The sequence below is a fragment of the Hypanus sabinus genome, chromosome 11 (genome assembly GCF_030144855.1).
Source record: "Hypanus sabinus isolate sHypSab1 chromosome 11, sHypSab1.hap1, whole genome shotgun sequence".
Classification (NCBI taxonomy): Eukaryota; Metazoa; Chordata; class Chondrichthyes; order Myliobatiformes; family Dasyatidae; genus Hypanus; species Hypanus sabinus.
The window spans coordinates 75,003,196-75,075,284 of NC_082716.1; the positions used below are offsets into that span (position 1 = coordinate 75,003,196).

General features: G+C 41.8%; 2 protein-coding genes and 1 long non-coding RNA gene across 3 annotated transcripts; 1 reads left to right on the forward strand and 2 right to left on the reverse strand.

The window, feature by feature from the left end:
* Nucleotides 1-6,695: 6,695 nt before the first annotated feature.
* Nucleotides 6,696-25,503, forward strand: LOC132401611 (uncharacterized). Its single transcript, XR_009514632.1, has 4 exons — nucleotides 6,696-6,823; nucleotides 11,245-11,375; nucleotides 14,723-14,797; nucleotides 25,139-25,503. It is a non-coding gene; the product is annotated as an uncharacterized LOC132401611 (long non-coding RNA).
* Nucleotides 25,504-29,785: 4,282 nt separating this feature from the next.
* Nucleotides 29,786-33,361, reverse strand: LOC132402118 (regulator of G-protein signaling 21-like). The gene is made up of 5 exons (XM_059984723.1): nucleotides 33,168-33,361; nucleotides 32,624-32,734; nucleotides 32,448-32,509; nucleotides 31,646-31,812; nucleotides 29,786-31,111 (listed from the first exon to the last, which is right to left on the reverse strand). Exons 1-5 carry the CDS (start codon nucleotides 33,272-33,274, stop codon nucleotides 30,926-30,928), a joined length of 633 nt encoding a protein of 210 aa, XP_059840706.1. The 5' UTR covers nucleotides 33,275-33,361; the 3' UTR covers nucleotides 29,786-30,925.
* Nucleotides 33,362-43,804: 10,443 nt separating this feature from the next.
* Nucleotides 43,805-48,696, reverse strand: LOC132402119 (regulator of G-protein signaling 21-like). Its single transcript, XM_059984724.1, has 5 exons — nucleotides 48,542-48,696; nucleotides 47,613-47,723; nucleotides 47,236-47,297; nucleotides 46,962-47,128; nucleotides 43,805-45,746 (listed from the first exon to the last, which is right to left on the reverse strand). Exons 1-5 carry the CDS (start codon nucleotides 48,694-48,696, stop codon nucleotides 45,558-45,560), a joined length of 684 nt encoding a protein of 227 aa, XP_059840707.1. The 3' UTR covers nucleotides 43,805-45,557.
* Nucleotides 48,697-72,089: the final 23,393 nt, after the last annotated feature.

Below are 72,089 nucleotides of genomic sequence, written 5' to 3' on the forward strand. Positions count from 1 at the left end.
GGTGCATTTGTGACGAGAGGCCTAGGCGAGGATGGTACGAACCCAAGAACAGGAGTATCCAAGACTAGAATCGAGACACGATTTTGAGACTGAAATGAGAGTAGTGCTTTTGACTAGATCAGGGGTCGGCAACGTTTACCACTGAAAGAGCCATTTGGACCCATTTCCCACAGAAAAGAAAACACTGGGAGCCACAAAACCCATTTGACATTTAAAATGAAATAACACTGCATACAACAGGTTTTTTTTTGCCTTTATGCTATGTATAAACAAACTATAACGTGTTGCATTTATGAAACTGATGAACTCCTGCAGAGAAAACGAAATTACATTTCTGCATGCAACAAAAACATTTTGAACTCCGAAAAAAAGACGTTGAGTTGAAGGTTACTCCATAGTTAGCCTACCTTGGATCGAAGAATTAAAAGAAAGCGCGCTCTGGCGGGTGTCAGGCATTGGCAGTGGTGATGTATATTAATAGCGATAAAAAAACACGTTGTAGCGGTGTGCTACACGCAGCGCTAAAATAACGACACTGCAGTCAAAGATAACTTTATTCGAACTAAACAGCCTTGCTTTAAAGCCCCCTCAACCCGCCCCCCGTGGACGCGGATGCTCCAAAAGACACATATTCACAAACCCCCCCCCGTAGGCTATCTCCCTTAGCCGGAACAGTGGCTAATTGTGAGCCGGTTCGGATGTGCCAGGAAATGGGGTCTCCACAATGTTTTATTTAGATTGTACAAGATCACCATAATCTTCATATTTCGAATTACATTTCAAAAACTAACAAACCACGGGGAGCCGCAGCACAGAGATGAAAGAGCCGCGGGTTGCCGACCCCTGGACTAGACGCTAGACAAGAACCTGACAAAACTAGGCTAGAATCCAAACAAGACAGAAATCCTAAATGCAATCGCAGATTGAACCCCAAAGTTGGGCTGACAATTGAGTACTGAACCCAAGTTCAGGTGCTCTTTAAATATCCAATTCTTGATGCCAAAATGGCCACCATTAGGCGGAGCAGGCCTGAACCTTTAAAGGGACTGCAGCAGTTAGTCATATTCCTGAGAATCAGAGTGTCTAAACACGGACTGGTGCAGTCCGGTGCATACCGTTCCAATAACATTATTATGTTTCAGCTTTTGTTTTGGAAATCTAGCCCTATTTGTTTCTCTGCCTTCCATTTTTCTTTCTGTCAGTTGTCCCTTTTTATCCTGCTCCTCTATCTCATTCCCCTCCCAGAAAACATCAAAAAAAATTATGCAACAGTACATGATTCTCAGAACCAGAACTAATCACAATGTTCCAAAAATCTGAATTTCTAGGAAGATTTCTCTATCCACAGGTGCTGTGGGGTACTTCCAGCACATTCTGTTTTGATTTCAGATTGTCTGCATCCACAGTGATTTATTTTTGTAATTTACGCTTAAGGCTAATTGCTCTTGGGCCATGTTTCAGATACTATGCCATTGCCTGGTACAAAGAGCAGTAGGGAGTAAACTTTACATGTGATATGATGGACTTTGGACTGCAGCCAGGCTGACAAGCAAAGGACTGCATTGTCCTCCCACAACCAATCAGAGATTGTCAAAGAGAGGGAGCTTAGGATGTGTCCTCACCTGTACTGACATGTGTCACAGACTTTATGCAAGTGCCATGGTATCTCATTATAGGCTGTTAAAACATTCACAAGTTAATATGAAGGTGTGAATCTGTTTATTTCAAATGCTATTTCACCTTGTAGAAACCAGTGCTTTTTATTCCATTAACTTGTGAGCTTACTAGTGGAAGAGGAACATATCCCTGGGTGCTGATTGCACTGGGGGAGATTTAATTTTGCTGACTTGGCAGGAATGAGCCATGGATAGGTTTTGTTCTTCACTTGCTTGTGGATTTCCAGCTTCTGAAGTGAAGTTTATGCAGAACCGAAGGAAGCAGCTGAGCCTCCCTCACCCATGCTGTCTCTTTACCTCCACTCCTCTGCTCAGACTTCTGAATGGACATTGAATACATGAACACTACCTCACTACTTTCTGCACTATACGTTTAATATAACTGCACACTTAGTGTATTTCACAGTTTTTAATATTATGTATTGCAATGTACTGCTGCCACAAAAAACAAATTTCGCGACATTTGCTGGTGATATTAAACGATTCTGATTCTCATTGCCTGTAGCTGTGTAGATGGTTCCTCTTTATGTATTTCTCCAATTCCCATCGAAAGTCATGGGCCCATCTCCTTCAGCTAACAAATTCCAGATTTCACTAGTTGGGAGGATGAGGTAATGGCTCTATTTGCAACGTGACCTGAATTCAGGGAAGCTGATCATGCAGGCTGCCCAGCGTGAACTATAGCTTGTGACCGCTGGACAGCAGCAGATGACATGTGCATGGCGGTACTGAGAGAGAGAGCTGAGTGTGAGAAGAAGGAAGTGGCCATCAGTGTTCATGCTTTATAATTTAACCAGTAAAAGAAATAAGGAAGTAATGTTCGTAACCTCACAAGCTGCAATATTTTAAGATTTCAGTGGTGCCTCAGAGTGGTGGGACTAACGATTAATATATGAAAGCATTGACTCACTAAACAATGTAGAACTGATTTTCCATTGCGGGGCTGAAGCATGAAATGCTTGATAAGTTTACGGCCTATTGCAGTCACATTGTTGTCGCAAGAAGTAGCTTCAGATTTATAAATGGCTGAAGAAAATAGAACAGATAATTTGAAGCTGAGTTTTCCTACAGAAAATAAGGCTCCCTCTTCAAGTTAAAAGAACATGCTTGAATTTGCAGCTGTGAAGCCTCAATGTGCTTCTCTGCATATTCCAAGCTTCATCTAGAAGCTTTAAAATCTCCCTGGAATGAAAATGCAGGTTCTCCTTGACAAGTTTATTTCTGACAATAGTAAACTGTTTTGTTGCTAGGCAATGTCTTTTGACTTAATAACTCTTTGCAGACCAGATTAACTTCTTCATTTTTCAGGCTATTTTCGGCACTGTTAATCGCAGATATCCACGGGTGCTATTTGACGTACTTTTTCTGACTGAGCGGACTCTCTGATGTCCTGAACGTAATTGCCTGTAGGGTGCCAAAAGCTGCACCACCTCCAGGAATTTGGGCTTGCTGCCAAGGTTTTCAGGTCCAGAGTGTTTTGAAAGGAAGAATCAGCTGCAACACAATGCAAGTCATATCTGGAACAATGACTCCAAATTGAAAAAGGGCATTGTTCTGAGGTAGGGACTGTACAATTCTTATTCCACTGTGAAGTAAACCAGGCTACTGAAATGTATACTTTAACAATCCCTGTAGATAACGGATGAAGTGGCCTACTCAGTCCAACTTTGCATCCCATCTGAAAGAGGATTAGTAGCCTTCCCATCAGTAGTCACCTTTCAAGCCTGATACCCCATGTTAAAGTGTAGTTACTTTTTAAAACAATTCACTACTTCACTACCCTGCTACTTTGATTCACTTACTGAACAGAAATTACATGAATAAAATTGAACATACAATAAATCAATTTAGAAGTTTGAACTAATGTCCCATGGTACTAACCCGTAGCCAAATTTTGAAATACTGTAATATCCTTTGTTACTTTTTCCACAGGCTTACTGTAAATTTTCTTTTTTGGTTCTTAAGTGCCTCTTTAATTGGTCGAAAAAACCCAACTTTTTATTATCATTACTACTTAGCTCATCCTCTTAATTGAGGGGATTAACCAAATTGCCTGGTATGCTTTGTCTCTAGAGGACTAGAACTGAATGCTAAATTCAATGTAGAAACTTTGAGTGCTGATGTACATTGGCTGGGCAAGTTTAGCTTGAACTTACAAAGGGTCTTGGGTGTGTTTCAAGTTTTTTTCCAGCTTCTTGAATTTCGCTCAAAAAGAATAGGTGCATCCATTTTTCTATCTATGTATGACATTTTTACACATTTTGTTATAACAATTTCTTGCCCATCTTTCTATCAACTAACATATGTTATCTAATATGCTCTGTTAAACTAGAGCATCCACCAGGTTTACAACTTTCTGAATCCAGATCATTTTTTAAAAATTTGCAGTCGTGGTCTGAGCAATGAGCCTGGACTCTCCAGCTTGTTCCATTGCCTCTATTGACTAATCCTCACCATCCATCCTCCGTCTTCCTGCAGCTCACTAAACTTTGCTCGTGTAGACAGGTTTCCTAACCTTCAGCCATTTTTATTGTGTTCCCAGGGATCTTCATTGTGTTATTGCCTTTCACATTTAATTGGAATCCAATTCTAAATTGTGAAAGTCTTTTGTTAGTGAATCAACTCTGAGTGGATTAGCGGCCTCAGTTGGGGCTGCCTCGGCTACTGCTTTGTCTATATTTGCTGTACCATGCAAATTACTCCTCAGCCTGTACTTTCACCCTTTCTCAACTTCCTCCACTACTTGTACACGTTTTCCATACGTTTTCTCCAGAGATCAGACCTCTTTGACCCTGTGGCTCCTGCTAGAGCAGGGTAATCTTTGCTTCTCAGGCTGAAAGGTGAGTACACTGCCAGGGTCCTTATATTGTTGTCACCACAACTGAAAGTCCCTTTCAATCTCTGCAATCCTTACTGCCTTATTTTCTTTTTGTTTCCTATCCTCTTCTTCCCCTAGTTGTCCTCACTGTGTTGCAAATTAACTGCCCTCATTTCCATTCCTCATTCCCTTTTCCAGTTTTCTCCTTCCTGACCACTATATGACAACCCTTCATTCAATACTACATCCCTCTCTGCACCTGTTTGTTCTTTGCTTATTGTGCCCATGTTCTCCATTTTTATTCTAGCATCTACACTGTTGTTAACTACCTCTGACTTCTCTCTGCCACTGGAGTTCCCTCCTACTCCTCAGCTTCTCTTCAACAATCAGATTCCATCCCTAACCCCCCTCCAATGGTACTTTCTTATCCAACGAGGGGTCCAGATCAGAAACATCAACAATTTTTCTCTTACTAGAGATGCTTCTTGACCTTCTGGTTTCCTCTAACAAATTATATATTTTTTTGCTCCAGTTTCCAACATCTGCAGCATCATGTGTCTCACCCGAGTTCTAATTCAACCTGAACCATCTTCAGATCCTGCAATGCATAGAACTGTCTCTGGAGGAAGTCAAAATATTTCCTTCCCTCTGACAGTATCATCCTTCAGTTTGAGCTGAATGTTTTCAAATGAGATAAAACTGGTCAAAGGCCACAATGTTCCCTTAATAGTTTAGTGTTCTACAAATAACATAAAATAATAATTCACCATTCCCTTTAACTTCAAGTACTGCTCGATAAAACTGTTTCTGATTGCAACAATGCTTCCTATTTGTAATCACTGCTGTATTTCACTTTAAGCAGCAACCACTTTGCCATCATGGGAAATAGTCTACTTCCATTAGTAAAGAGATTAAATCTATCCACAGTTACCTTGCAAGTTGCTGAAGTTTGTTCTTAGAGAAATACAATTAATAATACAAAAATCATTCCAGGGATAATTGATTGATGCATTTTTGCTGTAATATCTTAATCCAGTTTGTTCGTTGTGTCCGGAAAATGGCTGAACTTATTACTCCTCAGTTCAGGCTCAGTAAATGTCCTCATTGAGTTTGATAACCAACTACTATCATACTTGGGTGCTTGGGTGTGAATGTGAAAGGTTGTTGAATGGCCTTGATCTTTGGAGAAACATCTAAAGGCCTTTGGAACCAATCCACATGGTAAGACCACGATTTCTACATACCATGTTAAAAAAAACATAGAAACATAGAAAACCTACAGCACAATACAGGCCCTTCGGCCCACAATGTTGTGCCAAACATGTCCCTACCTTAGAAATTACTAGGCTTACCTATAGCCCTCTATTTTACTAAGCTCCATGTATCTATCAAAAAGTCTCTTAAAAGACCCGATTAAATCTGCCTCCACCACCGTTGCCGGCAGCCCATTCCATGCCCTCACCACTCTCTGAGTAAAAAACTTACCCCTGACATCTCCTCTGTACCTACTCCCCAGCACCTTAAACTTGTGTCAGCTTGTGACAATCATTTCATCCCTGGGAAAAAGTCTCTGACTATCCACATGATCAATGCCTCTCATTATCTTATACACCTCTATCAGGTCACCTCTCATCCTCCATCGCTCCAAGGAGAAAAGGCCGAGTTCAGTCAACCTATTCTCATAAGGGATGTTCCCCAGTCCAGGCAACATCCTTGTAAGTCTCCTCTGCACCCTTTCTATGGTTTCCACATCCTTCCTGTAGTGAGGCGACTCGAACTGAGCGCAGTACTCCAAGAGGGGTCTGACCAGGGTCCTATGTAACTGCAATATTACCTCTTGGCGCCTAAATTCAAATCCATGATTGATGACGGCCAATACACCATACGCCTTCTTATGCACATATGCACATGTATGATATGCACATCTTATTTACAGCCTGACCATAGTGGCTTAGTGGACAATTGTATTTAAATTAATACGATATCGTGGGGCCTGATTCCTCAAGCTACTTTCTAGGTCATTTTTCGCATAAAGTTAGTCTGCTGTGTCCTGATTTGTGACTCTTCCTGCACACCATCCAGCTTATTTTAAAAGTCCAACTAAAGCACCCATTGGTTCTTTGCTGCACTCTAGGTCATGAAATTTGGTCAATAATTACGAGTCACAGTTATAAGTCTGCCTTTTTGGTTCCACAGCCTGACTCTGTTAATTCTAGTTTACTTTGAGTTAAATGCCATCTCTGACTGTTGGTCTGGCTTCACAAATTGTTATGATTTGGAATGCACTGCTTGAGAGGCTGGTGGAAAATGTCAAAAGGAAACTCAGGGAGTGAGTATTCTTAACATTTAAACCTGTTCTGTTCTGCTTTAGCAGTACGGACTGCCAGGGACAATGTTGTGTTGCCAAGGCAATGAAGAAGCGTAATACATTAGCTGATAAAGTCCAGTCATTAACCTTAGGCTTAAATGCATTCATCCAAAAGTGGGCAGGCATATTTAACATCCATCAGCATTTCTGATGTGAAATTATGGGCTTTAGCCCCCCCAAAGGTATGAACACTAGGTTTTAAGGTTATGATCCATAGATTGGTGTCTGATGAAATTGTTGAGGTCATGAATTAAGGGCATAGAGGTATGCAGATCAGCCTTGGTACTATTGAATAATGGAATAAGCTTAAAGCCTACTCTATTTTATCTGTTCTATGTTCTGTGTTGTCATTCATTTGCAATGAAAGGGTTCCAGGAATCCATTTCAAGAAGTAAAAAAATTACTAAGTGGAAGAAGTCTCAAATGCGAAATAATCAAGTATGTCGCTTGCACATGGCTGCAATGAGGTTAATAGCCCAAAGTGTCATTTAGTAAAGAAGTCTCCTAACAAATATTGCTTCCTTAACCAAGAGAAAATTAATGCCAGCAGTGGTGGTGGAGCTGAGTGAGAGTGTTCAAGGTTCATTAACATAATGAGGATGTCTGGAGGGGGTGTAGACAGAAGGGGATAAATGGACTATACGAAAAATGCTGGAATTGTGAAATACAGTTCTGCAGTTATCAATTGTCTGAATTCTGATCTACAAGAGAATGTTGGAAATAACCAGTGGATCAGGCAGTATAGGTGGAGAGAGAAACAGTGAGCTTGCTTCAGTTGGGTTGATCTACTCAGACTTCAAAGGCTGGTCGTCCAGAATTGTTGAATTCAGTGGTGAATATGAAGGCTGAATGTGCTTGACTAGAAGATGCAAGCTTAAGGTGGACTCTATTGGAACAGGTGATGAACTTGGAGTGGGAATGGGACAGAGAATTAGAGTGAATGGCAACTGGAACTCAGATTCACTCCCAAGGACTGAGGAGGAGTTGAGTAAAACAGTCCCCCATCTACATTTGGATTCATAATTGTGGGGGATCTACATCGTGACTACCAAGCATATTACATCAAATGGGCAGGGGTTCAAGTGATCGGCTGCTTCTCCTTGAAGAAACATTTAGGTCTTGGTATGGTGGCGAGGGAAGAGGCAGAGGGTAGGTTTTGCATTTCCCACAAGGTGCCAAGAGGAGTCCTTCAGAAAGAGGAGATGGAATATCGATGAGGGAGATAATGGAATCGAAGGTGGAAGAAGTTACAGAGGATGATCAGATGAATGTGAAGGATGTGGGTGGAGGAGAGGGGATGAAAGCAAAAAGCAGGAAAATGGAAAGGACACAGTTAAAAGTTCTGTTGCTTATGGTTAATCAAAGGCTCCTGTTAATGAAAAGCAAATTCAATTCGGAATCAATCAGAATCAGGTTTAATACCATTGGCATATGGCATGAAATTTGTTAACTTTGCAGCAATAGTACAATGCAATGCACAATAAAGAAAAATAAATGACAGTAAGTAAATATGCATATTTTAAATAGTTATATTAAAATCAATAATGCAAAAACAGAAATAAAAAAAATTGTGAGGTAGTGTTCAATCTCCATTTAGAAATTACATGGCAGAAGAGAAACTGTTCCTGAATCACTGAATGTGTGCCGTCAGGCTTTTGTACCTCCTACCTGATGGTAACAATGAGAAGAAGGTATGTCCTTGCTTGTGGGGGTCCTTAACGATGGATGCAGCTCTTTGAAGATGTCTTGGATACAATGGAGGTGACTAATTTTACAACTTTCTGCAGCTTACTTCAATCCTGTGCAGTAGCCCCTCACCCCCATACCAGATGGTGGTGCAGCCAGTCAGAATGCTCTCTACAGTACATCTGTGGAAGTTTTTGAGTGTTTTAAATGACAAACCAGATCTCCTCAAACTCCTAATGAAATATAGCCACAGCCTTGCCTTCTTTATGTCTGCCTCAATATGCTGAGAACGAATTAAGTCTTCAGAGACATTGACACCCAGCAACTTGAAATTGCTCACTCCCTCCACTTCTGAGGCCTCTATGAGGATTGGTTTGCGTTCCCTCGTCCTACCCTTTCTGAAGTCCACTATCAGCTCTTTAGTCTTAGTAATGTTGAGTGCAAGGTTATTCCTGCAACACCACACAACTAGCTGATATATCTCGCTACTGTACATCCTCTCGTCATCATCTGAGACTGCCAACAATGGAAATTTACAGATGGTATTTGAGCTATGCTTAGCCACATGGTCATGGGTGTAGAGAAAGTAGAGCAGTGGGCTAAGCACCAGTGTTGATCTAGGGCTGATCCTGGTGGATAACCTCTTTCCAGTCATGGATTGTCGACGAGGTGGAGCTATTATTATCAATCCCCTCAGATTGTGGTCTTCTGGTTAGGTATGAAAAGTACTATCATGAAAACAGGTGTGATGAAGCAGGACAAACTGAATAACATTACAAAACAGAATGGGGACTGTACAAAAAGGAGGGTGGGGGAGGTATAGCTAAGAAAGTATTGGGAGTGCGTTGGTTAAGTAGTTTGAGTATTTTCCATTATGGAAATGCATGCCATTTTTCTTTTAATTGATGGTGTACTGATGAAATGCTACTGCCTGTTCTTGATCACACAAATGATCAAACAGAAATGGATGTTAAACAGGATTTCTTAAAAGTATTGAGTCAATGAGAGTTTTTTCACAGTGCATGCAGGGGGATTCTTTTGCCATCACAGTTACAGATGTACCTATTAGATTTTTTAAAGCGGTATTAAGATTACACTTGCACATTGGAATAATGAAGGTTATTAACAGACGATATTAGGAACTATCCACTAAACAAGAGAAAATGCGCAGATGCTGGAAATCCCAGCAACACACACACAAACTGCTGGAGAAACTCAGCAGGCCAGGCAGCATCTATGGAAAAGAGTGCAGTTGACCTTTCAGAAGGGTTTTGGCTCGAAATGTTGACTGTACACTTTTCCATAGATGCTGCCTGACCTGCTGAGTTCCTCCAGCTGTTTGCGTGAGTTGTTAGGAACTACCAATACTGCTTCTCGCATTGCACCCTGACTGGCATTCAGTTGATAAATGCCACCGGGTGAACAAATTAACACCGAAGGCCCAGCTAACCAAAAATTAAATCAATAGTTCTTAGATTTCATAGGTGATTCCAACAAGGTAACAGTTCCTTCTATTGCATTGGCAGAATAAGTGGGCAATAGCTGTTTCTGTTGGTTAAATAACAACTGATGTGGATATATTATAACTGGCAGAAGAAATAGAGGGAAGAAATGATTATGCTATGCAATTCAGTCCTAAAGGGGTGAAAATTGTGGATTTGATAATAAGTTGAGAAAATAATTAAACAACTGATGGATTGGAAAAGGAAAGACCTGCTGAGCTGAGTTGATAGAGTTAAAGAGTCAATGAATGGGGAGGCACCACGGCACAGCGGTTAGCCCAATGTTTTACAGTACCAGCAACCTGGGTCCATTTCCCACTGTTGCTTGTAAGGAGTTTGTATGTTCTCCCTATGACCGCATGGGTTTCCTCCAGCTACTCCGGTTTCCTCCCACAGTCCAGAGGTGTACCGGTTGGTAGGTTAATTGGTCATTGTAAATTGTCCCGTGATTAGGCTCATTTTAAATTGGGAGATTGCTGGGTGATGTAGCTTGAAGGGTTCAAAAGGTCTATTCCACGCTGGATCCCAATAAGCAAACAAACAATTCAGCATAGAAAGAGGTCCGTCAGCCTAATGAATCCATGTCGACTGTGGCGCCCACCAAGCTAGTCCTGTTTGCTTGTGTATTACCCCACATCCTTCTAAACTCCTCATATCCATGTACCTATCCAAATGTCTTTTGAAATGGCAGGAAAGTTGGACCTAATGGACAGTGGTTCAGGAGCACACATTTAGACAGGGGCCACAGAGCGCCTACCAACCACAAATAGATGGCTGACTTGATCCCAAGAGTTGTTAATTTGAGTTGCTGGGAACAGGAATATTTCTTGTCTATCATCTTCAGTGAGAGGAAAGAGGAAAAATGACCCAAGCTTTTTTTTTACTCCTGACTGAAAAATAAGCAGAAGTATTTGTAGGTTGGTTTGTGCATGAGGTTCAGACAAGGGTAAGGTTTGGTCTGATGGTCACTGTTGAATAGCATCTCAAACCTCAAAACTATAGCTCACTGTGCAGCAACACACAAAATACTGGAGGAGCTCAGCAGGCCAGGCAGCATCTATGGAACATAATTACAGTTGACATTTCGGGCCGAAACCCCTCAGCAGCTCCAGTTAATGCCAATGGTATTAAACCTGATTCTGATTGATTCCGAATTGAATTTGCTTTTCATTAACTGGAGCTTTTTTTCCATAGATGCTGCCTGGCCTGCTGAGATCCTCCAGTGCTTAGTGTGTGTTGCAAGGATTTCCAGCATCTCCAGATTCTCTCACGTCTGTGAGCTCACTGTGATTATTTGAAGGAATACTGAACATTTCTGCAACTAGGTATAGCAAATAGTTACCACCATTGTGAAAGGAAGTCAGGAAAACAATGATATGGGATGGGGCACATTGAGAAAGTCGTGTGTTAGTAGCTGCATTCCAATTCCCTGGTCTGTTCACCTTCTTTCTCTGCTTGCGTTCTTTGGCATTCCTTTTCCCATTCTATCTTTGTTACTCATGAATCACAGAGCTCTGGATTCACTACATTCAACACCTCCCTGTATGATTTCACAATGTGCATTGGCTTTAAAGAGCAGAAATGACTAACAATACTATAGTTATGCTGAGTATATTGCATATCATATTGCTTTCATTACTGAATTGAAAATCCATTAAACTGGATTGAAGAACTGAAGATATGAGCTCTAATTCTACCACTGAAGTTGGAAACTTTTAATTAAGTTAATTAGTTTAATAAATGTAACAACAGAATCTATAATGCAACCAGAATAAGAGTAATAGTGGTACTCCTAATGATGAAGGTGAAACTATCAGGATATTTTAGGTACCTCCTGGTTTGCTAATCTTCCATGCATTTTCAGTATGTAGTAATATAACTACATTCACTATACTCTGCACAGGGAAGACCAGGAACTTCTTAGGTAACCACCATTCATGTGTCACCGAGCTCCCACTCAGTATTTCTTTTCATCTTCTGTTTTATTCCATTCTCCCCATCTATTAAAATAGAAGTTCAAGGAGTTCAATATAAGTTCAAGGAGCAGAACCTCATCTTTTGACTGGAAACGTTAATCCTCCAGCCTTTTGTGTTCTCATCAATTCTGCTTTCCACTTTTCATAGATCATGCATTTTGACCCTTTATCCCTTCACTTCCTCCTCACCCCAATAAGTTATTTTACGGTCATGGAATCATGAAGAGATAGTGCGCAAAATCAAACCCTTAGGTCTATTGACCCTGCACCAAACATCCAACACCAATTCTCACACTAATCCTACCCTAGCCACAATCACAGATCCTAGCATTAACTGCACCAGAGTCCATTAAATCACTAACCTACTAACCTCTACCTTAAATCCATCTTCGTATTTTCTTCATCTTCATCACATTGGCTGATGTTTATCCATTGAATTATGTTTTGTTTTTGCCTCCTGGCTTAAATGTGACTCAGGACCAACAACATCAGTTGAGAACTTCAAGTTCCTGGGTATAAACAGCAGCAGGTCCAACCACTTAGATGCCACAACCAGAAAGCGTAACAACACCCCTACTTTCTCAGATGGCTAAGGAAATTTTGCACGTCTTAATTGACTCTCACCAATGTTCATAGACGTTCAAAGTTCAAATTCAGTTTATTATCGAAGTACAGTTTATACTATATTTGTCACCATGAACCTGAGATTCATTTCTTGCAGGCATTCACAATAAATATAAAGAAACGGAGTAGAATCAATAAAAAATACCCATTAACAAAGACAGACAAATGACCATTATGCAAATACAAAAAAAATAATAATAGATAAGTAAGTAATAAGTAATATTGAACACGGGAGTTGCAGTGTCCTTGAGAGTGAGTCCATAGGGTGTGGAACCAGTTGGGACCTCAGTGTTGGAGTGAGTGAAGTTATTTGCACTGGTTTAGGAGCTTGATGGTTGAAAGGTATTAACTGTTCATGAACATGGTGGTGTGTGGCCTAAGGCTTTTGTACCTCCTTCCTAATTACAGCAGTGGGAAGAGAGAGTAGCCTTGATGATGGATGCTGTTTTCCTGCCACAGTGTTCCCTGAAGGTATTGTGTCCACTGCCTTCTGCAGGCTTTTTTGTTCAAAGGCATTAGTGCTTCCATACTAGGCCAGGATGCAGCTTCTCACGGCTGTTCAAAACAGAAGTTTTTCAAAGTTTTAGATGCCATGCCAAATCTTCGCAAACTTATTTTTAATAGCACTTACGCGCTGGGTCCTGGACAGGTCTGCTGAAATGGTAATGCCAAAGAAGTTAACATTACTGACCCTCTTGAGCTCTGATTCCCTGATAAGGACTGGCTCAATGACCTCCACTGTCCACCTCCGATGGTCAATAATCAGCTCTTTGATTTTGTTGATGCTGGTTGAGAGGTTGTTGTTGTGGCACCATTCAGTCAGATTTTCAAGCTCCCTCCTATGTGTTGATTTGCCACCATCTTTCATTCAGCCAACAACAGTGGTGTCATTGGCAAAGCTAAATATGGCACTGGAGCTGTACCTAGTCCTACATTCATAGGTATAAAGTGAGTGTAGTAGGGGGTTAAGCACACGGTCTTATAATGTTACTGCGCTGATGGTGATTGTTGAATCAAACAGAACTAACTGAGGTCTGGAAGTGAGGAAAACAATTGAGGGATGATGGTGTTGAATGCAGAGCTGTAGTAAATGAAGAGCATCCTGATGTATTCATCTTCATTGTTCAGAAATTCCAGGTCTGAGTGAAGAACCAATGAAATGGCATCTGCTGTTGACCTGTTGCAACAGTGGTCAAATTGGAGCAGATCCAAGTTACGCCTCAGGCAGGAGTTGATATGTTCCATCACCATCCTCTCAAAGCACTTCATCACAGTGGATGGAAATGCTACTGGATGATAGTCGTTGAGGCAGCTTTCCATGTTCTTCTTGAATATGAGTGAAGCCTACTCGAAGCAGATGGATAGCTCAGACTGTCGAAGTGAGAGCGTAAAGGTGTCAGTAACCACTCCATCCAGTTGATTCACACAGGTCTTCAGTACTCAGCCAAGTACACTGCCTGGGCCAGATGCTTTCCGTAGGTTGCTTCTGCAGATTGCTCTCATGTCAGCCTCAGAGAATGGAATCACAAAGTTGTCAGGGGCCGTGGGAGTTTGTGAAGGTGCCTCCATGGTCTATTGGTCAAAGTGAGCATAAGAGACATTGAGCTCTTCTGGAAGTGAAGCTTGTTGTCATATATGTCGCTTGGATTATTGTGTAGGAGGTGATAGCATTCAAGCCCTGTCACAGTTATCAAGCACCCTTCTGTGATTCAAGCTTGGGCCAGAGTTGCCTCTGCACATGTCAGATGGCTTTCTGGAGGTCATACATGGACCTCTTGTACTTTCCTTGTCTGCCAAACCTGAATTCCACTGATCTAGCTCTCAACAGATTACGGATCTCTTAGTTTATTTAGGTCTTCTGGTTAGGGAAGACTCTGAATGAATTTTGTGGTGGCACACACGTCCATAAGTACCGTTATAAAGCCCGTATCAACTGTGGTGTATTCATTCAAATCATCTGATGAGTCCTTGAACATGGCCCAGTCCACCAACTTAAGTAAACCTGTAGCTTCTCCTCTGCCTCATGCAACCATCTCTCTTGTTGTTCTTACCTCTCTTGTCTTGTTCTTTAGCCTCTGCCTGCATGTCAGAAGGAGGAAGACAGCCTGATGATCAGATTTCCTGAAATGCGGCCTAGGGATGGAATGGTAGGTATTCTTGATCATAGTACCAGTGGCCAAGTGTTTTGGGACCTGGTGCTGCAGGCGATATGTTGATGATTATTGGAAGAAATTTCTTCAAGCAAGCCTGAATGAAGACTTGAGCAATTATGTGAAAGGCATTGGGGTAGGCTGTTTCTTTTTTGCTAGTGGCGGCAGTCATAATGAGTGCTTGCTTGACATCTGCCTTTGGCGGTATGTAATCTGCAGTCAGGATCATGGAGGAGAACTCTCTCAGTAAGTAGAATGGATGCCACTTAATCATCAGATGTTCCAGGTTATCGGAACAAGAATATGACAAGACCGCTTTGCCCCCGAGTACCATGAAGAGTTCAGTGTGAAGCACAATCCCTTATGTTTTGTACTCCCTAGATGTTCTGCGGTGATCCATCCAGTAGACGTAGAACCCTTCTGAGGTTGCCAACATATCCAGCATGTCTTGAGTGAGCCATGTCTCAGAAAAACAGAGAACACATCAATCGTCATTTACCACAGGAAGCATCCTATCTGGATGCATTATGGCTTGGTAGGACGACTGCTCAGCCCAAAACTGCAAGAAATGCAGGACTGTAGACTCACATCAGTCCATCACGAAAACCAGCTTCCCCTCCACGGACTCTGTCTACACTTCCTGCTGCGTTCAGAAATCAGCCAACATAATCAAAAAACTCCCACCATCCTTCCATTCTCTCTCCTTTCATGTAGAATAGTCAAAAGCTTTCATTCAGCAGGAGATACAGCATACGCAACCATGCTCAGGGACAGTTTCTATTCTGCTGCTATGGCAAGAGGTCTTGAACAGACCTCTTGTACAATAAAGATGAACTCCTGACCTCAATCTACCTCATCAGACCTTTACACTCATTGCCGACCAGCTCTTTCCCTGTAACCATAACTGCAACCCTCTATTCTGCATTCTGCTATTGCTTTCCCTCTGTATTACCTTGAAGTACTTTGGTTTTGAAATGACCTGTGTGTATGCAATGCAAAACTAAGTTTTGAAATTTTATCTTAGTACATATGTATTAGATATATGGGTTATGAGCAAAGAAAAAATGGCTGGAGTCACTTAGCACTTCAGAGTTGATGAGGTGCGTCAAAAAACAAACTTACAAAAATGAGCAGAGATAGTGTAAAGAGAACTGGCAATATGTACGAAAAGATGGCTACCAGAAAGCACAGTAGTACTGTAGTTCCATGCTGTTTTCCCCTCTCCCTCCCTCCTCTCCCCCACTCCTTCCTCCCCTCTCCCCCTCCTTCTCCCTGTTCTCTCCTCCCACCCCCTCCCTCCCTCTTCCTTCCTCCCTCTCCCTCTCTCTTCTTTTCTGTCTCTCTCCTGAGAGTGATCAACCCTATTTACTAGGCACCAAGACAAACCATCTTTATTTACCCACAAAGTTACCTTAAGATTATACGAATTAGAATATGGTGCACCCCACAATGTAGTTACAATCATATTACAAAACAAAACAGAAATATCTACCTTAAATGCAGTATACAAACAATATATTCACATTTACACATATCCATGACTAAAGAAATGAAATAGACTGCCGTGTATGATGGGAAAGGCACCATAAAGTCAACAGAAGTGCATCAGCTCAGTTTAGAATATACTGGGGAAGATATTGAAGTGTATGCACTCAGTTCTATGATGGTAGAAAGACAAGGCAATGTTTGTGTGAGTATGTAAATGCATGTGTGTAACGAGTGTGTTTACCGGGCACTCTCCATCACATTATGACAATTATAAACCAATTACTAGCAATATGGTTTACTCCAAAGGTTCATCTGAAACTGCTAGGTAAACTGATTGGTACATGAATAATAGCAGTGAACCTTCTGGCAGAATATCACACATATAAATAATGGTCAGATTTGGAGATACATTCCCAGCTGGAGGTGACTCCTGTATACAACAACCGTTGCACTAGCTAAATGGGTGGAAATCAGTAAGCTTTCCTGTCAGGTTTGGAGTTAAGATTTTCCTCTCTCTCCCGTCTTGTTTTTGCTTGGTGAGTCCATCAGGAAGGACGTGGATTTTGAAAGATTGCTTATTCCAGGAAGTGGGTTAATCACTGGGTCAAAGCCTTTTGTTCATACATAATGTTATTGTTTTCCAATTGAATCCTCTGGTTATTGAGGGATACATGACACAATAGTTTACTCTAGTTCAAACCCTCCCTGATGGTAAAATCTTCATGAATATAAAAAGTTTAAGACCAGGCTTAAGGAAGGCAAAAAGAGGGTATGAAATGGATTTGGCAGGCAGTGTCAAAGAGAATCCCAAGAGGATCTTCAGTTATAGTACAGTAAAAGGATGTTAAGTGAGAGACTAGGTCCTCTACAAGACCATCCGAGCTACCTGTTTGTGGAACTGTGGGAGATGGCTGAGATTTTTAATGTTTATTTCTCTTTGGGGTTTACAAAGAAGAATATTTTAGAAGTCAAATAAATCAGGGCAATAAGTAGTGAAGCCTTGGATCATAAGAAGAATTAGCAGTCTTGAAGAACTCCAGTGCCTGTCCAGGTACAACACTGGACCTTCTGGAAAGCTAGGGAAGAAATTCTGGAGGCCCTTATAGAGATATTTGCTCTTGTCATTGGTGAAGTTCCAGAGAACCGAAGGTTGTTCCATTGTTTAGGAACTGTAGCAAGGACAGGCTAGGGAAATGCAGGCTGGTGAGTCTGATGGTAATTGTCGAGAAGTTACTGCAGCATCATCTGGATCATCAGAAATTACCAGTGTGATTTTGTGGATGGGAGATCATGTCTGATGAATAATTTGGAGTTTTTTAAAGAGGTAACGATAGGAGAGTAGATGTTTTCTGCATTGACTTTACCAAGCCCTTTGACAAGGTCCACCATGGAAGGTTGATCTGGAAGGTTAGGTTGCATGGGTCCCTTATGGCAGGCTGATCTGGAAGGGTAGGTCACATTGGATTCAGAGCGAGTTCATAGGGTGAATTCAGTATTGGTTCAATGATTGGAAGCTGAAAGTAGTGGTTGAAGGTCAACAGGTCACCTGTCACTAGTGGGGTCTCTGTGCTGGAACATCTTTTATTAATAAAATCATGGAGTCATGGAACACCATAGCACAGAAACAGGCCCTTTGGGTCCATCGAGTCCATGCCACAATATTATCCTGCTCCTCCACACGCCTCCATTAATGTGCCTATCCAAATTTCTGTTAAATAGTGAAATCTCAGCCCAACTCTAACTGATCAAGATCTCCTTGCAATTCATTGTAATTTGCTTCCCAATCAATAAGATCCCCTTATTTAATGTCATCAGCAAACTTGCTAATAACACCCTGTACATTCACATCCAAATCATTTACATGTACTATGAAATACTACTAATTGGAGTATTCTATGCAGTTCCGAACACCTACCTACAGGAAAGCTTTCAATAAAGTTGAAAGGGTGTGGAGAAAATTTACAAGGATGTTGCCAGGACTTGAGAAATGAGTTATAGGGGAAGGTTGCATAGGTTAGGACTTTATTCCCTGGTGCATAGGAGAATGAGGGGAAATTTGATAGAGGTATACAAAATTATGAGGGGTATAAATAGAGTAAATGAAAGCAAGTTTTTTTCCGCATAGTTGGGTGAGACTAGAACTAGAGGCCATGGGGACCAGGTTACTGGCACTAAACATGGGTCTGTGGTGCAGAGAGAAAGAAGGATAAGAGGGGAGCAGTAGTGACAGGGGATTCATTCATCAGGGGAACAGACAGGAGATTCTGTGGACATGAACGGGACACTTGAAAGGTATATTACTTACCAGGTGCCAGGACCAGGGATATCTTGGATCACATCCACAGCATTTTGGAGGAGGAGGGAGAACAGCCAGATGTCTTGGTACATATTGGTACCAATGACATAGGAAACAAAAGCAAAGAAGTCCTGAAAAGAGATTTTACAGAGCTAGGTAGAAAGCTGAGAAGCAGGACCTCCAGGGTAGTAATTTCCGGTTTGCCTAGCGTGTCACATGCCAGTGAGGGTAGAGACAGGATGATTTGGCAGATAAATGCATGGCTGAGAAACTGGTGCAGGGAACAGGGCTTCAGGTTCTTGGATCATTGGGATCTCTTCTGGGGGAGGAATGACCTGTTAAAAAGCGCCAGTTTGCACCTGAACCCAAGGGGGAACTGACATTCTCACAGGCAGGTTTGTTAGAGCTGTTGGGGAGGGTTTAACCTAATTTGGCAGGGAGATGGGAGAACTAGAGTGAAGGGACTGAGAATAGGACGGATGGTATAAAATTGAAGACAGCGTGCAGTCAGACTGCTGGGAAGGGCAGGCAGATGATAGGACAAAATTGCAGCCAGCAGGGCGAGTATCAATACATCAGGGATGCAGAATCAACAAGGGTAGCAAATACAGTACTCAAAGTGTTATATCTCAATGCATGGAGTTTAAGAAATAAGGCGCATGATCTTGTTGCATGATTACAGATCGACAGGTATGATGTTGTGGCCATCACTGAGCCACAGCTGAAGGATGATTGTAGATATGAGCTGAATGTCCAAGGTTACACATTGTATTGAAAGGATAGGAAGATCTGCGGGGGCGGGGGTGGTATGGCCCTGCTGGTAAAGAATGGCATCAAATCATTAGAAAGATGCGACATAAGTTTGGAAGATGTTGAATCCTTGATGGCTGAGTTAAGAAACTGCAAGAATAAAAAGACCTTGATGGCAATTATATACAGGCCTCCAAACAGTAGCTGGGATATAGACCACAGATTACAACGGGAAATAGAAAAGGCGTGTCAGAAGGACAATGTTATGTTATTATTGGGAGACTTCAAAATGCAGGTCAATTGGGAAAATCAGGTTGGTAATTGATCTGAAGAGAGTGAGTTTGGTAAATGCTTATGAGATGACTTTTTACAGCGGTTTGTTGTTGAGCCTACTAGGGGGTCAGCTATACTGGATTGGGTGGTATGTAATGAACCAGAGGTGATTAGGGAGCTTAAGGTAAAAGGACCCTTAGGAAGCAGTGATCACAATATGATAGAATTCAACTGGAAATTTGATAAGGAGAAAGCGAAGTTTGATGTAACAGTATTTCAGTGGAGTAAAGGAAATTACAGTGGTATGAGAGAAGAGTTGACCAAAGTAAACTGGAAGGGGATGCTGGCAGGGAAGACAGCAGAGCAGCAATGGCATGAGTTTCTGGGAAAAATAAGGAAGGTGCAAGATAGATGTATTCCAAAAACAAAGAAATACTGACATGGCAAAATTGTTCAAATGTGGCAGACAAAGGAAGTCAAAGCTAATGTAAAAGCACAAGAGAGTGCATACAACAAAGAAAAATTAGTGGGAGGATAGAGGATTGGAAAGCCTTTAAAAACCTACAGAAAGCAACTGAAAGAATCATTAGGAGGGAAAAGATCAAATATGAAAGCAAGCTAGCAAATAATATCAAAGTGAATAGTAAAAGCTTTTTCAAGTATGTAAACAATAGAGATGAGTATTTTACATCAGTCTTTACTGTGGAAGACTCTAGCAGTGTGCCAGACATTGAAGGGTGTGAGGGAAGAGAAGTGAGTGCAATTTCTATTACAAGGGAGAAGGTATTCAGAAAGCTGAAAGATCCAAGGTACATAAGTCACCCAGACCAGATGAACTGCATCCTACGGTTCTGAAAGAGGTAGCGGGAAGATTGTGGAGGTATTAGCAATGATCCTTCAAAAGTCATTGCCAGAAGACTGGAAATTTGCAAATGTCACTCCAGTCTTTAAGTAATGAGGAAGGCAGCAGAAAAAAAATTCTAGACCAGTTAGCCTGACCTCAGTGGTTGAGAACATGTTGGAGCCAATTGTTAAGGTTGAGGTTATAGAGTACTTGATGACACAGGAGAAGATAGGACAAAGTCAGCATGGTTTTCTTAAGGGAAAAGCTTGCATAATGAACCTGGTGGAATCCTTTGAGGAGATTACAAGTACAATAGATAAAGGGAATGAAGTGGATGTTGTCTGTTTGGACTTTCATTAGGCCTTTGACAAGGTGCCACACTTGAGGCTGATTACCAAGTTAAAAGCCCATGTATTACAGGAAAGTTACTAGCATGGTCAGAGTGTTGGCTGATTGGTAGGAGGCAGCTAGTGGGAATAAAATAATCTTTTTTTGGTTGGCTGTTAGTGACTAGTGATGTTCCACAAGGGTCGGTTTTGGGACAACTTCTTTTTATGCTGCACATTAATGATTTAGATGATGGAATAGATGGCTTTATTGCCAAGTTTGCAAATGATGCAAAGGTGGATGGAGGGACAGGTAGCGTTGAGGAAACAGGTAGGACTTAGATTAGGAGAATGGGCAAGAAAGTGGCAAATGAAATACTATATTGGAAAATGCATGTCATGCACTTTGGTAGTAGAAATAAGTGTGTAGACTCTTTTCTAAACGGGGAGAAAATCCAAAATCTGAGATGCAGTGGGACTTGGAAGAACAACCTAAAGGTTAACATACAGGTTGAGTTGATGGTGAGGAAGGCAAATGCAATGTTAGCTTTCATTTCAAGAGGTCCAGACTACAGGAGCAGGGATGTGATGATCAGGTTTTATAAGGCACGAGTGGGCTTCACCATGAGTATTGTAACAGTTTTGGGCTCCTCATCTAAGAAAAGATGTGCTGGTCCAGAGGAGTTTCACAAGGACGATTCCAGGAATGAAAGGGTTATCATACAAGGAGCGTTTGATGGTTCTGGGTCTGTACTCACTGGAATTTAGAAAGATGAGGGGACAATCTTATTGAAACCTTTTGAATGTTGAAAGGCCTAGACAGTGTAGATGTGGAAAACATGAAGCATCTTTCCCATAGTGGGAGAGTCTAGGACAAAAGGGCACAGCCTCAGGTTAGTAAGGCATCCATTTAAAATAGAGATGCAGAGAAATTTCTTTAGCCAAACGGTGGTGAATTTGTGGAATCTGTTGCCACAGGCAGCTATGGAGGCCAGGTCGTTGGGTGTATTTATGGCAGAGCTTGACAGGTTCTTCATTGGGCATGGCATCAAAGGTTACAGGGAGAAGGCTAGGAGTGGGGCGGAGGAGGGGAAGAAAGAATCGGCCTTGATTGAATGGTGCAGCAGACTCAATGGGCCAAATGGCCTAATTCTGCTCCTATGTTTTAGGGTCTTATGGGTTAAGGATGAAAGGTGAAATTTTAAGTTGAAGATGAGGGCAATTGTTTCACTTAGAGGGTGATGAGAGTGTGGAACAAGCTACCAACAGAAGTGGTGGAAGCCGGTTCAATTTCAACATTTAAGAGAACTTTGGACAGGTACATGGAAGGGAGGATATGGAGGGCTATGGTCCAGGTGCAGGTCAATGGGAGTAGGCATGGACTAGATGGGTCAAAGGGCTTATTTCTGTGCTTAGTGCTCTAAGAATCTATGACTCTGAATGGTAGAATCCTGATGATCTATTTGTCATCAAACTCTTTCATCTAAGCTGATCTCATGAATTAATTTCAGGTTTCTGTTTAAACTTGCATGTTTCAATTTCTATTTTTTGCACGGAGAGGCAGCAGGAAACGTGAGACTCACTCGTCGATGACAAAGTGTCCCTTGTAATTGCTGGCATAATGTTATGGTAAAAAAAAATGCTGAAGCTGATTTAATCAGCGAGTCCCAATTTAGGAACATATATCAGACTAAATCCAGTCTACGAATGCGTTTATGTGACCAGGACAAAATTAACTCAGTCTAAGTTTGGCAAATCTGAGGGGCAAGATTTTCACACAGAGAGTGGTGGGAATATAAAATGAGCTTCCTGAGAAAGTTGGAGAAAGCAGTAAATTGCAATGCTTAAAAGTTGTTCGGACAGGTTTAAAGGGGTATGAGCAAAATCAGGTAAGTGGGATTCGTTTGCAGAGAAGGCATCTTGTTAGGTTTGCGCATGTTAGCCTGCATATGCATGCAGTATGACTCTGGATTTATGTTGATTTGCACAATGAACCTTTGATGTTTTTGCAAGGTGTAGATTGGCACATGAATAGTCCAACACAGTACAGGCCCTTCAGCTCTCAAATTGTGTCGATCTTTTAACCTACTCCAAGATCAATCTAACCTTCCCTCCTTGAGAGCCTTCCATTTTTCTATCATCCATCTGCCTATATGAGTTTCTTAAATGTCCCTGATGTCTCTACCAGCAGCCCTGGCAGAGCATTCCAAGCACCTACCACACTCTATGCTTAAACAAACTATCTTTGACAATCTCCCTCCTTACTTTTCTCCAATCATCTTAAAATTACACCCTCTTGTATTTAAAAACGTAAACGTGAGGAAATCTGCAGCTGCTGGAAATTCAAGCAACACACACAAAATGCTGGTGGAATGCAGCAGGCCAGACAGCATCTATAGGAAGAAGTACAGTTGCCATTTTGGGCCGAGACCCCTTGTCAGGACTAACTGAAAGAAGAGATAGTAAGAGATTTGAAAGTGGGAGGGGAAGGGGGAGACCAGAAATGATAGGAGAAGACGGGGGGGGGGGGGGAGGGATGAAGCTAAAAGCTCGAAAGTTGATTGGCAAAAGGGATACAAAGCTGGAGAAGGGAGAGGATCATGGGATGGGAAGCCTAGGGAGAAAGAAAGAGGGAGGGGAGCACCAGAAGGAAATGGAGAGCAGGCCAGGAGTGATTGTGAGAGGGACAGAGAGAGAAAAAAGAGAGAGAAAAGAAGAAAAAAGGGGGGAATAAATAAACAAACAAACAAACAAACAAATAAATAAATAAGTGAGGGATTGGGTACCCCTTCTTACCCCATCCCTTATCTATCTACCTATCTATTTATTTATTATTCCCCCCTTTTTTCTTCTTTTCTCTCTCTGTCCCTCTCACAATCACTCCTTGCCTGCTCTCCATCTCCCTCTGATGCTCCCTTCCCCCTTTCTTCTCCCTAGGCCTCCCGTCCCATGATCCTTTCCCTTCCCCAGCTGTGTATCCCTTTTGCCAAACAACTTTCGAGCTCTTAGCTTTATCCCTCCCCCCCCGCCTTCTCCTGTCTTTTCCGATCTCCCCCTCCCCCTCCTACTTTCAAATCTCTTATCATTTCTTCTTTCAGTTAGTCCCGATGAAGGGTCTCAGCCCGAAACGTCTACAGTTCTTCTCCCTATAGATGCTGCCTAGCCTACTGCGTTCCACCAGCATTTTGTGTGTGTTACCCTCTCATGTTAGCCACTTCTGCCCTAGGAAAAAGTCTCTGGCTGTCCCTTTTATCTCTACCTCTTATCAGCTTATACACATCTGAAGAGAAAAGCCTTAGCTCACCCATCCATAAGATGTCTAGGTATTATCCTGGTAAGTATCCTCTGCATCCTCTCTAAATCCTTCCCATCCTTCCTATAATGTAGCAACCAGAACTAGACTCAATACTACAAGTGGTTTAACCAGTTTTACAGAGTTGCAATGTTACCTCACAGCTCTTGAACTCAGTCCCCTGACTAATGAATGTCAGTACACCATACGCCTTCTTAATCCTCCCTTCAACTTGCATGGCAGTGTTGAGGTAACAAAGAATATGCCCCCAAGTTCCCTCTGTTCCTCCACACTGCTAAGAAACCTGCCTTCAAGTTTGACCTTCTGAAGTGCATCACTTCACACTTTTCTGGATGAAACTCTCATCTTGCCAGCTCTGCATCCTACCCAAGTCGCATTGTAACCTATAACAACCTCCTACACTACTCACAGCATCACCAACCTTTGTGTTATCTGAAAACTTAAAAACCCACCCTTTTACTTTCTCATGCAAGTCACTTATAAAAATCACAAACAGCAGAGGTTCCTGAACAGATCCCTGCAGAACACTTCTGGCTACTGACTTTTACGCAGGGTATGATAGCCATAGCAGACTGAGGAAAAACTTTAAAAGATGTTGCCCCCATTCCAATTCCTGTGTCCTCCTCAAGCCTCTCCTTTTTTCCATTACCCGATAGGGAACTACGTAACAGGTAGGTGTGACTGAGTGTCCTCTGATTGGCATTCTGTGAGTCATCACGGTTGTGCTCTGATTCACAATGTCATTGCTAAATTGAAAATATTTAGACTATGCAGAGGGTAAGTGCACAGTGTGATTTGATTCTGGATCATATTGACCATCCCAAACCTGATGACTGGACTGTATGGCTGCATCATATGAGAATACGGCCCACATTTCCATGCAGAGTTTATTCCTACTTGCCTCATCTCACCTCTCAACATTTATACAAATTTCAGTACCTCTGGGAGGTGGAGCGAAGTTGAGATGGCGCTAAATGGCAACTCCTTTGCTTGCATCTTCGGAAACAGCTCTATTTTCATCTTTAATATCTTTATTTTTCCCTTTCAGAGTTCTTTTGAAGACCCTGACCTGGAGCTACACGCAGATTGTGGTTCTTTGAGGGACCTGCTCTTGGGGTTTCAGGACTGGCTGTTGTTCGGTGCGAGAGTCCAGCTCGGATTTCTGGGCTCTGGAGACAGGCCGATCGAAGGTCAGTGTCGTCGGGGGAATCCAGATATCTGCTGTGTGCCTGGACACCCGGGATCTTTGTTTGCAACCTAAGGATGAGCTGGGGGCTGCCCACAAGTGTTGCCATGCTTTCTGGTGCCAACATAGAATGCCCACAACGTTCAGCAGAACAACAGAAGCAACAACAACAACAACACAACAACAGCAGTAAAAGCTCCTTTCCTCTCTCCCACCCACCCACTCCCTCATGCACAGACAGGCCTCTAACCCCAGGATAGGCTGCCTCCGGGCCTCCAACCTCCAGTCCTTGGCTTGGGCTTGAGCACTCATAGACATCAGGCCTCCAACTTCCGGACACACTGATCATTGGCTTTAACCATCAGGCCTCAACTTCTGGACTTGCTGACTTTGGTCTTCAACCATTGGGCTTTGACCTTTGATCTCCAGCCCAGGACAAAACAATCACAGGAATTTTAACCTTTGGCCTCCAACCCCAGGGCTCGCTGACCGAGGAGGCACCAGCCTTCATGCCTCCTGCCACATGTACCTCCAATCTTAGGGCTCACCAACATAGGGGGTATAACTAGCCCTTATTGACCACGGGGATCACTAATCTTCAACTTCAGCACCTGCCAACCCAACATCCATCCATGTGTATCACTGGCCTTCAACTACAAAACATTCCAACCTGGATCTGACTTCCATCTGACTCATCATTTACTTCCGCTATCCTCTAACTCTCCTTGATTCCTGTCCCTAATCCCTAATTTGTCCCCTAACTCCCCGTGGTGCACCAAAAACCATCCCTACAAACCTAAAGAACAAATAAGCATAAGCCATGACCTCGAGAGACATCGCAGCCCCAAAATGGTGGTGATTTGCCAATGTGATTTGCAGTGACCAGTTAACTCACCAGCCTGCACAAATTTATGATATGCAAAGGGACTGGAGTCCGTGGGGAGAAACCCACACCATCACAGGGGGATTGTGCCAACTCCACATGGAGAGCACCTGATGCCAGGATTGAATACTTGTTGCTCGAGCTGTGGGACAGCCCCTCTGTCAGCTGAGCCACATCACTGTAAACAGATCTCCTCTACACCTCTTCAAAGGCCATGCTTTCTTGCTACAAATTGCCGCTCAGATTTAAACACAACATTTCAGCTAAAAGCTGCCTGGTCTTGTACTGTATAGCCTGTCTCTTGTTCCCCAGCACTTCCCTTGCCTGCCTGCACTGCACTTTCTCTGAAACGCTATATTCTGCTTTCCATTTAACTAACTACCTTAATGTACTCTTCTGTCTGGATGACACGCAAACGCTATTTGTTGCATTTTGGCACAGGGACAATAATAAACCAATGTCAATATCAAATCAAGGAGTTCTTGAACGTTTTTAATGGTAAATTTGTTTATTATGGCCAAGTGCAGTGGGGTGAGGTTGTCAGTTAATGCATTTCATGACCAGTCTTTCAAGGCACTTCAAGATGGTGGATACCAGAACTAACAGGAAGTAGTTATTAAGGTAGGTAGATACTTTATTGAGCCCAAAGGAAATTACAGTGTCACAATAGCATTACAAGTGTACAGATATAAATATTAGATGAGAAGTGGAAAGAATAAAGAATAAATTACCACGAACGGTCCAACAGGAGGGGGGGTCATCACTTCCCCAGCTACTGATTGACTCATAGAGCCTAATGGCCGAGGGTAAGAACGATGCCCTTGTTTTTCTAAGGGACTGGGACGATAGTGGTCTTAACACAGGTGGAAACTTCAGATTGTATCAGGGAGAATTAAAAATATCTGCAAATACTCGTGGCAGATGATCAGTGTTGGATCTGAGTTACAGCTAGGGACACTGCCCGGTCCAGCTGCTTTTCACGGATTCCCTCTCCAGAAGACTGATCTTATGTTTGCAATGGAAACTGTGGATTCATGTGGACTGGCGCGTGTTGGGGTAGCTGGTGACATTATAATCCCCTTCTGTTTTCACATTCAAGTCCAGGTTTATTGTCATTCAACGGTATAGATGTACCCTGCCGAATGAAACCATGCTCCCCCAGACTACCACACAGTGCACATAACTCACGCACAGCATAAAGTAATTCCACCAAAAAAAATTAACAAAGAATAAAATATATTCCAGAAAACTGGCATTTCGCATAAGGTGCATTTACAACACAGGTTAAAAAGTAAACGGTATTACACTATTGACACTTCATAAGTGATGAGACCTGGGTCGGAGTCCAGCAGTCTCACTGCCTGGGGGAAAAAGCTGTATTGCATCCTATCAGTTCTTGTCGGAATGCTATATTAGCTGGTAGAGGGTTAAAGAGATTATGGTACAGATGGGGGGGGGGGTGCGCGAGGGGAGTCACTTACAATGCTAAGGCCTCTGCATATATAACGCTCCTGATGGTTGGAAGAGATACCCTAATGATCTTCTCAGTGGTCCTCACAGTCCCTTGTAGGGACGTATGGTCAGATGCCTTTCCTTTTCAGTTCCTTTAATAGCTTTCATAATTTGTCCTCCCACCTTCAAAGATTTTGCACAGATGCCCCTCGGTTCTTGCATCTCTTTCCAGACTACTCTCTAGTTTATATTGCTCTGTTCAAGTGAATCAACCTCCTCTGCTCCACGTTAAATTTCACCTGTCATGTTGCTGCCCCTTTCAGCAGCTGACCTTCATTCTCCTGTAATACATTACACTTTACTTCCTTTCGGAGTCACCCACAAACATTGAAATTATGGCAAATGCTGTTCATTAACATAACGTATATTATAAGTGTTGATTGACCCATGTGAGGCAGTTCGGCTCAGTTTGAAAAACAATCATCTACCATCACTTGCTGCCTTTTGACTCCCCCACGCAGTTACCCCCCCCCCTTTTAATCTCACTGATTCCATCTGACTTTAGTTATCCCCTCCCGATAGGCCAGCTCCAACATATAGTCAGATGGTTGTGGGCTGACCTGAGTTTAGCTACCCCCTGGGGAGTTCGGCCAGGCTGGGAGCGGAGTGCGCGGCCATCGTTTCCTAATGGCGGAACGTGGACCCGTGGTCGGTTCCGTTACTCCTCGCCGATGAAAGCGTCAAGCAAAGCTGAAATCGATGAGGACGAGCGGGTGCTCGGCGCTGCCTGCTTGCACTTGACCGGTCTCCCCCTCACTCCTGCTGGAGGAGGGTGCAGGTTCGACTGGCAGCTGTGGGACTCTTTCTCGGGGGGGGACGGGGACATCGGGGTTCAATGTCTAATGTCCTCAGCTCTGGAGGAGGGTGCAGGTTCGACTGGCAGCTGTGGGACTCTTTCTCGGGGGGGGACGGGGACATCGGGGTTCAATGTCTAATGTCCTCAGCTCTGGAGGAGGGTGCAGGTTCGACTGGCAGCTGTGGGACTCTTTCTCGGGGGGGACGGGGACATCGGGGTTCAATGTCTAATGTCCTCAGCTCTGGAGGAGGGTGCAGGTTCGACTGGCAGCTGTGGGACTCTTTCTCGGGGGGGGGGACGGGGACATCAGGGTTCAATGTCTAATGTCCTCAGCTCTGGAGGAGGGTGCAGGTTCGACTGGCAGCTGTGGGACTCTTTCTCGGGGGGGACGGGGACGTCAGGGTTCAATGTCTAATGTCCTCAGCTCTGATCGTGCTCTACGGTTGTGGACTTGTTTTTGGAGGACTCTGCAGTTCACGTTCCACATGCGCCAGTTAGTGTTTTTTGAATATTAGCAGAACAGCTGCTAAAATATGAGACTGCAAGTTGTGGCTCTCAGGTTGTCAAACCTGCACGTAGTGCGATGGTGTAGCGGTGTTCAGGAAGAGAAGTAGGTGAATGATGGGGACATAGAAAGGAGTGGCGCCTCAGGAGAATCATACTGAGCTCTGCAGCCAGAGTACAGCTGCTATTTATCAGCGTCTTTAAGTAATGCATGCTGGCTCTAAGTAGTGCCTGGCAGATACAAAACTGGCCCAGCTGCCAAGGACAGTCAACATTGGAGTTAGTGCAGGCCATAGGTCGAAGTCAATGGACCAGGTCACCTGAGGGCTGAATGTGATGTTTGCTGACCCCAGGACCTGACTTCGAGGGGAGTGAAAACAGAGTACGGCAAAGTGATCTGAATCAGTGACTGTTCCCACAAATGATGCCCGACCTGCTGAGTGTTTCTAGAGAATGCTTTTTGTTGACAGTCATGAGGAGGCTGGCTCCTGGTGAGGTCCGTAAGGTCTGGTACAGCCCTTTGCCATTCTGATTTTCATTCATGGCCTCCTCAGCCAGGGAGATCCCCAACCTATACCTCACATGGTTCACCAGCTCCCAATTGCTACTGCTGGTTTCTGCCTTCATGGGGGTCAGTCTACTAATAAATACATGGTGAAAATTCAGTTGCTTCTAATCAAGCCTCTAGTGACTTCTTAATGCTGTCCCACAACTGTATCACCTTATAGAATGTTATTGCATTTAAAGCTTAATGAAAGAGTGAGATTACTACAAAAAAATTAGAAGCACAAAAAATCTGGTGTAACATCTGAGCTGAATTCAAATAACTTTATTTATAATTTTTAATGCAGAATTCTTCAATAATGGAATCAACATATATTTAAGTTGTTCACATCACAGGCAAGAGTACAGCTTTAGCATCTGCACAATGTTGGTCTGTAAGTCACACCTCTGGATATTTTCACATCGTCCTCCACACCCTTTAAAGTTCTTAGCTTGGTTAAGTATCAAGAAGTGATATCTATAATACAGGTTGGGTAGCATTTTGAAATGAAGCACAAAAGCACGGTTTATACATTGGATCTGAAGGGTCATCATCCAAAGTTCACTGTTTCAGTACAACAAAATGATTCAAAATCTTTTACTGACTCTGTAATCGATTGGCTTCCTTCACTTTGGATCACGTCCAACAGAAACACCGGCAGTGTGAGAAGCCAGGCAATCACTAGTTACACAAAGATATCAGACCTTAAGTGGTCAGCCAAGTCACATTTTACAGAAATAACATGGTGCAAACTTGGAGCAGTTAATCTTCCCTCAAACCCTAAATATTTCAAGTTGGGGATAGCTGTTTTAGATCTGACTATCCAGACAGCAGGAAGCACAAATCCAATCTTATCAGAGATTACAGAGGAAGATTTTGCACTTAGATAAACACACTGAAAGACTAAGCAATTATATAGATCCTAAGCACTATTAAATGAAAGCATTGTCATTGCGGCAATGCACTTTTTACTGCTGGTGCACTGCCACTGCAACGTGCACCTCTCTCCTCACTAACTTTTCTCATCTCTCTCTCAGTTTTGCTTCTCAAAGGCAGGGCAGGCTTCCTGACCTCCACTGGTCCTTCTGTCTTCCTGGAGGCTCTACACTCTGCTCTGTTTCCTTCACCTCCAGGCAGATAACTTGGCTCTGGTAAGTGTCACACAATGGAAAGCCACTGGATTTTCTGCTCACAGTGGTCCGTTGTTACTTCTCTCTCTCTGCCTTTCAACAGGCTTCATTGGACTTTTCTCTATCCTTTCTGGGACCTCGTCTTGGCCTTCCACTTTTCACGCCCGACTAGCTGTTAGCTTTCAGTCCTTTCCCATGGAGTACTTTATTCACAGCAAAGAAAACAACCACATCTCGACAAGAGGTCATCTTCAGATTTGCTTTGAACGAATGAGCGTGTTCATGTTTCATGATGGTTGTAACTGTTGTTGAGTATGTTCTGGTAGATATCTGACTGAAGGAACCTTGCATAGCAATTATTCTCCATCAAAGCGTAGATCTTCTTCTGTGCAACTTCAAAGCACGTGCACGTTGGGTGTTGAAGGTTTTTGGTGATTGCATCTTTAGTATAGTAATCCACATTAATCTGTTATAAAAAATAAATTGTAATACTATTAGTGATTGCTGCATAGCGTTAACATGTCTGGTCTACGACAATATTTTACTTATATTATTGCAGACAGCTAAGGGTGATTGTTAAAGGAGGGATTCTGTTGACGCTGGATATTTTGAGCAACATACATAAATTGCTGGAGGAACTCAGCAAGTGAGGGAGCATCTATGGAGGGGAATAAACCATTGATGTTTTGGACTGAGATCCTTGTCCCGATAAAGGGTCTCAGCCCAAAATGATGACGGTTTATTCCCCTGTATTGATGCTGCTTCACTTGACGAGTACCTTTAACATAGGGAGAATGAGTTCACCACACACACAGGATGGAATCTGAGACTAGTCTTGTCCGTGTGTGTCAGTAATCATTATGTACACATTGAACTAGCGCTACTGTGGAATTCCTACTTCAGTCTATCATTATAATTGATCCCATGGACATTGATGCCTGTTTAGCTTTCAATAAAGTAAACCCTGATAATTGATAGCAAGAAGTAAAGCAACAATTACCTCTTTAGGAGACATTGGCTCAAGAAAATCTGAGAAGATCTTCTTTGCTCTGGAGGCTTGTTTTGTGGGTGACTTAATTTTCTTGTAGTCCTCGCAGGCCAGCCAGAATTCAATGTTCTCATCGTTGTACTCAGACTTAAGGAACGTTTTAAAGGCAATCAGCCCATCTGGAGAGAATAAAAAAGAAATAATACATTACTTCATGCTAATTCATTCCTCGATTGTAATAGTAATTACATTAAAATTTCTAAACAGCCCTGTTGACTTTCTAAAGCCCATAATATTATAATTTTGATATTTGCAGTGCAGATTACTGCTACTCTTTGCTAGTGCTGGCCATAATGCTTACTTATGCAGCATGTAATGCAATGTGAGAATGTTACCAGGGAAAGGGTGAACATTATCCATTATGTTCATCACTTTAATATCATCTGACTTTACATTATTAGAACTGGTATTATTTTCTTACAAGTCAAACTGTAAAATAATCTATGCTGTGGAATCTATGCAACAATGTTATGAAGGATTTTTAAAAATGAGATTAAAGTTCAGCATTTAAACTTCCATGTTTTTATATCTGTAAGTGTATAATTTGGATTTAAGTAGGTTGCAATTCTCCACTAAAACATTCAGGTTATTTACTTTGGGCACTGAATTTTAAAGAGATTTTAAAGGTTTAAAGAATTTTAAACCTTGGGCAGGTTTAATGGGAATTCAGAACTTTTCAATACATTGCGAGGAAGAAAGGGTAATCAGCACAGAGAAGCGACTGATCACAAGTGATATACGGTAAGCTGCTTACATTTATGACTCAGTAGGTGGTCCAGTGATTCAGCCCATTTCAATACTTCTTCATGGGTGGGACTGTGGAAAAATAGAAATAAAATGATTATTGATGTCTTTGCATTCAAGGTTACAAATGCACATTTCAATTAAATGTTTTGGAGCCCCAATGTTTAAGTAGGCACAGTAACTTACTTTAAAATGACTTTTCCTCCTCTTGGTTTGACCATTGCATGTTGAGAGGAATCGGTGTTTGCCTTCTGATGCTGCAATAGGTGTGAGCACCGATTCTTCAGCTCTTTAATACTGCAAAGGAAAAGATACAGACATTAGGAATGTCAGGAGAAATATATCTATAATAACCTATCTAGTTTATTAATTCAAAACTTGTTTCTTTCTCCCCAAAACTCCACAAGTAAAGTGAGAAAATAAGTGAAGCAAAAGTCTACAGTGTTAATTCCAAATGAAATGCAAAGCGACATTGCCCTATTGCCTACAATTAGATTTCAAATCTCGGGCAATGCTTTATAATTCTTAGCAATTATCTTTCTATTTTACTGAAGCAATAATTTTTTACAGTTCTGGAAGTAGCTGGTCAGTACTATGCAAAGCAGAAGTCGATCTAAAACTCTGAAATTGCAGAAGTTAAATCTGTCTGCCCAGAGAGGCACGCATGAATCAAGAAGCTTGACACTGAGTTGCCTAACAGCTATTTATGGAAGCTTTACTTATTACTTACAAGCTCTGTTTGTGCATTTTCGTTTGAATCTCGTCCTGTTTGCTCTGGTATTCACTTTTGCTTGAAGAATGTTTTGACTGCACGAGCAAAATCAGAGACTTCTGCATGTTTTTCTTTACTAGAAGCGGCTGCTGGATTCCCACAGTTATATCCAGTCACTATCTCTCTGGCAAGGGCTGACAGTATCTGCTCTTTCTCCTCTTCTGCCTCCTTATATATACACACCATACACACCCATTTCGCTTGTGGGTGTGGATTAGCTGTGACTAGTGTGAAGGATGATTTACTGTTTATAACAACAAATTGAAACTGGTTTCAAGATCCTGGGCAGGGAACCCAGTGCTGACGCATGTTCTGCTTCAGGTTACCTCAAGGCGGATCAGATTAGGTTTGCCTAACAGCAGCATATGTCGCAAGGGCACAAACAACATTTTTGGCTCATTAGGAGAAAGCAAACAATGTGTCAACAAACAGCCACAGGAAATGAGATTAATGATAATACAAAAAGGATCTTAAATGATTCAAATCCTTGAAGGATGTGACCTGCTCCATATTAGGTTTGATTTGATTGTTGACGTGAACAAACTTAACAGCACACTTTGGGATATTCGTACACCTTTGATGTAACTGCAAAAATGCAGATGACTATTTGAAGCAGCTTAAAATAAAACAGAACTAACTACATTAATGGTTACTTGGTTACTGTCCTTCTACATTAATTTGAGTTTTTAAGAGACTGATGTATAAATTAATTTAAATTGTGGGCCTCTGCCTTATTTTGCCTGAATTTTAGACTATGCACCCTGAACTAATTTCAGGAGAAGGAGTTGATCAGTGATATCAAAGGTGGGGAGGAACTTCGTCACAACATTAGGACTGTGAAATGTTCTACAGAAATCTGAGGAGGTGAAGTTAGTGCATTCAACCAAGGCAAAGACTGATAGATATTTGAGCTGCAGATGAGGCAAGGGGTATTGGGAGAACACAGATGATTTGTATCGAGGCCAAGGTTGGGTCAGCTATAACCTTATGTGGAGTGAGTTTGAGAGCTAAGTGCCGTGTTTGTTGCTTCCATGTTTCTTATAATTTTAAGTAGTTGTTCTTCTATTTTCTATCAGTTAGGTGTTTTGTAAATGTTTAGTAATCATGGTAATTTTGGGCAGCAACATTTTCTTTACGTTCTAATTGTTTTTTTGCAAGACATAGAAACATAGAAAACCTACAGCACAATGCCGGCCCTTCAGCCCACAAAGTTGTGCTGAACATGTCCCTACTTTAGAAATTAATAGGGTAATTTCTCTATTTTTCTAAGCTCCATGTACCTATCCAAAAGTCTCTTAAAAGACCCTATCGTATCCACCTCATGCACTTCCACGCACCCACCACTCTCTGAGTAAAAAACTTATCCCTGACATCTCCTGTGTACCTGCACCCAAGCACCTTAAAACTGTGCCCTCTTGTGGCAGCCATTTCAGTCCGGGGAAAAAGCCTCTGACCATCCACACGATCAATGCCTCTTATCATCTTATACACCTCTATCAGGTCACCTCTCATCCTACATCGCTTCAAGGAGAAAAGGTTGAGTTCACTCAACCTGTTTTCATAAGGCACGCTCCCCAATCCAGGTGACATCTTTGTAAATCTCCTCTGCACCCTTTCTATGGTTTCCACATCCTTCCTGTAGTGAGGCAACCAGAAGTGAGCACAGTACTCAAAGTGGGATTTGACCAGGGTCCTATATAGCTGCAACATTACCTCTCGCCACCTAAATTCAATCCCACGATTGATGAAGGCCAATACACCGTACGCCTTCTGAACCACAGAATCAACCTGCGCAGCTGCTTTGAGCGTCCTATGGACTTGGACCCCAAGATCCCTCTGATCCTCCACACTGCCAAGAGTCTTACAATTAATACTATATTCTGCCATCATATTTGATTTACCAAAATGAACCACCTCACACTTAACTGGGTTGAACTCCATCTGCCACTTCTCAGCTCAGTTTTGCATCCTATCAATGTCCCACTGCAACCTCTGACAGCCCTCCACACTTTCCACAACACCTCCAACCTTTGTGTCATCAGCAAACTTACTAAACCATCCCTCCACTTCCTCATCCAGGTCATTTATAAAAATCACAAAGATTAAGGGTCCCAGAACAGATCCCTGAGGCACGCCACTGGTCACCAATCCCCATGCAGAATATGACCCACCTACAATCACTCTTTGCCTTCTTTGGGCACGCCAGTTCTGGATCCACAAAGCAGTGTCCCCTTGGATCCCATGCCCCCTTACTTTCTCAATAAGCCTTGCATTGGGTACCTAGCAAAGCTAGCTATAAAGTAAATAAAGAAATGCTCAGTGAATCAGTCTGACTTTAAATAGTTCTTTCTCGTTTGAGGCTCATTTGTACTGGTTCAAAGTTTGCATTGTCAAAATCAGACAGACGTTTACCCTGTGTTCAATTTCTACATAATGTTGACCTGCAAATTCATGTTGCCTGTATGGAGTTTGCACATTCATTCTGTGACTGCATGGATTTCCACCAAGTGTTCTGGTTTCCTCCCACATCCCAAAGATGATAGATTACTTGGCTATGTTAAATTGCCCTGGTGTAGGTGCCAGAGGAATGGGAGGCTGGGGGGTTGAGGAAGTAGGGATAGGTTTAGGTTTTTCTTTGTGCAAAGAAAGGATCCCGGAAAATTAGTGGAGTAATGGAATTGTCTCTGAAGGCTGGCTTAGATTTGAAGGGCCAAATGCCCTTCTACGTCATAAGAAAATAATATGAAATATACAGTGCCTATAAAAAATATTCACCCTCCCCTTGGAAGTTTTCATGTTTTATAACATTGAATCACAATGGTTTAAATATGGCTTTTTTTGACACTGATCAACACAAAAAGACTCTTCTGTTTCAAATTGAAAACAGATCTCTTCAACGTGATCTAAATTAATTACAACTATAAAACACTGAAGCTCATAACTCCTCCAGAGCTGTCATAGGTCTCTTGGTGGCCTCCGTCACTAGTCCCCCTCTTGCATAGTCACTCAGTTTTGACGATGGCCTGCTTTATGCAGATTTACAGCTGTGCCTTATTTGTTCCTTTTCTTGATGACTGACTTAACTGTTCTACAAGGGATATTCAGTGACTTGAAAATTTTCTCCTGATTTGTGCTTTTCAGTAACCTTTTTGCGGAGTTGTTTGGAGTGTTCTTTTGTCTTCATGGTGTAGTTTTTGCCAGGATACTGACTCACCAGCAGTTGGACCTTCCAGGTACAGGTGTATTTTTACTACAGTCGCCTGTAGTAAACTACACCTACAACTACACCTTGACTGCACACAGGTCTCCAAAAACAGATCGCCATTTAACTAATTATGTGACTTCTCAAACCAATTGGCTGCAGTAGCGATGATTTGGTGTGTTATATTAAAGGGGGTGAATACTTATGCAATCAAGTATTTTGTATTTTATATTTGTAATTAATTTAGATCATTTTGTAGAGATCTGTTATCCCTTTTACATGAAAGATTATTTTTCGGTTGGCCAGTGTCAAAAAAAGCCAAATGAAATCTACTGTAATTCAGTGCTGTAAAACAAACAGCCGGTGGGGAGGATGAGGGTGAATACTGTTATAGCTATTGTAAGCACAGCTCTGTCAGAAGTGTTATCTGGGAACTGAGAGGAAGAACTTAGGTTTTTCTCCTTGATGCTGTACCATCATTGCAAATAAAAGCAGAAGTTTATGCTTCCTTACCTTACCTTCCAACTTATATCATTAGATCCGGTCACTTGGTTTCTTATCTCAACGCAAATGTGTAAGAACTTGCTGTACACCGATCGATTTCCACACTTCCTCTATTGCCACAGACATGGTGCTTGCAAAACTATCTATTCTGCGGTTGATATGTCCCAGGTGACAAAACATGCTCAGATGTTAGATATCTCTGATGATATGCTCATTGCTTTTCTGTTGGTGCGGTGATAAGGGTGTTGTGCGTGTTGCAGGGAGAAGTGTGCAGCTTGGAGCCTTATGCTCACTTGCAAAAGCTCTTCTCCATCTTGCCGTTATACTCTGACTACACTTCCACCTGGAAGTTCCTTATGGCCTGTGTAGTCCAGCTGATCACTCTTTGGAAGCTGATAAAGAACACTAAGCCCACTATATGTGCACACAGAACATCAAGAACATCACCCGGGAGGGGGAGGGAGGGAGAGAGAGGGAGGGAGGGAGAGAGAGAGAGAGAGAGAGAGAGAGAGAGAGAGAGAGAGAGAGAGAGAGAGAGAGAGAGAGCGCACGCATTGGCTCATGTACATTTTATGAGTATGTGTCTATGCATGTAAATGTGTATGTAAATGTGAACATGTATGTTCATGTTTGTGTGTTAAGTTGTTGCAAGAAAGCCTTGCTTCCAGATCTCCAGGATCTTTATGTGTCAACACCATGTGCTATCACATAAGCATGTAAGTGCCATCACAAAGAAGGCACAACAGTGCCTCTACTTTCTTACAAGAATCGGCATGTCACCTAAACCTTCGACAAACTTGTGTAGGTGCACAATGGAGAGTCTCCCAATGGTTTGCATCATGACCTAGTACGGGAACAGCCATGCCTAAGAACTGAAAAGTCTACAGAAAGTGTGGATACAGCCCAGTCCATCTCAGGAACAACCCTCTCCAACATTGAGCACATCTACAAGGAGAGCTGCCACAAGAAAGCAGCATCAAGGACCCCACTAACCAGGCCATGCTCTATTCTTGTTACTACCTGCTGATATTAACAGCTCCACTCCTGTCACACTGGACACCCACCAAAATGCTTATTGACAGAACTGCTCCACGGAAGATGTCGTACACCTGGCCCTGACACAGCTAGAAAACAAGGACACATATGTCAGAATGCTGTTTCTGCATTTCATTTTGGCATTTAACACTATTTTCCCACAGACCTTGGTGAACAAACTCCTGCTCCTTGTTCTAAATGCACCACTGTGCAACAGGGTGTTGGACTTCCTAACGAACAGACCGCAGATAGTCAGGATACACAACCGCTCCTCCTTCCCCATCATCTTCAACATGGGTGCCCCCCAGCCCAGGCTGCGTGCTGAGCCGACTGATGTACCCTCTGCTCACGCATGTCTGTATGGTCAAGCATCTGAGCAATCAGGAAGAGCTCGAGGACTGGCACCAGGTAATTGACCTCTTCCTTAATGTCAACAAGACAGAGGAGATGGTTATCAGCTTCAGGAGCACTCACAACCCCCCCTCTACATTGATGTAAAGGGCAATGCAAACGACAAGCCATTTCAAACTCATGGGAGTGTACATCAAACCCAACCTCTCATGGTCCCAGAACGCATCCTACACTGTCCAGAAAGCTCACCAATGCCTCTACTTTCTGAGGAGGCTGAAGAGAGCTGGACGTTGCACATCCACACTCCCTTCATTCTACAGCTGTGCGAGAGTGAACATCCTAACAAGCTGCGGACAAGAATGCCCTGCAATGGGTAGTTAAAATTGCCCAATGCATTACTGGTAACAGCCTTCCCACCATCAAGGACGTGTGTACAGAAAGACGCCGGAAAAGGACTAATGACATCATGAAGGATCTCACCCACCTTGCTCATGGACTGTTTGTCCCACTCCCATCAGGGAGGAGGCTGTGTAGTATCCATGTCAGGATAACCAAGCTCAAAATAGTTACTTGCCCTAAGGCTGATCAACACCTCCACCCACTAACACTACCCCTATTTTATTATTTCCCATATGTCACCTTATGTTTAGCCTAGTGTCACTTTATGGACATACAATCAACCTATGTATATAAGCTATCTTAGGTATTTATATTTATTGCATGATTTTATTATTATTATGTGGTCTTTATCTATTGTGGTTTTTTTTTTGTGCAGCATCAGATCCAGAGTTATTTCATTCTCCTTGACACTTGAGTACATCAAATGACATTAAACAACCATATAGGGGATGCAGGTTCTCCACCACCAGGTTCAGGAACAGTTAATACCCTGCAACACTGAGGCTTCTGAACCAGAGTTTCACCTCAACACAACCTATTTATTCACTCTTTAAAATTATTTGCATGACTTGTCTTCTTTTGCACATTGGTTCTCTGTCAATCTTTGTTCATGACTAGTTTTTCATAAGTTCTATTGCATCTTTTGTAAATGCTGTAAGAATAGGAATCTCAATGTAACATACAGTATACATACATTAATTAAAAATTACTTAGACTTTGATCTGGTACTGGTGCTCAACCACCACTCAACATTAAGATAATCATGCAGGCATCTCCCACTCTCAGAATTGGAGTGAGATTAAGCCATACGTGACTTGAGTTACTGAGGAAGAAACAAAGGTGTGTCCAAAGCAGTCAGGGCTCTGAATGATTTACCTTCTTTTAAAGCTCCTCCCACCTCTCACCTGGGCAGACTACCTATGACTCAAATAGACTTGAGTGAAAATGTGTCATTACATGTGACTTAGGACTTGTACAATCTAGTTGGTTACGAATTTGCATTGCAAAAACCAGGCAAAGGCTAATATGCATGAGTACTGTATGTACTCTGAATGTACCCAGAGGCTTAGTCACCACAATGCATATCTGTGGTATGTTTTAACATTTGTAATAATGTATGGACAGACATGCTCCTACAGTCGGTTAAGTCTAGCACTTGTACTTCACTGCGTAGGTGAGATTTTAATTTCTGTTTAGACGTATTCCATTTTGATTGTTTTTTTTCCCCTCCAGATTTAAAGAGAGAAAGATTTTCCTCACTAAATGACATTAAACCTCCAACTCCCCGAATTAAATTCAATGAGTTTGAGGTTTTTGATGCGTATCCAGTTTTTGATGATCATTCATTTGGTATAGATTTTAATATTTTATCCTTTTGGTTATGCCAGCAAGTTATTCCCTTGCAGAGCACTCTTAGATTTTGTTTGTAATGCATCTGTCCAGATGAGCAATAGCTTGAACATCCTTTGAACTATTTTAGACCATCTAAGACATCCTGTTTTCCCACAGAATGCTGTGGGATCTGAAGTGTTGTCTGATCTGGCACAGATTTGCAGAGAAGAAATACTTAGTTGGTAGGCATAGCTGATTACTAATCATTTGCTGATGGGTTTTGCAGCTGATACTGCTTAATTTAAGAGGACAGAGTGTGCTTTTGGCCAAATACCGACTGGATGCATACTGGGAATCCTTCTCAAACTCCCAGGAGACAATATTATTTGGGTTAGCTGTTGGATCTGAACTATCTCTCTGAGACTGAAACCCAAGTACACAGATCTCCCCTGTTAGGCAAAGTGATGCAGCCATGGTAACAGCTGAGGCTGTGTGATAACAATGTGAAACTTTGACATCTGCCCTACACCATAAATACAAATGCTTGATACTGCCACCTTGTGGAAGTAGTGAGGTGATAACCTTCCTCACCACACAGTTGGATGAGCATGAAATGTGTTTTAAAAAATGCCAGACAGAGAACACAGTACTTGGTCATGCCGCTGTTGAGCAAATTTACAAGCTAAGGTCGAAACGTCTGGGTAATTGGCTCCAAAGGGTGAAGCAGGAGATGCAGTAAACTGCAGATGTTTGAATGTGAAGCAGCAAGCAAAATGCTGGAGGAACTCAGTAGGCCAGGCGGCAACTATGGAAGGAAATGGATGGTCAACGTTTCAGGTAGATAGAGCCAGTATAAAGCGGTGAGGAGGAAAGGAAGGAGTTTAGGGGCTGCTGGTTGCTTACAATGTTGGTTTTCTCTGCATTGATATTTCCAAGAAATGATGCTGCCCTAATGCTGAACCCATGACCTCTAACACCAAAAAGGACAAAGCTTTCAGGCACTTTGGATCACTACCACGTGCATGATCCCTTGTAAGTTTCACATCATCCTGACTGGGAAATACACTCAGTGGCCACTTTATTAGGTACCCCTGTACACCTGCTTGTTACCGTAAATATATAATTAGCCAATCATATGGCAGCAACCCAATGCATAAAAGCAGTTCAAGTGTTTCAGTTGTTATTCAGACCAAACATCAGAATGAAGAAGAAATGTGATCTAAGTGACTTTGACCGTGGAATGATTGTTGGTGCCACATTGGGTGGCTTGAGTATCTAAGAAACTGCTAATCTCCTGGAATTTTCATGCATAACAATCTCTAGAGTTTACAAAGAACAGTCTGAGACTCAAAAAATGTTCAGTGAGCAGCGGTTCTGTGGTGAAAATTTCTAGTTCGTGGGAGAGGCAGGGCCAGACTGGTTCAAATTGAAGAAAGGTGACAGTAACTCAGATAACCACATGCTACAATGAAGTGCCAACCTTGAAGTGGATGGGCTATAGCAGTGGAAGACCACACACACACACACACGCACAGGGGATACCTAATAAAGTGGCCACTGAGTGTATGTTGCTGCTTCTTCAGTGTCAGGTTTACACTGAGAACCTGCCTCCCCATATGTATTGTTGGAGCACCTGCTCCAGGAGGGCCACAGTATTTCAGGATGGCTCCCACTACTTTCTCAAAAGCACTTAGGCACAGACAGTAATTGCTGGTCATCCAGCCACGACCTGCTCCTGAAAGGTGAATAAGTAAGACTTCTGTATTTAGTACAGCTATTTTTTAAAACAGTCTGCTCTGTTTAGAGCTTATCTGCATCATGTGTATTGATAAATAAACTATATATCCTCATGGCAGTGGGTCTTACTTGTGCAATAATTTACATTAATTTAGTCTGTAGACACGCCTCTTCCACACACTCAGCTGTAAAAGGAGGTGAATAATCCCTCCTAACATTGCTGTTCTGCATGTCGCAATAACAGACCAAACATGGTCAGAAATTGCCTTATCATTTCAAATTGTTAGTTATGCTGTGGCAAGAGCATCCTGTTTTTTTTTCTCGAGACTGGACGAGAGTCATAATAATCTGTGGAAGGTTGTCACCATGAAGGGCAGTTCTTGTAATAAACAGATCTTCAGAATATGCACGAGCTATTTAGAACTCTGAAGCTATATAAACAACTCCCTATACAAAGCATCCATATTCAGTTCATGGCTCATAACTACAGTGCTAACTACAACTATAGTCATTTCAGACATAATTTTCTCTGCATTGTTTTGTGAATGCACATGAATAAGATAGTAAGAAGGAGTTTTATTTCTCTTCTGCCTCTTAATCTGTGTTGACTGTAGTTTGGGACATGTCACATTACATTAAGGGGAGTGGCATGATAGCGTAGTGGTATTCACGGCACTTTACAGTACAGGGGACCAGAGTTCAATTCCCGTTCCTTCCTGTAAGGAGTTTATATGTTCTGCCCGTGACCGCATGTTCCTCTGTGTGCTCCTGTTTTCTCCCAAGGTCCAAAGACATACCGGTTCATTTGGTAATTGGTCATTGCAAGTTGTCCTGTGATTAGGCTCAGATGAAATCGGGGGATAAGAACATAAAAACATAAGAAATAGGAGCATGAGTAGGCCATCTGGCCCGTCGAGTCTGCTCCGCCATTCAATAAGATCATGGCTGATCTGGCCTTTGCCTCATCTCCACCTACCTACCTTTTTCCTTAACCATCAATTCCCCTACTATGCAAAGATTTATCCAACTTTGCCTTCAATATATTTACTGAGGTAGCCTCCATTGCTGGGCGGCATGGTTCAAAAGGCCGGAAGGGCCTATTCTGCATTGTATCTCAAAAAAAAATAATTTTACTAAAATCTTTCATACTTGGAACGTATTATTCTGCATGCATCCAACTTCATATTAGTTTGTGTTCTGTTGTAGATGATGAATAACTTGATGAGATTAACACAAGATGGCGAATAGGCTAGGCATAAAGAAAGTCCCTCCGTGTAACGTTTCCCTGTTGCTAAGGCAATGTTGCATAGTCTATGTTGATAGAAAAACAATATGTTGGAGTGATCATTTCTCTGTGTAGTTCCAGAGTCATGTGCCGCCTCTACTTTCTTATAAAGTTAAGGATGTTCAGCATATCACCCGACATTCTGACAAAATTCCACAGAGATACTGTTGAAATCATTTTTACATTGTGATCTGATATGGCAATTTGAATGTCCAGGAATGTAAGTTGAGAAGCTGTAGAATGTTGTGAACGAATCTGATACATTATGGGCACATCCTTCCTCATCATCAGAAGTATCTACATGGGGTGCTGCCTCTAAAAGATCCTCAATATCCAGGCCATGCCATCTTGTCACAGCTACCACTGGACAGGAGATACAGAAGACTGAAGCCATACACCGTCAAGTTCAAGAGCAACTAGCTGCCTTCAACCTTCCAGTTCTTGAACCGACCTCTACTACACTGGTATATCAACACTTTGCACTGTGATATACTTTGTTATTTATTTTGTTTAAATTGTATTCTTTCTTGTATAATTTGTATAGCGTACAGTATGTTTATGTTCTTCTTGTGAAAGCTGTGTGTCTAACGCTACGTGCCAGTGACTCTGGGCATGAAATGAGTTTTTACTGTACCTGTGCATGCATATATATGTTCATATGACAATAAACTTGGCTTGGCTTGAAGTCAGAGAAGCAGCAGCAGTAAAAATGTGCAGTGAATAGGCAAGTACAAGGCCACATTTCATATATTCATTTAATATTCTGCATAATTAGTCAACAGACAAATGTAGAGCACAGTAAAACATATTATGAACATTATTTATTTTAATTACATTACTTCTTTGACTATTTTTCTCATATCTGTCTACTATGTTCATGGCCTATGAGTGTTTAGTAACACATTCAGAATGCTGGAGGAACTCAGCAGGTCAGGCAGCATCGATAGGAAAGAGTAAGCAGTCAACCTTTCGGGCTGAGTACCCATTTATTCTTTAGTGTGGATGGTTTACAGCCATAATGTCTGGGAAGGGCCCAAGTTATAAAAAGCCGCCGAGCTGCTTGTTAACATTATCTGAACACATCGAAGGCCTTGAGCAAATGGTTAACTCTGTTCTCCGACTGAACAATATACTTCACTACATGTTAATGCAATCAAGCTGAAAAAGATGTGAATTCTCCTGTCAGTTTAATTACTGCAGGATATGTTTTATTGCCCTTTTATAGTTATTAGCATCACTAGTCAGACTGAATAAAATGTCAGGATCGAACAGAAGAAGTGTAGCCAATTAAATAAAGTAAGTTTTGATAACGTTGCAGGAAAATTGGTGAATATGATTTCTTTGCCGGACAAGTGGTGTGATCCAAAAGCATGTGTTATTACCTTAAACAATAGGTATCCTTCAAACTGTTCACTATCCCTCATCATAATGCTCTGTGCTGCAGGTGATGTCACGGAATGACTAATACAATTGTCAATAGGAAATCATTCAAATATATAGAAGGCAGGCAGACAGGTAGATGTAAGTACCTTTGAACAACTGGTTGGTCACCTGTTCTTTAGTGAGTTAGGAGGATTTTTCTAATGATAATCCCCTGGCATCCTACAGCATGTTACTGCTATGATGACTCCATCAATGATATTTCTCATAAGGAGTTTTGCTTTATGAGTAAATGATTATAATCCAGCTTCATTAAGGGTATTACAATAACTGTTCATTCAGACTGACTCTCATGAGTGGGTCAGGATTGTCCCTGCAGAAAATAACTTGCAGGATGATGGTTAGTGAGGTAACAGTGGAGATATCGTAATTGATGTCATAATTGCGTTAACTGCTCTCAGCTCTCCCACACTTAACCTCTCACTAACAAGTCACCTAAATGCTTGCGATGGTCCGAGGTCAGGCTCTACCATTATTGAAAGAAGCATATTTAAAAAGAAACTGTGATCCTATGACATTGATCTTAATTATTCACTTAAAATTAGAAAAGAAATGGAAATAATAAATAAATACTTTTATCATCATATGTAATTACGTAATTTGTGATGAAGCATAGTGCAAAGCAATCCAGGCCTAAACTGTTTCACATGGCTTGTATGCAACAGTTGGATGAAATATTTTCCAGTTCATTCTAAAAACATGACCGAGGAAGGTAAGTTCATATTTTACTGTTCCTCTACTGAATCAAATTTGGCATACGTTCTCCTTGTAATTCTTTTGAAGAAAGAAAAGTAAATGGTCCTGGTCTTGGAGAGAAGCCTCACAGTTATACACAAATGGCACAGCACGTGGAAATGTATTTGTCCCTGAAGCTGGGCAGTACTCCTTGCCCTTCTTCTGAAAGAATTTAACTGTGTCACAATAATTATTTATTCTTTTCCTGCTTCTTGGCAGATTTTCTCTCCCTCTAGTTCAATGCAGGGCCGCAGTGCACACAAATATGAGAAATACAGTCTTGACCATCCACGTTTTCATCATCTTACTGTTGGTGAAAACTCTTCATTTATCTATTATTGTTGCTGGCTTGTATCTTGTTTATTAGGTTTGTGTAGGCATCTGATTTTAGAAACCTGGGGTAGGAGTCTTTCTCCATCAAACTGAAGATAATTCTCTGGGCTCCCTCAAAACAGCCTGGAGTTGGCACTAAAACACTCCGGCTGAGCAAATCTCTCATGGTGCCATCAATGTTGACCTATATTAGAAAAAGACAGTAGATAAATACTTAATTGCCTTCATTTCAACATTATATTAAAAAATCTGTAATTTTTCTTATCTGAAAATTGACAGCCTGCTAAATCTGGGAAAGTGCATCTATTCAGAGTAACTGCTGAATTTCCCCATGATGCCCAAATGAATTGTTTTCTGGCATTGAGTCATGAAGATTTTGAGCTCTAACTGTCTATAGTTTCAGTTCTACTAAATCTTTAAATGCAGGAAATAACCTGTTAAATAGTTGTGATGTTTTTCTGTTGGTAATTTGTTTCTTTTACTGACAGATCAACAGTGTTCCCTAACCCTCCCTGCAACTCAGCCACTGTACATCCTGCTGTCTGTTCATATATTGAACTACCAAGCTTGCAGAAGTGTTAAATTTACTTAGCATTGGTACACATAAATTTGCTTTGGAGTAAAATCTGAATGAAAAAAAGAGTCAAATCTGTCTTTGAAGTTCAGTGTCAAGTATATTTTCAATCAATATTTGGCTAATTATCCTGAGAAGGTTTCTTGGAAATGCCATGGAGTTGCATACTGTTTTCAGGAGGGAATATAAAGATATTCTACAGAATTTGAGGAGATACCAATATGCATTTCTCCAGCTATGCTTATTAATAATCCCTTATTATGGAATGTCCACACAAGTGGAAATCTGAGTTAAAAGACTCAGATATGGAATTTAAAAAACAATTGTTTTTTACCCTGCATTTTGTTCCTATTAATTACTGTGCAAGGAATGCTAGAAAATTTCTGTTACATAAGCAGAGCTTAAATTTGTGAACCGTAACGTTAGGGTGTTGGAAATGCATTAGTAAGAGTTCAAACATTTCTTTTGAAGTAATTAACGAATAGGATGCATTATAACTCGAGGAGAGGACAGGGCATATTTCACAGTTGCATCACTTGGGCACCGATCTTAAATACGTTAAACATTTTTGGGCGATTTTCTTGGGGTTGACCAACCTACAACGACATTCTTTGGTTTTTGCCTCAATAGTTACTAAAGGCTTGGTGACACTCAGAATGAACAGACCAGTAAAATACTTGTAATGAATGCATCAATTTTACTGAAATAATAGTAGTAATAATAATAATAGATGCAACCAAATTACTGAAAAAAATTATTATTTCTACCATCATTACTTGTGCAGTTCAGTCCAGATACAACATCTATTTACTAAAAAGCACTCACTTGCTTTGGAGCATCACTTCGAATGAACTCTCTGTAAATATGTTGTGCCTTGGAACCCAGTTTATCTGTGGATTTGGTTTTCTTGTAGTCCTCACAGACCAACCAGAAATCAATGTTCTCCTCACTGAACTCTGACTTGAGGAATGCCCTGAAAGCTGCAAGACCACCTTCAGGAAGAGAAAGTATCACTTTAGATTTGTTATTTAGAGAGACCATTCATGAAAGAAATCATTGGTAGTGATCATCCAGCATCAGAGTAGGAATTATTACTTACATGGATGAGCAAGGAGAATATCCAAAGACTTAGACCATTGTGTTGCTTCTTCAAGTGTGATCCTATGGAAAACAGAATAGATTGAGTTACGTGAATATTTTATTCCTAAATTCAACTCAACTTTCAATTGTCTAAAATAGCTATTTTGTTCTGAAATTTATATCCATTTTGTACAAATTTACTTTCAAAATACTGGAGTAACAAGCTAACCCACTTCAGTGAATTTGTTTTTGAAATGTACAGTATACTGCTAGTACAATGATTATAATGAAGCTCCCATTCTGTACTGTCTTTTATCGTCTGTAGTCTGATGACCATCTAATGTTTAACTTTCGAAATACTGTATTTCAAAAATTGACAAAAGAGAATATAATTACCCCAGGGACAGATCCAGTTTTCCTGACATGTTGGATAGAAAACTTATCGTTGGATGTTGAGATTCAGAGTTCAGCAATATGGAAAACAGGCGAGATTTCAAGTCCTTGGGTCTAAGGAAAAATTGAAAAAGAAAGATGAGTGTTAACAATATTATTTTAAATTAAGTAACTGCAATACCTGAGCAGTGAAGAATTCTACGTCTGCTCCAACTTATTCTATACTTAAGAACTAATAATTGGACTTCTTGACTTTAGCATTTCTTTATACAGACACAAATGATAGAATATTTTAATAAAAAACATCATTCTCAGTCAAATGGAAGTTACTAAGAGAGAACCTAGTTAAAAAGAAAACTTGTTCAGGAAATACAGTTTGAGGTGTAATGAAATAGATCTGTGGATCTGCTGTTGAAATGACCTGAGCTATTGATCGACTAATGCCAGCAAACTATGCTTTATAGATAAAGTCCGTTTATTAAAATTGATTTGAGTTCTGATGACGTCTAGTTATTTTCTTCAGATAATTTGCATTTGTTTTCCATTTCAGATCTAAGTTAAGAGTGTGATATTTACATACCCAACACAATGAACAGCAAAGCATTTATACTGAAGTATGAATCCATTATTATCTACACTTCTGTTTTTACACACACCCTTCTGCACTTGGTAACGTTAACAAGAGGTGAGGCAGCTCACTATGTACATGTAAAATATCACTTCAGATATCTAACACTGAATTAGTAAAAAATCATCATTTGGTCGTTTTTAAATAATTTTCAAATAAAAGAGAGAAGAATATCTGTATGTTCTGATGAAATACAGTCTGAAAGGCAAGGGCCAGTTATGTTTTGCAACACAATTCATCAAATCTACTCACAAAGCTATAATTTAGAGTGCTTTTTGAGTAATAGTAAGAAGATAATGCTTACAGACACTTTGCTTTCCTTTCCTCAGTCACTTGAGTTCTGGTGGTAGCACAGTTATTGATGTCCTTCTGTTTGGTTAATGCTTTCAAGTGGAGCATGAACTCAGGCATATCTGTCTGGTTGATGTGCTCTGGCTGATTCTGTAAATTCTGCTTCATTTGCTGTCAGTAATGTTTCTTCCTCTCACACTGGGTCATATATAGGCAGGGCTTATGGTGGTGGAGGGGTGGAGTGTGGGGTTGGGTTGGGGGAAGTACTGCTTGTGTGAGTAGAACTGGGTGATGTGAATTCACACCACAAAAAAAGGAAGTTTTTCTTCTGAACCATCATTGACGTGATTGCTCAACCAGGCGGCAGCCTCATGCGCATGTAGAGCTACACTCTGGTTTTAGATTCAAATAAACACAATATCTCAAGATCATGCAAATGTTCTCATTTTATGTTTACATTGTCCAAAGTGTGACGGAAGACTCAGGTGCTTATTGGGATCTTTTGCTGCAGCTTCTAAATCGATGCTGGGTATATGTTAAGTTGTACTGGCATTGCTATCTAAAAGAAATACTCATACAGCCAGATAATGAGATAGCCAATATATTTATTTTATTTTTATTTACAGATACAGCACAGAACAGACCCTTCAGGCCCAGTAAGACACGCCACCCAGCAAACACTGCTTTAACCCTAGCCTAGTCACAGGACAATGGCAATAAGACCATAAGATTTAGGAGCAGGAGTAGGCCATTCAGTCCATGGAGTCTGCTCCACTATTCAATCATGGGCTCACCCACTTCATCCAGTCATCCCCACTCCCCTGCTTTCACCCTATACCCTTTGATGCCCTGGCTAATCAAGCACCTATCTATCTCTGCCTTAAATACACCCAGTGACTTGGCCTCCACAGCCGCTCGTGGCAACAAATTCCACAGATTTACCACCCTCTGACCAAAGTAATTTCTCTGCATCTCTGTTCTATAAGGATATCCTTCAATCCTGAAGTCGTGCCTTCTAGACTCCCCTACAATGGGAAATAACATTGCCATATCTAATCTGTTCAGGCCTTTTAACATTTGGAATGTTCCTATGAGATCCCCCCCATTCTCCAGAACTCCAGGCAATACAGCCCAAGAGCTGCAAGATGTTCCTCAAATGGTAACTCTTTCATTCCTGGAATCATTCTCGTGAATCTTCTCCGAACCCTCTCCAATGTCAGTATATCCTTTCTAAAATAAGGAGCCCAAAACTGCACACGATACTCCAAGTGTGGTCTCACAAGTGCTTTATAGAGCCTCAATATCACATCCCGCTCTTAGATTCTATACCTGTAGAAATGAATGCCAACATTGCATTTGTCTTCTTCACAACTGACTCAAACTGTAGGTTAACCTTCAGGGTATCTTGCACATGGATTCCCAAATCTCTTTGCATCTCTACATTTTGAACTCTTTCCCTATCTAAATAATAGTCTGCCTGTTTATTTCTTCCACCAAAGTGCATGACCGTACACTTTCTAACATTGTATTAATTTGCCACTTCTTTGCCCATTCCCCTAAACTATCTCTCTCCATGCTCTCTGTTTTCTCAATGCTACCTGCTCGTCCAACTATCTTCGTATCATTGGCAAATTTAGCCACAAACCCCTTAATACCATAGTCCAAATCATTGACATACATCGTACTGTCCCAACACTGACCCCCGTGGAACTCCACTGGTAATTGGCAGCCAGCCAGAATAGGATCCCTTTATTCCCACTTTCTGTTTTCTGCCGACCAGCCAATGCTCCATCCAAGCTAGTAACTTCCCTGTAATTCCACAGGCTCTTATCTTGCTAAGCATCCTCATGTGCAGAACCTTGTAAAAGGCCTTCTGAAATTCCAAGTACACCACATCCATGGCATCTCCTTTGTCTACCTCAAAGAATTGCACTAGGTACATCTAACCAGTACATCCTTGGACTGTGGGAGGAAACTGGAGCACTTGGAGGAAACCCATGCACTTCATGGGAATGACGTACAAACTTTCTTACAGAGGATGCTGGAATTGAATTCTAAGCTCTGACACCCGAACTGTAATAGCATCATGCTACCCAACGTTACCATGTTGCTCCAAATAAATACCAGCATATATTTACAAGGTCCAAACAACTTATAGACAGAATCAGAATCAGGTTTATTATCACTGGCACCGGCAGCGGGAATTAAACCCAGGTCACTGGTACTGTAATGCATTACATGAAGCACTACACTATCTTAAATCTAGTCAGTTCACTTATCCAACATCTGTAACTCATTTTCATTTACTACAAACATTAAAGTTCTAAAGCTTGTTTTTGAAGGAGGTTTACACTTTCTTGCCTTTCAACTTGCATTTCAATAATATTAATTAAATAATAAAATGTCCTGAGATGACGCTCCAAATGCTATAATCTAATGAAGGACTGATCACCAAGATTAAACATGTTCCTTGAGTTTTTCCTGTATATACAAAGAATTATCTGGTAATACACTCTTTTAGAGTACATTCAAATCCAGTGTGAGAACCATACCTTGGAATTGGCTGGCTGTGATTGTTGTCTAATCCAAACCATTCAAGCAAAACAAGTACCTGATTGAGAGACGTTCCACCCTGTTAATAATAATCAATGATAATTGAGAAAAGATAACAGGCAGAGAAAAAGTAATTCAAGATGAACAAAAGTAACAGAAGTAAATTAAAACCAGGTTTTACTGATAAACTGATATCTGAAAATATTTGTATTTATTATGTCTATAAAAGGAATAAGACCACCAAACAAGGAACGACATTTTGGATAATCTTATATTTACAAAATCTGCTTGATTAGAGCATTCATGCTGTAAAGCAATATCCACAAGAACTCTTCCAACAAATTAATTCCTCAATCCCGTGAAGCTCATTACAAATACTCTATACAAGTACAAGAACAAGATTCAGCCTCCTCAGTTTGTTCTACTATTTTGTTTACCATCAATTGAAAATTATTTACCATCAGTAATATGGCCATATAAAAATTTATCAATCCCACTTTTGAAATTTCCTGTCTGCCTCTTCTCAATGGCCTTGTATGGGAGAGAGTCCCTGATTCCCTCTATTACACATGCGCAGAAGCAATTCCTGCTTTGAACCCTACTATACCTAGTCTTGACATTAAGTTTACCAGGTTCAAGAACAGTTACCACCCCTCAACCATCAGACTCTTGAACCAAAGGAGATAACTGCACTTGCCCCATGATTGAAATATTCCCACAACCACTGGACTCACTTTCAATGATTCTTCATGTCATGTTCTTGATATTTATTGCTTATTTATTTAATACTATTGTTTGCATTTTTTTGTATTTGCGCAGGTTGTTGTCTTCTGCACTCTGGTTGAACGCTCTTGTTAGTACTTTCAGAATAAAATTTACGTTGAACTTTGAACATGTAGAACTGTCAGTGATTACTGGGTGCTATGGAAAGGTCTTATTTACTTTGATATCAGTATTTGCTGGTTACAATATTTACTAACTAGAGTCTGCCATGGACTGATCAACCCACTTCTGAATTTCAGCTGTAGTCATATGTTGACTCCTGGTCTAGTCTTTGAAGATCTAATGTATTTGTGCCCTTTTTAATGTAGGATTTATAAGACAAGCAGGTTATTGTTTTCATCTACAATCCTCTGCATCTTGGAAACACAAAGGCTCTGGATTGCAGAAACGATGTTACGACACATAAAAGAGCCAAAAATACTAATGTTTTTGAATTAAAGTTGATAATGTGTTGATCTATCAGGTTAGTAACAAAGGAAAATGTTTTCAGTGGTGAATAGGAAAGCTGGAGCTACAACAGAGAAAATAGAAGATAGAACAGCATGGCACAGTACAGGCCCTTCAGCTCACAATGTTGTGCTGACCTTATAACTTACTCTAAGATCAACCTAAGACATCCTGTCCAGATAGCCCTTCATTTTACTATCATCCATGTGTTTATTGAAGAGCCTCTTAAAAGTCTCTAATGTATCTGCCTCTACTATTACCCTTGGTTCCAGGCACCCACCACTGTCTGTATAAAAAACTTAGCTCTGACATATCCCCTTCGTCAGGATGCTGTTCATCGACTAAGCTCAGCATTTAATACCATCACTCCCACAATCTTGATTGAGAAGTTGCAGAACCTGGGTCTCTGTACCTCCTTTTGCAATTGGATCCTTGATTTCCTAAGTGGAAGACCACAATCTGTGTGGATTAGTGATAATGTATCCTCCTTGCTGACGATCAACACTGGCGCACCTCAGGGGTGTGTGATTAGCCCACTGCTCTACTCTCTGTATACACATGACTGTGTGGCTAGGCATAGCTCAAATACCATCTATAAATTTGCTGATGATACGACCATTGTTGGTAGAATCTCAGGTGGTGACGAGAGGGCGTGCAGGAGTGAGATATGCCAACTGGTGGAATGATGCCGCAGCAACAACCTGGCACTCAACGTCAGTAAAACAAAAGAGCTGATTGTGGACTTCAGGAAGGGTAAGACAAAGGAACACATACCAATCCTCAGAGAGGGATCAGAAGTGCAGAGAGTGAGAAGCTTCAAGTTCCTGGGTGTCAAGATCTCTGAGGATCTAACCTGGTCCCATTGTATCAATGTAGTTATAAAGAAGGCAAGACAGTGGCTATACTTTATTAGGAGTTTGACCAGATTTGGCATGTCAACAAATACACTCAAAAACTTCACTGGTATGGAGGGGATACGCACATGACTGAAGGAAGCCGCAGAGTATTGTAAATCTATTCAGCTCCATCTTCGGTACTAGCCTACAAAGTACCCAGGACATCTTTAGGGAGCAGTGTCTCAGAAAGGCAGTGTCCATTATTAAAGACCTCCAGCACCCAGGGCATGCCCTTTTCTCACTGTTACCATCAGGTAGGAGATACAGAAGCCTGAAGGGACTTACTCAGCAATTCAGGAACAGCTTCTTCTCCTCGGCCATCCGATTCCTAAATGGACGTTGAAACTTTGGTCACTACCTTACTTTTTTTTAATACACAGTATTTCTGTTTTTGCACGTTTTTAAAAATCTGTTCAATATACGTACTTGATTTACTTGTTTATTTATTATTATTTTATTTTATTTATTATTAATTTTTTCTCCGCTGGATTATGTATTGCATTGAACTGCTGCTGCTAAGTTAACAAATTTCACATCACATGCCGGTGATAATAAACCTGATTCGGATTCTGATTCTATACTTTCTTCCAATCTCCTTAAAATAATGCCCATTCATATTATTAATTTCTGCCCTGGGAAAAAATCTCTGGCTGCTCTCTCAGTCTATGCTTGTGATCATCTTGTACCCCTCTGTCAAGGCACCTCTCATCCACCTTTGCTCCAAATAGAAAAGCTTTAGCTCGTTCAAATTATCCTCATAAGATATGTTCTCCAAACCAGGCAGCATTCTGATAAGTCTCCTCTGCACTCTTTCTAAAGCTTTCGTACCCTTCCTATATTAAAATGACCGGAACGAAACACATTACTCCAAATGTGACCTAACTAGGGTTTTATAGAGTTGCAACATCGCCTCACAGCTTTTGAACTCCATCTCCTTTCTGATGAAGGCCAACTCACCACAAGCCGTCTTAACCACCCTATCAACTTGTGAAGCAACTTTGAAGGATCTATGGACATAGACCTCAAGATCCCTTTGTTCCTCCACACTGTTAAGTATCCTGCCATTAACCCTGTATTTTGGCTTCAACTTTGACCTTCCAAAGTGAATCACCTCCCACTTCTCAGCCCCAGCTCTACATCCTATCAATGTCCTATTGTAACCCACAACAGCCTTTTACCCTATTCACAACACCACCACCCTTCATGTCATCTGCAAACTTATTAACTCACTCTTCCACTTCCACATCCAACTCATTTCTAAAAAAGAGCAGGGGTCCTATAATAATAATAGATCTGTGCAGAACACCACTGGTCACTGATTTCCAGGCAGAATATGTTCCACCTACAGCCACCTTCTGCCTTCTTTGGGTAAGCCAATACTGAATCCATGCAGCCAATTTTCCCTGAATCCGATGCCTGCTGCTTTACTGAATGAGCCTACTATGGGGAACATTATCAAACACCTTACTAAATACATGTACACCATATCCACTGCTCTTCCTTCATCAGCACTTTCCCCCCATATCTCAAAGAACTCAATCAGGCTCATAAGGCATGACTTGCCCCTCACAAAGTCCTGCTAACCATTCCTAGTCAGACTATGCTTCTCCAAATATTTGTAAACCTTGTTGTAAGAATCTTCTACAATAAATTCCCCACCACTGAAGTAAGACTCACTGTTCAATAATTCCCAGGGTTATTTCTACTGCCTTTCTTAAACAAAGAAATAACATTTGCTATCCTCCAATCATCCGGTACTACTCCTGTAGTCAATGAGGACACCAAGATCATTATCAAAGGCGAGCAATCTCTTGCCTCACTTCCCTGAGTAACCTGGAATAAATCCCATATGCTCTGGGGAATTATCTATCCTAATGTTTTTTGAAGGATCCAGCATCTTCTTTCTTAATGATGACATTTTTTAGCATAACTGCAGTTTTACCATACCACTGTTCTCACAAGAGTCAAGGCCGTTGGTCCTTGAATGTCAAGGGTCTTGTGAAGGTGGAAAAGATTATTTGGGTTCTTGATATACTAGTTGGAGAAACTGCTTTCACTTGCTAAAAACGTGAGGAGGGCAGGAAATGAGCTTGTTTTTTAGTGGCGATGATTAAAAAGGAAATGAAAGCAACAGCAACATTCATATATGCATTAAAAGGCAACTCTTTCAGACAGATAACACAGGCGTAATCGGCTGAATTGCCTCCTTTTGCTGGCCCCTTTATTAGGTACCTCCCATAACTAACAAAGTGGCTACTGAGTGCATGTTTGTGGTCTTCTGCTGCTGTAGCCCATCCACTTCAAGTTTCGATGTATTGTGTGTTCAGAAATGCTCCTGCACACCACTATTAAAATACATGGTTATTTGAGTTACTGTCGCCTTCCAGTCATCTTGAGCGAGTCTGGCTGTTCTCCTCTGACCTCTCTCATTAACAAGACATTTTCGCCCATGGAACTGCCCACTCTCTGTGTTTTGTTTTTGACACCATGCTCGGTAAACTCTAGAGATCGTTGTGTGTGAAAATCCCAGGAGATCAGCAGTTTCTGAGATACTCAAAGAATCCCGCCAGGTATCAGCAACCATTCCTCATTCTGATGTTTGTTCTGAACAACAGCTGAACGTTTTGGCATGCTGTTATGTGTTGTGTTGCTGCCACGTGACTGGCTGATTAGGTATTTGCATTAAAGAGTAGGTGCACAGGTAACCACTGATGTACATCTCCATAAGTGGCAGAACTAGTGGTTGGGCAGGTAAAGCAGACACTGCACTACATCCACTCTCCATAATTTAAAGATGCCAGCCTGTCAATATCTACTTATATTAACATAGGCAACAACTTATGAAAGCTGCATAGCTGTTAACAGATTTTTGTAGAATGCTGAGAGCAAAATGTTACACAGATCTTTTAGGAATAAAGTTTGGTGCTGATATTTGACGCCCATTCTTCCTTTGATATCATTGGAAATGGAGAAGGTATCATGAGGGCAGAAAAATAAAGACATTACTGAATTCTGATCCCATAGATCAATTAATAGAAAATGGCTGTCTTGGAAGGCTGACATACTTTAACAAAATTCAAAGGCAAAATTATTGAAAAAATGCCAAAAGATAATTTATTGAAATGGGGATTTTTGGAATTTCCATTTTATTTCTTACAACAGGGGAGGAGGTCATATGGCCAATCCGAATTCTAAACAGAATTTGACTAATCCCATTTCAACCCTTGTTTTCATGTGCCCAGTAATATGAAGCTGCTTCTCCCATTGTCAAATACCTGACGGGCAACTTACTGGGGAAACGGACACCCTGCACGTCTTTGGAATCTTGTCGGAAACTAAAACATCCAGATGAAACCTACACACCCACAAGAAGAAGGTGCAAGTTACTCAGACAGCACTGAGGGCCGGGTCACCTATCAGATAGGGGACAGGACATCACTACTTGGAGCAGTTGCAAGCTATTGGCACTAGGAGGCAGAAAACCAATCTTGCTGAACAGGAAACAAGTTTTAAATTATTTTGACTAAATTTGACATTTTCTTTTCTTGCTAGCATGTGTGTGTGCTTGTGTAATTTTTTATGTGCATCTGCGTGGTGAAAATAATCAGCCATTGTTTGGAAAACCGGCCCTCAGCTGATTCGTAAAATGTCTTTCAACAGTGATGTGAATGGCAAGATGAGGAGAAAGGGTGACCTTGGGACCCTTGCTTTTGCTAAGGAAAATGATGCACCATCAATAACTGTCTCTGAGACGTGAAGGCGAGATATCGGTAGTTGTCCACCATGCTACATTCTGGAGACTGAGGGCCGGGCTCAGGCCTCAATCGCCATTATACCGGGGTCTGTGGGAGAGCCACAGGAGCAGTCAGCAGGGGGTGTGTCCAGACACAGAAACCTCTGTGAAAACAGTTCGATAATCCTGTCCGCCGTCCATTCGCTCTCAGTCACACGCAAGCCCACCATTCCCTTTTATTGTTTTACCAAAATAATCTTCCTTTAGCCAGGCAAATAATGTGAAAACAAGACAAGAATTACTAAAACAATCATCAGACAAGGAACATAAAGTTAGGTCTTACACTGAGGCCTTTCCCCTATTTTTATCTTGCTTCAATATCAGGTGAAGATTTCATAGCTTGAGGCAAGATATATTCAGCTGGAGAGCAAACCCGTCTCCCCCAACCACATTAGTAACTGTCAATTAGTGGCCAAGTGAACTGAGTTTGATATTGGACAATGACACTATACTGGCAAATTAAACAATGACCCTTATAAGGACCCACGACGCAGCGAAAACGACAGGTTAAGGCTACACACACAAAATGCTGGAGGAACTCAGCAGGCCAGGCTGCTTCTACTGAAGAGAGTACAGTCAACTTTTCAGGCTGAGACCCTTCAGCAAGACTGGGAAAAAAGAGATGAGGAGTAGAATTGAAAGGTGAAGGGAGGGGAGGGAGAAAGACAAGGTGATAGGTGAAACTGTGAGGGGAAGGGGTGAAGTAAAGAGCTGGGAAGTTGATTGGTGAAAGAGATACAGGGCTGGAGAAGGTGGAATCTAACAGGAGAGGACAGAAGGCCAGGGAGGAATGGAGTGGGGAGGAGCAGCAGAGGGAGGTGACGGGCAGCAAGGGGACAAGGTGAGAGGAAAAAGGGGAACAGTGAAGAAGAGGGGGGCCCATTACCAATAGTTTTAGAAATAGACGTTCACGCTGTCAGGTTGGAGGCTACCCAAATGGAATATAGGGTGTTGTTTCTGCAACCTGAGTGAGGCCTCATTGCGACGGTCGAGGAGGCCATGGTTAGACATATAGGAATGAGAATGGGAAGTGGAATTAAAATGGGTGGCCACTGGGAGATCCTGCTTTCCCTGGTGGACAGAACGTAGGTGCTTGGCAAAGTGGTTCTCAAACCACATCGGGCCTCGTCGATATATAGGTGGCCACACCAGGACCACAGGACACAGTGTATGACCCCAACAGACTTACAGGTGAAGTGTTACCTCACCTGGAAGGACTGTTTAGAGCCCTGAGGGAGGGGATGCAGGGGCCGGTGTAGCACTTGTTCTGCTTGCAAGGATAAACGACAGGAGAGAGATCAGTTGGGAGGGACGAGTGGACAAGGGAGTCGCATAGGGAGTGATCCCTGCGGAAAGCAGAAAGTTGGGTGGGAGGGAAAGATGTACTTGGTGGTGGGATCCGGTTGAAGATGGCGGAAGTTGTGGAGAATATGCTGTATATTGGTAGATTGAGTGGTCTGGGTGAATAAGATCTACAGTGAAATCCAATAGCCAGGAAGGTGGTACTGTAACACTCCATGGAGAGCAAAGGGCAATACAAGGCACAGAAGACTTCATGGTCATCCACTCCAACTAAGGAAGATCCCCCCAGTTTCCAACACTTGTTCCTATCACGGGACCTGGACTTCTGAGGTCAACATTGCCCCAGTGCAATGGCTTTTCACCTTAAAAACCATCCCTCACAGGTTTCCTGTCAGCATTGGACACTACAGACAACCACCATGCTTTTAACAAAAGTGTTATCACTACTAATTATATTGACTGAGAATGTAGAATATTTTACACTGTTTTTCTTTTCATACAGGTATTTTATTATGAATAAATTTTGTTTTTGAAATAAAAATTTCCTTTTTGAACAAGCATTTAGAAATATATACTCACTTCCCTGGTTTAGCTTGCAATCTCTCTGCAAGGGCTAAATTTTGTCTTAACCTTGATGGGTGAGTGTCGGGTAACCTAATCTTCTAGCCCACTTCAAAGCTCACTGCAGGTCTTGAGACAATCCCAGAAGTGAAGCTGAGTAGAAGAGAGAGAATAATTTGTTGTATTTGCCAGTTAAGCAAAAATCATTTGTGACTGTCAGAGAACATAGAACAGTACAGCACAGGACAGACTATTCAGCTGACAATATTTATTCAGATTTATATGAAATCTATTTATTTATTAAGATAATGTGCAGAATAGGCCCTTCTGGCCTTTTGAGCCATGTTGCCCAGAAGCCCCTAATTTAACACAGAGCATGGAAAAGGCCCTTCCAGCCCTTCGAGCTGTGCCACCAAGCAATGACGATGATGATGATGCTGTCGACCAGGCCCGAGAGGCCAGAGTCGGGCATTTTTGTGCCTTACAAGGTGCGGAACGAGAGACTGCGTGGCACGCCCCTCCTCACACAGACACTTCATGGCATTTTTCTTTATTTTACGAGGTTCGAGTTGCGAGCTCAACACTCAACCCGGCACGGATGGAAAGCGTACTCGGGAACAGCCCACTGAATTCGAACCCGGGAGCCTCCGTTCCGGAGTCCGGGCACTGATGTCACTACACCACCAGCCGACCAAGCAATCCCCTGATATAACCTTAGCCTAGTCACAGGACAGTTCATAATGACCAATTATCCTTCTAACCGGAATGGCTTTGGACCGTGGGAGGAAACCCTCATGGCCACGGAGAGAACGTACAAACTCCTTACAGACAGCGGTGGGAATTGAACCCATGCCACCTGTACAGTAAATCATTGTGCTAACCACTACACCACCATGCCACCCCTTCTGCATCATCAGTAACTCGTCCATTCCGTTCATATTCATGCATCTATCTTAAAGCCACTTAAACTCGCAACAACCACAGCTACCACACTCTGTGTAAAAACTCGCGCCCTTCACATCATGTCTAAGCTTCCCCGCTCTAACCTTAAAATCATGACAGTTCTCTCCTAGGGACAAGATTTTGACTGTTTATTCTACCTACCTCTCTCATAATTAAAAAAAAACTCTGCATGTCTCCTCTCAGCCTCTGGTGCTTAGAGAGAGAGTGACCCAAGCTTGGAAAGCATTCCTGCTCTACATCTGCAAAGTTATCTTGGTGCTTAAGTGCTGGTAAACGAAGGGACTGTCTCATGTCAGCACAGGTAGAAATGATAATAAATGACTCATCTCCGTACACTTAGGGAAACATTACAGACAGATGCTATCTGTGCTTGTGTGTCAGCCACTGAGTGTTTAGTTACTCACATTTTGGGTGTGCATGTATGTGAAATCAATTCATCAAACACTAATAGTCATGTTTTTGTATGTCTGTTCAGGCTTGACATGCTGATTGATGCCCGTTGTGTCATTGCACTGGGAAGTAATGGATAGAGAAGACACCCACAAGAAGCCCACCATATTCAAAAGTTTGTGCAGGCATAATAACATAAGAAATAAAAGTAATTTGTTCTAACGCCATGCACAGCCATTGTCTATTTCTTTCATAGTATGGATTGTGACATGAAATACAGAAACTTACATTGGTACAGTGGGTTTTAGGATTAGTGCACAATAAGTTTGTGTTGTATTGTTGGACATGCAGGCGAGAGAAATGCTGGAAATAAAGTCGAGCTTTCCACCACAATTTGGGCTTCACTTGCTTTTAAGAGCACAAAAATAGAAAAGTGTTAAAGAAGCACGATGCAGGTCATGCATGAAACTTTTACTGTTGCCTGGCATGTGTTCTGCGAGTGGACAAACTGGAAGAGGGCACAGGATGTAACTCTGTCTGTCTCAGTCTGTCTCTGTCTCTCCTTCAGGCACACATGGCAAGTTTCTTGCTACTCAATGCTCAGAAGGTAGAAATACCCTAAAGACCACAAGACTGTGAAGTTCAAAGAAAGGGCACACAGCTTCTCTCGTTTCACTTTGATGTGCCTGCAACCAAAAAAGTAAAGTCTGCTCAGTTAAATTTTTCCATATTGATTTTAAGTAAGGAAGAAGGTGTGAATATATAAGTATATCTGGAAGTGCTGCTTCGGTAGTTCCTTGTGAATTCAAGTGGGCATTTTTCCTCATTCCTTACAAGTCTTTTTTAACACCATCTGCCAGTCGCTGAGAAAATCATACACAGGAGACACTTGGGAGATGAGACAATCTCCATTCTTCCCTTTCCCAAAGAAGGTTGTGGTGAACCATCTTGTTGAACCTTTCATGACAATGCTGTTGGGTTTGGAGTTCAGATGAGACCAAGCATCTTGAAGAATTGGGAATAGATTTGGAGGTGGTGGTGGTGTTCCCACTGTCCTTATCCTTTTTGGTAGCAGACAGATGCAGCTGAAGATGCCTTGGAAAGACCATAAGACCATACAGGAGTAGAATTAGGCCATTTGATCCATCACATCTGTTCCACCATTCGATCATGGCTGATTCATTTTCCCTCTCAACCCCATTCTCCTGCTTTCTCCCTGTAACTTTTGGTGCCTTTACTAATCAACCTCTACTTTAAGTATACCTAATGACTTGTCCTCCACAGCCCTCTGTAGCTAAAGAAATTCCTCCTCTCCTCTGTTTTAAAGGGAAGTCTTTTTATTCTGAGGATGTGTCCCCAGTCCTAGACTCTCCCACTACTGGAAATATCATTTCCCCAGTCCATTGTATTTTACCCTTTCAAGCTGCAATGGTGTATTTTGTAGGTAGGACAGAATGTGGCCATATGTGTTATTTGGGGGTGGGTGTTTGTTTGGAAATCGAGGGAGTATTCAGGAAACTAGTTGAGTAGTTAGCTTGGTAGGCTGTTTGATTCTGGATGTCCTCCGCCATTTTGCAAGTTGTTAGAACTGTACCTATTCAGATCAATGTCCAGCTACTGTGTACTCCTGACCTGTCCTATGGATGGTGAAAAGCCTCCTCTTGTAGCTGCAGTGTCTGTGTGACTGGTCCAGTTTATTTTCTGTTCACGTGTGAGCTCTAGGATGTGGAAGAGGTGATCTCAGCTGCTGGGCATCACCATCAGTTGGTGCATCTCTTCCTTATCGGAGACGGACATGTGAGGTGTGAAGGGTTCTCGTCGCTCGATAGGCAATACTTGAATGTTTTGCAGGTCCTGCTACTTTCAGGCATTGACTGCTTCATTTTATAAGGGATAAGTAGATAAACTGAACATTATACGTGCATTTATGATGCACTAACATAATATTTGGCTCAAACAACCCACGCTAGTACTATTGCTCCATTCAAACCTCATCCCATCTTTTCTCTTCTTCATCTACCAGCATATCCCTTGAAACCCTTTTCCCTTGTGGGCTTGTCCAATCCACTCAAGTGCATCAACACCATTTGCTCTTCGAGCCACAGATTCAAAGCTGGGAAAGATCTTGGTTCACCAAAGTTACTTGTGACAGACATTGGAAGTGGCTCCACTTCTGCTGAGCTTGCTGAATTCCTCAGAAGGAATGGAGTTAAGTGTGTGCACAGCTTTAATGCATGCAGACTCAAACAGGTTGGTGGAAAGAACAGTTCAGACCCCAAAAAGTTTTCTGTAAAAGAGGAGAGGAGGTGAGATGGGGACAGCAGTTACACTTGTCCTGTTTCACCTCTGGAACAGAGAACATGCAAGCACAGTACAGATGTACCAGGAACCAGAGCTTAGTGTGTTGCACACAAGAAGCAGAAGAGGCAGAATGTGAGAGGGCCATTTTAAAGTAAATGCAGATGAGCTGGAGCCAGCGGTAACCTTATTTTCTAATGAAGCTGATGAAGTGAAAGAGAACTCACCTCTGTCACAGCCCAGACTAGGCTGCATCACTGCAAAGAACAAGGAAACAAGCAGGTAGATTATTAATACGGAAATGCTATTTGTTAAGCTTGTTATAGTGTTATACTTTTTTTTTGGACTACATTCTATGTCACTACATCATCTCCCAAAAATAAAGGGGACGAGATGTAATGTCCTGAAAATGACTTCAAGATTTGTCTGGTTTCTGCTGTTTGCCTTTCTCCATTGATTTCACCGGCAAAAATGAAAGCATTGCATGGAGAAAGCGGACTGTGAAACACAGCTGAGCTGTAAGCATTGTTGATGCACACTGAGCAGAACTATTCCTTTCCCCTCCCATCAGCTACTGAGTTGTCCACTGCATTCGTGACCAAATGTAACTGGATGAAGACGTTTGATTGAATTGTTGGCTCTGCAGTTGCTTAGCTTTATACATTTCTTACTGTTTTTGCTCTTTATCTTCCTTGTCCGGTTAAGCCCAATTAGGCTATCATCTCAGTATAAACTACACTTGGCATGAACTTCTGAATGCTTTGCTGATATAGGGTCATTCCTTTGGATTGATGGGAATAGGAGAGTGTGGGATAATTCAGACCATGAGGGCCACACATTGCGATGGCCCAGCACGGTCTGTAGCGAGGGAGGCACAGTAGTGTAGCAGCTGGTGTAACACCTTCCAGTATCAGTGATCGAGGCTCAAGTCTCTGTTGCTGTCTGCAACGAGGTTGAATGTCCTCCCCATGACCACATGGGTTTCTTCTGAGTTCTTTGGTTTCCTACCATGTTCCAAATACATACAGATAAGGATTAGTAAGTTGTGGGGATGCTAAGCTGATGCACTTCCGGGCTGCCCCAGCACCTCGAAAATTGAGTCATAGAGTCATAGAAAACTACAGTTCACAAACAGGCCTTTCAGCCCATCTAGTCAATGTCAAACCATTTAAACTCCTTTGTCCCAGCAACCTGCACCCTGACCATATCCTCCATAGCCCTCCCATCAGTGTACCTATCCAAATTTCTCTTAAGTATTGAAATCAAAATTACCTGCACCACTTACACTGGCAGCTTGTTCCACACTCTTACCACCATTTGAGTGAAGAAACTTGCCCTCATGTTCCCCTTAAGCATTTAACCTTTCACCCTTCACCTGTGACCTCTAGTTATAGTCTCACCCAACCTCAGTGGAAAACTGAGGCCTGCTTGTATTAACTCTACCTGTATCCCTCGTAAATTTTTTTTTTACCTCTGTCAAATCTCCCCTCAATCTTCTATGTTTTAAGGAATAAAGTTCTAACTTACTCAATCTTTCCTTTAGCTCAGGTCCTCTAGTCCTGGGAACATCCTTGTAAATTTTCTCTGCACTCTTTCAATCTTATTTACATCTTTCCTGTAGGTAAGTGACCAAAAACGGCACACAATACTCCAAGTTAGGCCTCACTGACATCTTATACAACTTCAGCATAACATTTCAACTCCTGTACTCAATACTTAGATCTATGAAGGCCAAAGCTTTCTTTACAATCCTATCTGCCTATGATGCCACTTTCAATTAATTATCAACTGTGTTCCCAGATCCCTTTGCTATACAACATTCTTTAGTGCTCTATTGCTCCCTGTGTGGGACCTACCCTGGTTGATCCCACTGAAGTACACCTCATGCTTGTCTGCCTTCAGTTCCTTCTGCCATTTTTCTGTCCATTTTGCCAGCTGGTCCAGATCCCACTGCAAGCTTTGATAGCCTTCCTTGCTATCCACTACAGTCCCAATCTTGGAGTCATCCACACATTTGGTGAGCTGGTTAACTACATTTTCATCCAGATCATTGATATAGATAGAAAACAAACAACAACAGACCCAGCGCCAATCCCTGTGGCACTCCACTAGTCACAGTCCTCCAGTTAGAGAGGTTACCATCTACTACCACTCTCTGGCTTCTCCCAGAAAGCCAATGTCTAATACCTCACCTTGAATGCCAAGTGACTGAACCTTCTTGACCAAATTCTCATGTGGGACCTTGCCAAGTGCCTTGCTGAAGTCCATGTAAACAACATCCACAGCTTTGCCTTCATCAACTTTCCTGATAGGATCCTCGAAAAACTCTTTAAGATCGGTTAAGCACGTACTACCACACCCAAAGCCATGGTGACTATCCCTAATCAGTCCCTGTCTATCCAAATACTCACATATCCAGTCCCTTAGAATACCTTCCAATAACTGTCCTGGTACTGATGTCAGGCTCTCTGGCCTATAATTTCCTAGTTTATTCTTAGAGCCTTTCTGAAACAATGCAACAACAATAGCTATCCTCCAATCCTCCGGTACCTCACCTGTCACTCTGGATGATTTAAATATCCCTGCTAGAGCCCCTGCAATTTCTGCACCTTGTTTCAGACAGGATCCAAACGAACATCCTGACAGGACCTGGGGATTTGTCGATCCTAGTTTGCATGAAGACAGCAAACACCTCCTCCTCTGTACACTGTATAGTGTCCATGAACTTGTGGCTATTTTGCTTACTTCTATAGACACTGTGTCTGTCTCCTGAGTCAATGCAGATGTAAAAAATCTATTTAAAATCTCACCCAGATCTTTTGTCTCCAACTTATTGATTACTATTTCAGAATTTTGGCTATTGCAATCGTTTTGCTCTTAACCTGTCTGTAGAATCCCTTAGGATTCCCCTTCACCTGTCTGCTATGGCAACCTCATGCCTTCTTTTAGCCCTCCTAATTTCTTTCTTAGGCATTCTCATATGCTCCTCAAGTATCTCATTTGTTCCTACCTGCCTATACCTGCTATGTATCTCTTTTTTCTCTTAACCAGGGCCTCAGTATCTCTCGCAAACCAAAGTTTTCTAGAGTTATCCTAGAGTTTTCTAGAGTTCTAGAGTTATCCTTGCCTTTTATTCTGACAGGTACATACAAAGTATGTACTCTTAGAATTTCACTTTTGAAGGCCTCTCAGTTACCAAGTACATCTTTGCCAGAGAACATCCTGCCTCAGTCCACAGTTGTTAGACCCTTTCTGATGCCATCGAAGTTGGACTTTCTCCGATTTAGAATCTCAACTGCAGACCAGACCTATCTTTTTGCATTATTACTTTGAAAGTAATGGCATTATGTTCACTGGATGCAAAGTTCTCCTCCACACAAACTTTTGATACCTACCCTGTCTCATTCCCTAATAGGAGATCAAGTATTGCACATTCTGTCATTGGGACTGGGACTATGTACTGATTAAGGAAATTTTCCTGAAAACATTTGACAAACTCTGTCCTATGTAGTCCTTTTACTATATGGGTGTCCCAGTCAATATGTGGAAAGTTAAAATCACCTACTATCACAACTTTATGTTGTTTGCAACAGTCTGTGATCTCTCTGAAAATTTGTTCCACTAAGTCCCGTGCACAGTTGGGTGGTCTACAATATAACCCCATTAACGTGGTCATACTTTTCTTATTCCTCAGTTCCACACATAAAGCCTCACTCAATGAGTTCTCCAGTATATCCTGACTGAGCACTGTCATGACATTTTCCCTGACTAGTAATGCCATCCCTCCTGCTTTAGTATGTGTAAAACCATGGAACCCCAGAATACTGAGCCAGCCCCTCCTGCAACCAAGTCTCACTAATGGCTACAATATCATAATTCCATGTGTTGATCCATGCCCTGAACTCCCCTGCCCTTCCTATAATATTCTTGCATTGCAATATACACAACTCAGAACATTTATCCCAGCATGTGCAGCCTTTTGATTGCTGACTTTGTCTGAGGTCTTAGCAACATTTGACACCACACCCAATCCACTATATTTTCAGACACTGTGGTTCCCATCCCCATGCAACTCTAGTTTAAACATCCTCGGACTGTATTGGTTGTTGATGCAAGCAACACATTTCACTGCACATGGGACACCGAATCTCTAATATATATCTTAGGGTGGTTGACTTGAGTTGCTCTCTGATCTTGATAATTTACATGTAAACTTTTGTCACCACACAAGGAGACATCATCAGTGCGCGTATTGGTTGTGGTGTGTCCTCCAAATGCTTGGCCTTTATTTACTTATCAATCAGCTGAATGGTGATGTGGGGAGGAAATCTCATCACTGATTGGTTGTGTGGTGATCTTCATGCATTGCGGTCTGGATCAGAGAACAACTCAACCTAATCATTAATCTCCTGAGCTACACATTTTCCGAATTGCTTCTAATATCTTACAATTTTATGTTCACTGCATTTCATGGATGCCTAACTTTCCAACCGTCCCATTTAGAACCTACACCTTTGGGGAACTTCTTCAGTGCGAGGACAAAACTTCATCTCAACCAAAAACATTTGGCAATTACTTTAACATGGACAAATCTGCAAAAGATAGATCAGGAAGGACATGATCAAGTAGGATTTTCCCTTACGTGAGTTTTCTCACAGTCTGGCATGGCCTCCTTCTATAGCTCTCCCAATAGGTTTGGCAGACAGTGACTGCAGCTGTGCCATTGTACAGAATATGATGTAGTTACTCCCCGGGTTTGTCAAAGTTTCTAAGTTCCCCTCCTCACCTCACATCATCCTGACTTGGAAATATATTGCTCGTCCTTCAGTGTCACTTTAAATCCTGAAACTAATTTCCCAACAATGGCATTTAGCAGAGGGCAAACTTGTTTAAGTATGTGATCCATCACCACCAGATAAGAAATGCTGGGCTTATCATCAAATGCATTTTCCAGATATAAATAAAACATTCATAGCCTCTTGCTTTCGAGTCAGGGAGTCATGAGGTTAAAACCTATCCCCAGTCAAAAGCTTGCCTGTAATCCAAGTGCGCAAAGGAACACAGTAATGTCCTTGAGATAAAATATTAAAATGCAAAGGAGTTATCGAATGAAGATCAGAAGGATCTCCTCTGATATTCTCCCTTAATTATCTTCATTGCAACATGTTAAGTGGTTGCCCATCTGATTGCTGCCTATCCACTGAGCTGAAAATTTGCCTGTGCAGTGCTTTTGGGCATACAGTGGATTCCAGTTTATTAGGCCATTGGCAGCTGCTTATTTGGGACAAATGTTAAAGAACAAAAGCCAATTGAGAATATAGCTGGGATTCCCTTCATTTATTTGGGATATTATGCCACTTAATTGGGACAGAACATTGCTGCCAAACAGTTTCTTACTAGCATCAGTTGCGTGCACTTGTGTGGTCATTAACAACTACATCTTGCTTAGAGCAAACAGTTTTTACACTGTGCTTCATTTCAAAAAAATGTTTCTTGTCATTTATAGTTGATGATTAATAAGCAGTAAGACAATTCAGAACTGTTTTCCTCACTGCAGGCTTGGAGGAATGGCCAGGAGTGAAAAGGAAACAATTTCATTACTTCAACAAGTTAGAAACTACGAAGGATTTGAAGGCGTCGGCAATCATCGCGAATGTTACAATGAAAACGAAGATTTGGAGGACGCAATTGTCAAATCCATTACCTGCACTGATTTTGTTCAATTACAGTCAATCAAAGGAACGTGGCATGAACACACAGGATGAATTCAGCCGTCGATAACTATTAGGAACTATTATAGTATTATTTAGTGCTCTGAATTGTTCAGTTATTCTAGTTAAATACATAATTTGTTACTCAGTAGTAGTTCATCTTTTTAATATGTTTTTAACTATTTCCATGAAACTTTGGCTCACTCGGGCAGCTGCTTAATTGGACCAAAATGTACTGGTCCCGATGTGTCCCAATTAACCGGAATCCACAGTACTTAAAAGAAAGGACATAGTGATATTTTCTTTTTTCTTTTGGTGGTTAAACAGATGCAACAGTTGAACCACTTGTGTTTATCTCTGGGATATATCCCCCTCAGTTCACTCTACATTAAATACTTTCTTTTGCTTTCCAATATCTCGCTTCCCACATTGTCGCTCAGTTAGGTAAGAACTCTTTTGTTTTATCTACATCATCCTGTATATATCAGGAATTCCTCTCTATTAGAGGCAAGCAGATTAAGTGTTTTGAGTGTTCTGTGAAATTGAAAAGACAGTCCAGATAAAGCCAGTTACAGTAAAAGCGTAGCTGCAGTTGAAAAGATTCCATTTGCAATTTTGGGTCAAAGGCTGTGAGTTTCTAATCTGAAGAATTCTTTTTGCTGCTTGTGATCTGTGATTGAATATAAGGCAGCACCACACATAATTTCACGACTGTATCTGACCACTGCATGACAACCTGACAATCCCAGTACATGACATCGCCGTATATCACTCCTAGAATTTAAACCCAGTACATCCTCTATTGGTTGGAAAATGGGCACGATAATCCACAGCACACAATCACCATCAGCCTACAAAAGGTGATGGACACAGCCCTCCCCACCACGTCTACAAGGGGCACTGCATCCATCATCAAGGATCCCATTCATCTAGGACATGCTCTCTTCTTGTTGCTGCCATCGGGAAGGAGGTGCCAGGTACAGGAACAACCTTCCAGCCATTAGGCTCCTGAACCAGCATGCATAATGGATAACTTCACTCACCTCATCTTCGATGGACTCGCTTTTGAGCGCTCTCCTACTGATGCTCTCAGTATTGTTTATCTATCGATAATTCATTTCTTATTTCTCTTATTTGCACAGTTTGCCTTTTGCACATTGTTTGTTTATCAGCCTTTGTGTGGAGTTTTTCATTAATTCTGTTGTATTCATTTGCTCTACTGTGAACACCTGCAAGAAAATGAATCTCAAGGTAGTACTGTATGTGGTGAAGTATATACACTTTGAACTTTTACCCTGATCAAATCACTCCAGAGTGTAACTCCACCATATTCTAACAGATCTTAATTATATTGTTTCCTATCAGATCTGAACAATGGGAGGCTACGAAAGGTAGACAGCTTGTATGCCTTTTTTACAACATGGCATTAGCAGAAGTTACTGTGGGTTTCCTTAAACATGCAATGGCGAGTGTTTCGATGTCAGTGCAGAACTGATGAACTAAGACCAATCTCCCTCTGGGGTTTCCTCCCATTTACGCAGGAAATGGATCTGGGCTCCGAAGGTGAGATCACAGACTATAAACTAGCACAGTACACTCTGATACCTTCTGGTTATTTACATAATATTTGGATATTCAGAGTCGGTTTTCAACTTTGTTGCTGAATTATGTGCCAGTCTTACCTTCCATAAAACACATGGTACTTTTTTTCATTCACTGTGCATCCATGCTTCTCATATTTCCAATATAGCACTCAGTCAGTGATAATAATCAGTCAGCTTCTACTGTGGATCATACTTACAACCATGAACAAAGGGCTGCCCTGACCAATTGAGAAACAGGAACTAAAACTATAGAGCTTATGTCATCATGAATATGGGTTCTTTGTCTCTAAACAAAAACACATCTCATTTTCAATGGAAAAAAATATATAATTTTAGTGCTCCCTCCGGCACTTTGGTAACGCAAAGCTGTGGTGCACCACAGTACCCTGCCTGTTAGCGTTCTGTTCTTTCTGTGATCTAAATCATTGTACAAGTAAAAGAATCATTGAGGGAGCATAAAAGTCCCATCTGTTGCTCAAAGTGCAGACCAACTATTTATGTCAGGCAATCTTTGTTTGGGCTGAAAGGAGACAGGAGGTTTACCTTGATTACAGAAATGTTGCACATCAAATTCTGGCAATAGTGTGCGTTGCCTGTACTAATTGTGGACAAAATGGACAACACCCAAAAATAGGTACAGAGATCCCGATGGACAATTACTTCAAGCCTCTTGTTTGCATCATAAGCTGCCTGATTATCTGTAGGATTCCCAAGTGCAGCCAATGCATCACTCATTAGTAGGGCATGTGAAGCAGATTCAGCTGGAGACCATCCCTGTTTTATCATTTGATAAGATCATAGAATTGTTTTTAACCTTCATGCCACCTCTCTGTTCTAACTCTGTTGGTTACTTTAGAGTTTAAAAATTTGTCATACTCCTTCTTGAATATTCTAAGGTCAGGTAGCATCCATGGAGAGAGACTCACAGTTAACATTTACTGGTTCAGGTTGGTTGGGGAAACAGAGACAGAAAGCATGGCACAGGAGTGCAAAGGTTTCAGTGCTTTCAAACTCAATACTGGAGAATGATAGAGTCACAGAGAGATACTGCAGGAAAACAGGCCACTTGGTCTGCCACCAACCTCCTACCATCTACCCTACTTTATTCCCCTACGTTCCTATCTGCTCCTCTTCCTCTGGCCCAGCTGCACACCAGGGGCAATTTACAGAGGCCAATTCACCACATCTTTGGGAAAAGGGAGGAAGCTGGAGCACTCAGAGGAAAGCTAAGTGGTCGTGGGGAGGACATGCAAACTTCGCACAGAGTGCACCTGGGGTCAGATTTGAACTTGGGCTGCCGGAGCTGGGAGGTGGCAGCCCTATCTGCCACTGTGCTTCCCCCAGCAGCGAGGTCGGGACATGGGAGAGGTACTCTGTGTCTAAGAGAGGTGGAAGGCCTTCCTGGCACATACTTGGAAAATGGCATAAGTTGATAGCCAAAGCCATGGAGTTCACAGCCAAGAGCCATCCCTAAGCATCTGGGTGAAATACTGGATACAGGTCAGAAGTCTGAAATAAACATTTGTAAGTGAGTGTACCTTCAAATGTCATATCCGTCCAACTGCTTACTTCAACTCAGACACACTTCAGTACCCTGTGACTCAGCTCACAATAATAGCTGTCAGTCAGGCTTATAACCATGCTCCACCTCATAGGTGCATCTCTCACCTTCTCGACCATGAAAGCCACATCACTCAGCTTGCTGAACAGTCTGAATTTCAACAGGGTTTATGACCTGAGCTGGCCGCAGTTTATCAGGGTGGTTAGAAATCTTCACTATTCCTACAGTAGAGAGGATGATGGACTTTACTACTGCTGCTGTGGCTGAACCCGTGTCAGCAGTATGGCTGAGACCCTTGAAGATAATGCTATCCTCATAATCCAGCAGCTCTTCACTCTGCTCTCTCTTTTCTAAGTTGCAGATGAGGTAAGCATGCTCCCCTCCCCACCTCATCATGCCTTTCAGATCTCCAAGATCGCAAACCGCTTAGGGAGGAGTAGAGCAGCATTGACAAATTGGGCACACGCAAGGCCAAAGGCATAGAGACTGATGCTGTGTGAAGTGTAACTGGTATCTCAAAGGTAGACTCTGGACCTGGGAAAACACTGAGGTGTGCAGCCTGACAGATGATATTTGTTTGCTTTATGAGTTTGGGACAGTGAATTTGTTGAGACATTAGCCTTCCATTGTTAGCCATCACTTGGGCATGTCATTGAAATGCATGGACATCAGTCTTCATCTGTATTCCTTGGCTGAGTC

Bases quoted from the DNA above. Each gene is read 5' to 3' on its own strand.
- LOC132402118 (XM_059984723.1), bottom strand. From the start codon at position 33,274: ATGCAGAAGTCTCTGATTTTGCTCGTGCAGTCAAAACATTCTTCAAGC. The intron at 31,813-32,447 runs GTAAGCAGCTTA...TATTCTCTCCAG, and splicing joins CCACCTACTGAGTCATAAAT to ATGGGCTGATTGCCTTTAAA. The intron at 31,112-31,645 runs GTAATTGTTGCT...TTTTTATAACAG, and splicing joins AGCCAATGTCTCCTAAAGAG to ATTAATGTGGATTACTATAC.
- LOC132402119 (XM_059984724.1), bottom strand. From the start codon at position 48,696: ATGAAGCAGAATTTACAGAATCAGCCAGAGCACATCAACCAGACAGAT. The intron at 47,724-48,541 runs GTAAGCATTATC...ATTTTTCCTTAG, and splicing joins GAAAGGAAAGCAAAGTGTCT to ACCCAAGGACTTGAAATCTC. The intron at 45,747-46,961 runs GTGAGTGCTTTT...TTTCTAATATAG, and splicing joins GAAGTGATGCTCCAAAGCAA to GTCAACATTGATGGCACCAT.